The sequence below is a fragment of the Oncorhynchus clarkii genome, unplaced genomic scaffold (genome assembly GCF_045791955.1).
Source record: "Oncorhynchus clarkii lewisi isolate Uvic-CL-2024 unplaced genomic scaffold, UVic_Ocla_1.0 unplaced_contig_11689_pilon_pilon, whole genome shotgun sequence".
Lineage (NCBI taxonomy): Eukaryota > Metazoa > Chordata > Actinopteri > Salmoniformes > Salmonidae > Oncorhynchus > Oncorhynchus clarkii.
The window spans coordinates 1-54,734 of record NW_027258770.1 but is presented as its reverse complement, the minus strand read 5'-3'; the positions used below and the strand labels follow the sequence as shown (position 1 = coordinate 54,734).

Here is a 54,734-nt window from a genome sequence, read left to right as displayed (position 1 = left end):
CCTAGATACAGTACATGGAGTCATCAGACACACATTCCCATGTGAATTCTGAAGCATCCACTGGGAGTGATAAGTAATACAATTTCAGAGTGTGGCTGTGTCTGCTGGGCTGAAGGTCAGACTAGCCACCTCTCTGAGGCTCATTTGGAGCCGTTCACCGTGACCAAACAGGAAGCTAAGCCTGAGCACGCTTTAGTAATATTATATCAAGATGAGGAGGGAATGCTGCTGACAGCTGTGACCGCCTATTAATTATCCTTTCCTAAAACTGTGACTGTGTGTGCGTGTCATTCTCGCTCTGTGAGAAAGCGAAAGAGCATCATGCCTGTTTGCGTGTCACAATGCTCAATCATTCGCATCAAATCTGTTCTTCCCATAAATATACAGTATTTTACCAGGATAGTTGACTGAGAACACATTCACATTTATAGCAAAAACCTGTGGAATAGTTCGAGGGGAGAGGAGGGGCGAGAAATGAGACAATTGGAAGCTAGGGATGATTAGGTGACCATGATGGTATGAGAGCCAGATTGGGAATTTAGCCAGGACACCGGGGTTAACATCCCTACTCTTATGATAAGTTTCATGAGATCTTTAGTGACCACAGAGAGTCAGGATACCCGTTTAACAGCACCCTTTTGACCATAGAAAATAGTGCCTCCGACTGGCCCTCCAACACTAAGAGAGAATGGAACACTAAGGGAGAATGGAACAATAAGGGGGAATACAATACTAAGGGGGAATACAATACTAAGGTAGAATGGAACACTTAGGGAGAATGGAACACTAAGGGAGAATGGAACGCTACGGGGAGAATGGAACACTAAGGGGAGAATGGAACACTAAGGGGAGAATGGAACACTAAGGGGAGAATGGAACACTTAGGGAAAATGGAACAGTAAGGGAGAATGGAACACTAAGGGAGAATTGAACACACAGGGAGAATGGAACACTAAGGGGAGAATGGAACACTAAGGGGAGAATTGAACACTAAGGGAGAATGGAACACTAAGGGGAGAATGGAACACTAAGGGGAGAATGGAACACTAAGGGAAAATGGAACAGTAAGGGAGATTGGAACACTAAGGGAGAATGGAACACTCAGGGAGAATGGAACACCAAGGGGAGAATGGAACACTTAGGGAGAATGGAACACTAAGGGAGAATGGAACACTCAGGGAGAATGGAACACCAAGTGGAGAATGGAACACTTAGGGAGAATGGAACACTAAGGGAGAATGGAACACTAATGGAGAATACAATGCTAAGGTTCAACAAGAGCAAGTTCTATATACTGTCCATCTGTCTGTCCCTTCTCTCTCTCCTTCTTTCGCTCCCTTCCTCCTTCTCTCCCTCCTATCTCCTTATCTCCTCTCCTTCCCTCCTCCTCCCATCTCCCCTGGTCCTTCTGATAGTGAGCGGGGCCTCAGCTCAGCGTGAATAAGATGTTGGGTGCATGGTAATTGAATAGGTATTGATTGCACTGCAGCGTGGCATACGAGAGGCAAATGAAGGCCCAAGGAACAGAATGAGGCACCACCGACCGACTGACTGTGCCGCTCATCCCACCTTCCGCAGGAAACACACAAACCCAGTACGTCTTACAACACACTGACCAGCTCACAGAGACAAGTAATTGTAGATGACGTTGTATTGATACGCTACATCACCAAAAGTATGTGGACACCTGCTCGTCGAACATCTAATTCCAAAATCATGGTCATTAATATGGAGTGGTCCCCCTTTAACTGCTTTAACAGCCTCCAGTCTTCTGGGAAGGCTTTCCACTAGATGTTGGAACATTGCTGGGACTTGCTTACATTCAGCCACAAGAGCATTAGTGAGGTTGGGCACTGAGGTCAGGCACTGATGTTGGGCAACATCAGTCGGGCTTCAAAATCATCCCAAGGGTGTTCGATGGGGTTGAGGTCAGGGCTCTGTGCAGGCCAGTCAAGTTCTTCCACACCGATCTCGACAAACCATTTCTGTATGGACCTCGCTTTATGCACGGCATTGTCATGCTGAACCAGGAAAGGGCCTTTCCTAAAAGGTTGCCACAAAGTTAAAAGCACAGTATCGTCTAGAATGTCATTGTATGCTGTAGCGTTAATATTTCCCTTCACTGGAACTAAGGGGCCTAGCCCTAAACATGAAAAACAACCCCAGACCATTATTTATCCTCCACCAAACTTTACAGTTGGCACTGCATTCGGGCAGGTAATTTTCTCCTGGCATCCGCCAAACACAGATTCGTCCGTCGGACTGCCAGGGTATTTGGAAATAGCCAAGGGATGGTTTTTGAGCACCTTCAAACTATTTAACTAATACATTTGAATATTTGTAGCTACTTTTTAAGGAAATACCTGCAATTAACTTGTGCAATACAAAATCATGGTGGTCCCCAGTCACGTGTCACATCATTATGAAGCTCATGGTGGTCCCCAGTCACGTTTCACATCATTATGAAGCTCATGGAGGTCCCCAGTCACGTGTCACATCATTATGAAGCTCATGGTGGTCCCCAGTCACGTTTCACATCATTATGAAGCTCATGGAGGTCCCCAGTCACGTGTCACATCATTATGAAGCTCATGGTGGTCCCCAGTCACGTGTCACATCATTATGAAGCTCATGGTGGTCCCCAGTCACGTGTCACATCATTATGAAGATCATGGTGGTCCCCAGTCACCTGTCACATCATTTTCAAGCTCATGGTGGTCCCCAGTCACGTGTTACATCATTATGAAGCTCATGGTGGTCCCCAGTCACGTGTCACATCATTATGAAGCTCATGGTGGTCCCCAGTCACGTGTCACATCATTATGAAGCTCATGGTGGTCCCCAGTCACCTGTCACATCATTATGAAGCTCATGGTGGTCCCCAGTCACCTGTCACATCATTATGAAGCTCATGGTGGTCCCCAGTCACGTGTCACATGGTATTTGTTTACAAGCACACAACAACAAGAGACCGGAGCCTTGTCACTCACTGTTGTGCAGCATGCACCAAGTGATCTAGTTACAGTATGGAATTCACTACTATATGTTTTCCTGCTAGATATCTTACAACTATTAAGTTAACTGTTTCAAATGTGCTAAATGCTCTGCAGTTGGGCATTTGATTTGCTAAGTGGTTAGCTTCTTTCAAAATCAAGCATTCACTTGGTAACAGCAGAGAATCCCCTTCTGGATCAAGAGCCTTGCTGGCTAATATTTGTTTTGTGCATGCAGAATACTGTGAGTAGCATTTTGTTGTTACTTGTATACCAGTGGTGGTCGGTGCTGTTTAAGATGAGTGAGGATAATATATTTTTTTTATGAGCATAGCATTATTTCTATTACAGCATATTGGATGACTGTCATTCATATTCCATTCACCCAGCTCAATGTAAAATGGATAGGTTTAGGCTACTTACTACATGATACAAACGTTTTCCTAATACCCATCATGAGGTTTTACAACCTAGCCTATGAATGAAAGTTTACAACATAGGGGCACAGGTCGAGATAAATTTGAGTAATCAAGGTGACAGACATCGACACATTCAATACCACCGTGCACAATCTTGCTTGCATCTAGCTGATCTAAGGTGTAATCATTAGTCCAACAGTTCAAACAAGAGTTTATATTGGTCAAATTCTGGTATGTTCCATTTGCATCTGTTTAATATTTTCTTTTCAACAGAATTGGCGGAATGAATACACCCTTGATCACATGCAAACACAGTTCACTTTCATAGCAGCCAGATCATTGTATAATTGCTTCTTGCATCTACGCACTCTCCTCCGCTCACCTTTTCCCTTTGCTTGTGGACTTCAGTGCACAATGCATCAGCTGTCTGTGAACAGGCGAAAAACCTTTCCAAGCCAAACCTTCATATCATAACCGCTACACACCACTTACATCGTTGTCACCATATTAGCTAACGTCAAGTCAACAACATAGCTAATAGAACTAACGCATTAGTAAACCCCCTACAATCATGCAGTAGTACAGTGTACTTAGCAGTTAAACCGGTGGGCCCCTGTGACAATAAATTAATAAAACCAAAAGATGACCTTGACTTGGAAGAGTTCCAGTGTTGGATAGCCATAGCCAGCTAGCTAACATAGCATCCCTCTCTGTTTCAGCCGGGTGAGTAGGCTAAACTAGTTAGCTTGCGGCATTTGCTAGCTAAGTGAAAGGGGGGAAATGAAATATAGCCAGCTCTTTCTCTCTCTCTCTCTCTCTTGCTTCTCCTTTATTTTTAATGAAATGTATTTGTTCAAAACTGTTCAACTATTGTCTTTCTCTCTCTTTGAGTCAACTACTCACCACATTTTAAATACTGCAGTGCTTGCTAGCTGTAGCTTATGCTTTCACTGCTAGTTTCATTCTCTGATCATTTGATTAGGTGGACAACATGTCAGTTCATGCTGCAAGAGCTCTGATAGGTTTGAGGATGTCCTCTGGAAGTTGTCATAATTACTGAGTAAGACTATGGAATCCCAAGTCTCATAGGTTTTGTATTGAAGTCAATATACTAGAGGAGGACGGAAACTAGCTGTCCTCTGGCTACACCATGGTGCTCACCTACAGAGTGCTGTTGAGGCTACTGTAGACCTTCAATGCAAAATGATGTGTTTTAATCAATTATTTGTGACATGAATATATTCAGTATAGTTTCATCATTTTTTCACTATTTTTCCATACACTTGTTAGCATTACTAAACATTAGATTACATAGTGTTAGTGAGGTTTGAAAACAGCACCCCTTGTGTTCAGTGTCGGTATTACCAAATATCCCAGTATGGCACAAGGTCGGTATGAAGGTATGACAATGTGGATACCGCCGAAGCCTACTAGGTACTGTAGGGAAGGTTAAGATTGACTCTATTGGTCTTGGACACACCATGTCTATATATTAGTAATCAGCACGAATGAGTGAAGGCAGAGGGAAAGCATCTCCTAATGGTACACAAATCTTCAGACAGAACAGCCTCCATTACCCTGTAATGGATCAGAGGCACTGTCATATTTCACTGTGATGTTGCCATTAGACTGCCATACAGGGCTGCCATACAGTATCAGTGTGCTCTGTAAAGGAGGATGGAGATGTCTGCTAAGGAACAATAACCTATTGTCTTGTCAGCATCTCGTTGCTATGCACATGCCAAACCCTCCTGTACCCCAGGGAACTCAAGGAGTTAAAAACACCATAGAAATACTGCTGCATGAGGAGGAGCTTGGATTTCATTTGAGGCGTGGCCTCGCTATCTATTGCAGTGCCAACATATGACATCATCATATATAGGATAATATTGTTTGTACTTTATTTTACGATACTGTTTTCACTGGTATTCACATGGTAATAATGTAGGTATTTTCATGCAATTATTCAGAGAATGAATCGTAACTGTATTGAAAAATCGTGAATGAATCAGATTAACAATTTAAAGGTGTAGCATCACACTTCATTCACAAAAGAGGATTTTTTAGTTGTACTCTAGCTAGGTAGTGGAGACAGAGGGCGTGTGGGCTCTAATTGCCCGTATTTAGTAGAGATCTGTAACCAGCATAACTGACCGTCTCTCCCCAAGACAGACCATTCCTGCTGGCCCCTCTGCTGTTTCATTCATTCATTGCAGGGGGAGGATTGTAGCTACAGTCCTAATGCGATGTGGACAGACAGGCAGTGTGCAGGCAGGCCAGCCAAGCTGATGCTGAGCCCCTGGCCACGCATGTGTGACAGAGACGCATAAGCTGCAGTCAGCGTCCTGAGAGGTGAACCAGGGAGAGGCAGCTAAGCGGGCCGCGTAGCCAATGCGGGGCGAGCACTGGTTGTCATGGGAACACATTGATTATTTAACAATTTGGACGAAGCCTGTGCCCTACGCTTGCCAAGGTTTAGTGGGAGTCTTTGTAGCTTTGCAGTCCCGAGCCAACTCAGTGCTGTAAGGTGCAGTGCTGTTTTGAGATAATACATGAGGAAACAAGAATCATAGATTAATAGATGGACAGATGGAAGGAAGGAAGGAGGGATGGATGGATGGTTAAGAGAGGGAGGGAGGGAGGTGTGGATGGAGAGAGGGAGGGATGGATGTATGGAATAAAGGGTGGATGGATGGAACAAGGGATGATGGATGGATGAAAATAGGGAGTGAAGGAAGGAAGGAAGGACGGGTGGATGGAGGGAACGAGAGATGTATGGAGGGAGGACAGAAGGGAGGATGGATGGATGGAAGGAGAGATGAATAAATCGATAGATAACAATTTGGAGGACACTAATGTGAACACATGGATGTATACAGATAGACATGGGGGGTTTTGTATAGTATGTTTGTCATTTGGGATTGGTTGGTTGTAATAGTTGTACAGTCAGTCCTGTTGGGAGAGCAGCCTGAGCAGGGTGTGTGTGTATGTGTTTGTCTTTATGTGTGTGTGTCCTCTCCAAGCCTGAGCTGCAGGTGGACAAAAGTGAACAGAGACAGATGGCTGGGAAAACAGCATTTAATGATGACTGTTTGAATTAAAAGGAAATTACGGGATTTTATGATAATCTTATCCAGATTTGGTTAATTCCCCCCATGCAGCTCAGTCACACCCTTATACCACATTTGGACGGTCGCCAACCTTTTTAACCGGCGTCCTCCCCTGTTACCCTCTGCCCTTTCACCTCATTCGCCAGCCATCCCCATTTAACCTCCACAATCCCTGATGCACACACACACACATATTTACACACACACACACACACACACACACACACACACACACACACACACACACACACACACACACACACACACACACACACACACACACACACACACACACACAGCACTGTACCCAGGCATTGTAAATGTGTGTTTATCTTGACCTCTGTGAGCCTAGAGATCAGACTGTGTAAGCTTCTCTCTCAAGGACGTGGCCTGTACAGGGCTCTCTTAGTCCCAGCAGAAAGAACAAGCTGTCTGCTATCTATGTCATAAAGCTGTGTGCGGCCAGGCCCACGCTGTTGCCCTGGCCCCACGGCCCCACACTGTTGCCCTGGCCCCAAGCTGTTGCCCTGGCCCCACGGCCCCACGCTGTCGCCCTTGCCCCACGGCCCTGGCCCCATGCTGCTGCCCTGGCCCCACGCTGTTGCCCTGGCCCCACGCTGTTTCCCTGGCCCCACGCTGTTGCCCTGGCCCCACGGCCCCACGCTGTTTCCCTGGCCCCACGCTGTTGCCCTGGCCCCACGGCCCCACGCAGTTTCCCAGGCCCCACGCTGTTGCCCTGGCCCCACGACCCCACGCTGTCGCCCTTGCCCCACGGCCCCAGGCTGTTGCCCTGGCCCCACGGCCCCACGCGGTTGCCCTGGCCCCACGCTGCTGCCCTGGCCCCACGCTGTTGCCCTGGCCCCACGCTGTTGCCCTGGCCCCACGCGGTTTCCCTGGCCCCACGCTGCTGCCCTGGCTCCACGCTGCTGCCCTGGCCCCACGCTGCTGCCCTGGCCCCACGCTGCTGCCCTGGCCCCACGCTGTTGCCCTGGCCCCACGCTGTTGCCCTGGTCCCACGCTGCTGCCCTGGCCCCACGCTGCTGCCCTGGCCCCACGCTGCTTCCCTGGCCCCACGCTGCTGCCCTGGCCCCATGCTGTTGCCCTGGCCCCACGCTGTTGCCCTGGCCCCACGCTGCTGCCCTGGCCCCACGCTGTTGCCCTGGCCCCACGGCCCCAAGCGGTTGCCCTGGCCCCACGCTGCTGCCCTGGCCCCACGCTGTTGCCCTGGCCCCACGCTTCTGCCCTGGCCCCACGCTGTTGCCCTGGCCCCACGCTGTTGCCCTGGCCCCACGGCCCCACGCTGTTGCCCTGGCCCCACGCTGCTGCCCTGGCCCCACGCTGTTGCCCTGGCCCCACGGCCCCACGCAGTTGCCCTGGCCCCACGCTGCTGCCCTGGCCCCATGCTGTTGCCCTTGCCCCACGGCCCCACGCGGTTGCCCTGGCCCCACGCTGCTGCCCTGGCCCCACGCTGCTGCCCTGGCCCCACGCTGTTGCCCTGGCCCGACGGCCCCACGCTCATCAGCCCTCTCCTCCTCCAGCCCAACTCCCACTTCAGAGACAACACACCACTCTATGGCGGAGTTAGGATTACACAGACAGATTATCTTCCCCTTTCTTTTTGTTAGCTTGTTAAGGGTGATACAGATACTGGGATTACCCACTTCAATCCCAGACAAGGATGCCATTTTTATTTTCAGACAGACAGTTTTGAAACCCTATGAGGTTTATAGTGCTATTTTGATGTTTATTTATTTTTATCATTGATTAGCCAGCTAGGAAGTAACCTCTCTGCTGCTTTTGATAAACTAATTTGTTCCTGCTGTTGTGCTTGTCTTTTGTGGTCCCTTGGCTGTGGCACTGGATTCAGTTCGCTAGTTTAGTCCAGTACAGTGACAGAGCAGAAATAGTCCCCACTGTGGCCCTCAGGCTTCGTCTCTCCACTGGGACCTATTGGCTGTGGGGGATGAATAGACCTCTTAAAAGCCTGGGTGTCTCCCCACAGTCTATGGTGTTGTGGCACACTGTGCATATCTAAAACACACACGCATACTTCTAAAAGCATGTAAAGGGAGCTGCTGCTACCTTAAACCTTTTGGTTTCGGTCTGATAAGAACATGTCTGCCCTGTATTTTTATGATAAACAGGAAATGCCTAAATGTGTGCAGGTCATGAAAGACGTGCACACACAAGCACTGTCGCGAGCATCTGTTCATCCGTATGCAGGTTACAAGCCATGATTGTGCCAGGTGAGGGACGTTTGTGCCGAGTGAGGGACGTCACAGCTCGCCATGAAACTATACTGCAGATCTGAGGAAACGGTCACGTCTACAGTACGTAGCTTTAACGCTGGATTTTAAGAGGCGTTTGCGTGATAAGAGAAGTCACTGAGTGAAAATGAAATAACGAAGCTCTGGAACGACAACGAGACAAACTGGGGTTTAACAGCTTGCATGTTGGATAATGAATGATGCCAATCGAAGGGAGTGAGGCTTAAATACACACACATACAGCTCTAATTGTATGTCTGTGTATTTATATACCATGGCCCAGCATCAAAGGACATAACTCAAGCTGTGTAATAAATTGTGTGGTTCTTTTCTCTCAGGCTGTGACCTGTTATATTGAAGTGTTGCACCGCGCGTGCACCTCCTGTGAGTCCTGTGTGAAAGAATTGCCATTTAGGAATAAAAGAGCCGTGTACGTAAGGGAAAAACCATTTCAAAACTTGTCTCAAGTGAACCTTCGATGCCGTCACTAAGGTGGAGAGACGCTACGGAAATAAATGAACGAACGAGAGTCTGTGCCACGAAAGCAATCAGCCCGTAGCTGCAACGACCCCTTGACACATTTAAAGTAGTTAGGTCATATGTAATATCACAGGCCATAGGCTGCCACATCACGCTGCCAAAACATGGAGAGTGCATGTGTGCTCATCGTGTGTGGCGATAGAGGTTGGTGGAACAAGATTAGAATCAATGGGGATCCATAGGAGTGGCTCCACATCAAAAAGCCCTAAGAATCTGGTAATGTGTGAATAGTGAATACTAGAGGGAGACAGTAAGGGGAGGCAGGGGGATGTGGAGGTAGTGAGGGACCAGTAGCTCCTTTCTGCTGGACTTCAGGCAGCCTTGGTCCATCCCCTTACCCCCACAGCTCAATCAGATCAATAGAGAGAACAGCCAGTGGTCCAGCATTCCAGACTTATAAGGAGAGGCCATTACGCTCTGTGTCCAGTCCAGTCTACTGGTACTGTGTCCTGCTCCTCCTCTGTCTTCTTCTCTACTGAGAGCTGCTAGTCTTTCTGTAACATTTAACTGAGAACAGCATTCACATCAGATCCTTGCGAGGGGACGTTTTCGAAGAAGAAATGATGTTGATAACTGCCGCTGTGAGATGCATGTCTTTGCAGTGCCCTCTCACTGCCCCCTCCACAGGACCAGAACATCTCCTCTGATACAACATGCATGAGATGTTGAGAAATGAACGCCAGCCACTAGGGGGCGTAATGGAGCCTGAACAGCCGGATTGAGATCTATTTCGGATCAAATCCAGGAATGGATCAGTTTTTGTGTCTTACTGACCTTATAGGCCAGCCATATTCAACAGGGGGACTGCGGTCCGGATCCAGACCCAGAATGAGGTCAATACGGGCCACGGGGTCACGATTTCTTTTTGAACTCAGTCAGATCTCAACCCCTGGTATTATATGAACACACATAAGACATGGCAAAATGTTTAAAATTGCAGGAAATTAGCTTTAAAGGGTAACTCTCAACTCCGATTTCAGCCTTGCCCAACCTCTTCAACAAGAAAAAAAATGCTTTCAAGTGAGAAGTTGTGGGTGGGGGGGAATTGCTCATAAATATTCATTTTGGGTGTGGTTAAATGTAGTAGATCCCAACACTTTCTCACTAAAACATACTTACCAGAAGTCCACTGTCAGACTCAGATAATAAAATGATGTGCATCGTGAGCATATACGTCTCACATTGGTAAGCCGCCGAGTTCCTGCCATCTATTGCCACTTGCAGTGTAAGTTGGAATCCCCCGTGTAGATTTACATTTAGTGCGGTATTGTGTTGGGAAGAAAAGTGCAATCATCATCTTGAAAATGAATATTAGTAGCTCAATTCAATCCAACCTGCACTGCAGTATTTACGCAGTAGCTCTTTTTTTGGCAGATTGGTCGTGGGTACTGTATAAAAACAAGTATGCTTTCACTTTTCAGAATTAGAAGTGTGGGCACGGGATGAATATTGTAAATTAACGATTTGAGAAACAAAAAAGATAACTAACCCATGTGGGATTAGAATTCTCAACCATTGAACTATGAGCCTATTGCACCACAATTCATAGCCATTAAGAAATAATACGAGTTGACATGACCACCGTTGTCGTGTACATCTAGAAGGGAGTGTATTTCATACTGAACCCCTCCCTTGAGATGACGTAAACATCATGATGTCAATGGTAGAGTTCAACTACTAGGGGCAAAAAGAGCTAGATTTACTACTAACAGACCAAAATATATCACTTTTGCAATGAACTGTCGAAATGAAGACCAGATTGACGTGTTTCACAATAACTAATAACTTAAACATCTGGTTTTCCCTGGAAGAAATCGCATTGCTAGAGGCGTTACTACAGACCCGGGTTCATTCCCAAAGGACGGCGCACAATTGGCCCAGCGTCGTCCGCGTTATGGTAGGCCATCAAAACATAGACGTGGGGTTGGATGCCAGACTTCAAGTTGTCATTTCCAGCGATTTAGAACAGGTAGTGAAAGTAGCGGACAGGAAAAGATGATTGTGATATCCTAGGTGATGGCCCAATGGTCCCAACACACACACAGTTTGTTCAAATGGAGTCTAACACAGGAAGCAGGCAATAATAACACCACTGGTCTCTTTTCCCCCACTTCTCATTCTCAGTCCTCACACCTACTGTAGCCATCATCCACCCATCCCCAGCGAGACACACACAACGACTGTTCCCATGGTATTCACTTACTGGGTCCTAGCTGCCACACACACACACTGAGGTAATGTTGTATCTCTTCATCTATCTTTGCAGGCGAACCCTCCCCCTGTCATCGTCAACGCAGACTCACTGGATGCAGGCCCTTATGTAAGTATCCATTCTGTTGTCTCTCTGTGTGGATGGAGTATCTATTCTGTTGTCTCTCTGTGTGGATGGAGTATCTATTCTGTTGTCTCTCTGTGTGGATGGAGTATCCATTCTGTTGTCTCTCTGTGTGGATGGAGTATCTATTCTGTTGTCTCTCTGTGTGGATGGAGTATCCATTCTGTTGTCTCTCTGTGTGGATTGAGTATCTGTTCTGTTGTCTCTCTGTGTGGATGGAGTATCTATTCTGTTGTCTCTCTGTGTGGATGGAGTATCCATTCTGTTGTCTCTCTGTGTGGATGGAGTATATATTCTGTTGTCTCTCTGTGTGGATGGAGTATCCATTCTGTTGTCTCTCTGTGTGGATGGAGTATCTATTCTGTTGTCGCTCTGTGTGGATGGAGTATCCATTCTGTTGTCTCTCTGTGTGGATGGAATATCTGTTCTGTTGTCTCTCTGTGTGGATGGAGTATCTATTCTGTTGTCTCTCTGTGTGGATGGAGTATCCATTCTGTTGTCTCTCTGTGTGGATGGAGTATATATTCTGTTGTCTCTCTGTGTGGATGGAGTATCCATTCTGTTGTCTCTCTGTGTGGATGGAGTATCTATTCTGTTGTCTCTCTGTGTGGATGGAGTATATATTCTGTTGTCTCTCTATGTGGATGGAGTATCCATTCTGTTGTCTCTCTGTGTGGATGGAGTATCTATTCTGTTGTCTCTCTGTGTGGATGGAGTATCCATTCTGTTGTCTCTCTGTGTGGATGGAGTATATATTCTGTTGTCTCTCTATGTGGATGGAGTATCCATTCTGTTGTCTCTCTGTGTGGATGGAGTATATATTCTGTTGTCTCTCTATGTGGATGGAGTATCCATTCTGTTGTCTCTCTGTGTGGATGGAGTATCTATTCTGTTGTCTCTCTGTGTGGATGGAGTATCCATTCTGTTGTCTCTCTGTGTGGATGGAGTATCCATTCTGTTGTCTCTCTGTGTGGATGGAGTATCTATTCTGTTGTCTCTCTGTGTGGATGGAGTATCCATTCTGTTGTCTCTCTGTGTGGATGGAGTATCCATTCTGTTGTCTCTCTGTGTGGATGGAGTATCTATTCTGTTGTCTCTCTGTGTGGATGGAGTATCTATTCGGTTGTCTCTATGTGTGGATGGAGTATCCATTCTGTTGTCTCTCTGTGTGGATGGAGTATCTATTCTGTTGTCTCTATGTGTGGATGGAGTATCTATTCTGTTGTCTCTCTATGTGGATGGAGTATCTATTCTGTTGTCTCTCTGTGTGGATGGAGTATCTATTCTGTTGTCTCTCTGTGTGGATGGAGTATCTATTCTGTTGTCTCTCTGTGTGGATGGAGTATCCATTCTGTTGTCTCTATGTGTGGATGGAGTATCTATTCTGTTGTTTAAATGTGTGGATGGAGTATCTATTCTGTTGTCTCTATGTGTGGATGGAGTATCTATTCTGTTGTCTCTATGTGTGGATGGAGTATCTATTCTGTTGTCTCTCTGTGTGGATGGAGTATCTATTCTGTTGTCTCTCTGTGTGGATGGAGTATCCATTCTGTTGTCTCTATGTGTGGATGGAGTATCTATTCTGTTGTTTAAATGTGTGGATGGAGTATCTATTCTGTTGTCTCTATTTGTGGATGGAGTATCTATTCGGTTGTCTCTATGTGTGGATGGAGTATCTATTCTGTTGTCTCTCTATGTGGATGGAGTATCTATTCGGTTGTCTCTATGTGTGGATGGAGTATCTATTCTGTTGTCTCTCTGTGTGGATGGAGTATCTATTCTGTTGTCTCTGTGTGGATGGAGTATCTATTCTGTTGTCTCTCTGTGTGGATGGAGTATCTATTCTGTTGTCTCTCTATGTGGATGGAGTATCTATTCTGTTGAGTATCTGTTGTCTCTCTGTGTGGATGGAGTCTATTCGGTTGTCTCTATGTGTGGATGGAGTATCTATTCTGTTGTCTCTCTGTGTGGATGGAGTATCTATTCTGTTGTCTCTCTGTGTGGATGGAGTATCCATTCGGTTGTCTCTATGTGTGGATGGAGTATCCATTCTGTTGTCTCTCTGTGTGGATGGAGTATCTATTCGGTTGTTTAAATGTGTGGATGGAGTGCCTATTCTGTTGTCTCTCTATGTGGATGGAATATCTATTCTGTTGTCTCTCTATGTGGATGGAGTATCTATTCGGTTGTCTCTATGTGTGGATGGAGTATCTATTCTGTTGTCTCTCTGTGTGGATGGAGTATCTATTCTGTTGTCTCTCTGTGTGGATGGAGTATCTATTCTGTTGTCTCTCTGTGTGGATGGAGTATCTATTCTGTTGTCTCTCTATGTGGATGGAGTATCTATTCTGTTGTCTCTCTATGTGGATGGAATATCTATTCTGTTGTCTCTCTATGTGGATGGAGTATCTATTCTGTTGTCTCTCTGTGTGGATGGAGTATCTATTCTGTTGTTTAAATGTGTGGATGGAGTGCCTATTCTGTTGTCTCTCTGTGTGGATGGAGTATATATTCTGTTGTCTCTCTGTGTGGATGGAGTATATATTCTGTTGTCTCTCTGTGTGGATGGAGTATCTATTCGGTTGTCTCTATGTGTGGATGGAGTATCTATTCGGTTGTCTCTATGTGTGGATGGAGTATCTATTCGGTTGTCTCTATGTGGATGGAGTATCTATTCTGTTGTTTAAATGTGTGGATGGAGTGTCTATTCTGTTGTCTCTCTGTGTGGATGGAGTATCTATTCGGTTGTCTCTATGTGTGGATGGAGTATCTATTCGGTTGTCTCTATGTGTGGATGGAGTATCTATTCGGTTGTCTCTATGTGTGGATGGAGTATCTATTCTGTTGTTTAAATGTGTGGCTGGAGTATCTATTCTGTTGTTTAAATGTGTGGATGGAGTGCCTATTCTGTTGTCTCTCTATGTGGATGGAGTATATATTCTGTTGTCTCTATGTGGATGGAGTATCTATTCGGTTGTCTCTATGTGTGGATGGAGTATCTATTCTGTTGTTTAAATGTGTGGATGGAGTATCTATTCTGTTGTTTAAATGTGTGGATGGAGTGCCTATTCTATTGTTTAACTGTGTGGATGGAGTATCAATTATGTTGTTTAACTGTGTGGATGGAGTATCTATTCTGTGGTTTAACTGTGTGTATGGAGTATCTATTATATTGTTTAACTGTGTGGATGGAGTATCAATTATGTTGTTTAACTGTGTGGATGGAGTATATATTCTGTTGTTTAACTGTGTGGATGGAGTATATATTCTGTTGTTTAACTGTGTGGATGGAGTATATATTCTGTTGTCTCTCTGTGTGGATGGAGTATCTATTATGTTGCCTCTGTGTGGATGGAGTATCTATTCTGTTGCCTCTGTGTGGATGGAGTATCTATTCTGTTGTCTCTCTGTGTGGATGGAGTATATATTCTGTTGCCGGTCTGTGTGGATGGAGTATCAATTCTGTTGCCCTCTCTGTGTGGATGGAGTATCAATTCTGTTGTTTAACTGTGTGGATGGAGTATAAATTCTGTTGTTTAACTGTGTGGGTGGAGTATCAATTCTGTTGTTTAACTGTGTGGGTGGAGTATCTATTCTGTTGTTTAACTGTGTGGATGGAGTATATATTCTGTTGTCTCGCTGAGTCAATGGAGTATCTATTCTGTTGCCTTTCTGTGTGGATGGAGTATCTATTCTGTTGTTTAACTGTGTGGATGGAGTATCTATTCTGTTGTTTAACTGTGTGGATGGAGTATATATTCTGTTGTTTAACTGTGTCGATGGAGTATTTATTCTGTTGCCGGTCTGTGTGGATGGAGTATCAATTCTGTTGCCTCTGTGTGGATGGAGTATCTATTCTGTTGTCTCTCTGTGCGGATGGAGTATCTATTCTGTTGTCTCTCTGTGTGGATGGAGCATCTATTCGGTTGCCTCTGTGTGGATGGAGTATCTATTATGTTGCCTCTGTGTGGATGGAGTATCTATTCTGTTGTCTCTGTGTGGATGGAGTATCTATTCTGTTGCCTCTGTGTGGATGGAGTATCTATTATGTTGTCTCTCTGTGTGGATGGAGTATCTATTCTGTTGTCTCTCTGTGTGGATGGAGTATCAATTCGGTTACCTCTGTGTGGATGGAGTGTTTATTCTGTTGTCTCTCTGTGTGGATGAAGTATCTATTCTGTTGTTTAACTGTGTGGATGGAGTATATATTCTGTTGTTTAACTGTGTGGATGGAGTATATATTTTGTTGCCTTTCTGTGTGGATGGAGTATCTATTCTGTTGTTTAACTGTGTGGATGGAGTATCTATTCTGTTGTCTCTCTGAGTCAATGGAGTATCTATTTTGTTGCCTTTCTGTGTGGATGGAGTATCTATTCTGTTGTTTAACTGTGTGGATGGAGTATCTATTCTGTTGCCTCTCTGTGTGGATGGAGTATCTATTCTGTTGTTTAACTGTGTGGATGGAGTATATATTCTGTTGTCTCTGTGTGGATGGAGTATATATTCTGTTGTCTCTCTGTGTCGATGGAGTATCTATTTTGTTTCCGGTCTGTGTGGATGGAGTATCAATTCTGTTGCCTCTCTGTGTGGATGGAGTATCAATTCTGTTGTTTAACTGTGTGGATGGAGTATCTATTCTGTTGCCTTTCTGTGTGGATGGAGTATCTATTCTGTTGTTTAACTGTGTGGATGGAGTATCTATTCTGTTGTTTAACTGTGTGGATGGAGTATATGTTCTGTTGTTTAACTGTGTCGATGGAGTATCTATTATGTTGCCCGTCTGTGTGGATGGAGTATCAATTATGTTGCCTCTGTGTGGATGGAGTATCTATTCTGTTGTCTCTCTGTGCGGATGGAGTATCTATTCTGTTGTTTAACTGTGTGGATGGAGTATCTGTTCTGTTGTCTCTCTGTGTGGATGGAGTATCTATTCTGTTGCCTCTCTGTGTGGATGGAGTATCTATTCTGTTGCCTCTCTGTGTGGATGGAGTGTCTATTCTGTTGCCTCTCTGTGTGGATTGAGTGTCTATTCTGTTGTTTAACTGTGTGGATGGAGTATCTGTTCTGTTGTTTAACTGTGTGGATGGAGTATCTGTTCTGTTGTCTCTCTGTGTGGATGGAGTATCTATTCTGTTGCCTCTCTGTGTGGATGGAGTGTCTATTCTGTTGTGTCTCTGTGTGGAGGGTGTGTCTATTCGGTTGTCTCTGTGTGGATGGAGTATCTATTATGTTGCCTCTGTGTGGATGGAGAATCTATTCTGTTGTCTCTGTGTGGATGGAGTATCTATTCTGTTGCCTCTGTGTGGATGGAGTATCTATTCTGTTGTCTCTCTGTGTGGATGGAGTATCTATTCTGTTGTCTCTCTGTGTGGATGGAGTATATATTCTGTTGCCTCTGTGTGGATGGAGTATCTATTTTGTTGCCTCTGTGTGGATGGAGTATCTATTCTGTTGTCTCTCTGTGTGGATTGAGTATATATTCTGTTGCCTCTCTGTGTGGATGGAGTATCTATTCTGTTGCCGGTCTGTGTGGATGTATAATCTATTCTGTTGCCTCTCTGTGTGGGTGGAGTATCTATTTTGTTGCCTCTCTGTGTGGGTGGAGTATCTATTTTGTTTTCTCTCTGTGTGGATATAATTTCTATTCTGTTGTCTCTCTGTGGATGGAGTATATATTCTGTTGTCTCTCTGTGTGGATGGAGTATCAATTCTGTTGTCTTTCTGTGTGGATGGAGTATCAATTCTGTTGTCTCTCTGTGTGGGTGGAGTATCTATTTTGCTGTCTCTGTGTGGATGGAATATCTATTCTGTTGTCTCTCTGTGTGGATGGAGTATATATTCTGTTGTCTCTCTGTGTGGATGGAATATCTATTCTGTTGTCTCTCTGTGGATGGAGTATCTAGTCTGTTGTCTCTCTGTGTGGATGGAATATCTATTCTGTTGTCTCTCTGTGTGGATGGAGTATCTATTCTGTTGCCTCTCTGTGTGGATTGAGTGTCTATTCTGTTGTTTAACTGTGTGGATGGAGTATCTATTCTGTTGTTTAACTGTGTGGATGGAGTATCTGTTCTGTTGTCTCTCTGTGTGGATGGAGTATCTATTCTGTTGCCTATCTGTGTGGATGGAGTGTCTATTCTGTTGTGTCTCTGTGTGGATGGTGTGTCTATTCTGTTGTCTCTGTGTGGATGGAGTATCTATTATGTTGCCTCTGTGTGGATGGAGAATCTATTCTGTTGTCTCTGTGTGGATGGAGTATCTATTCTGTTGCCTCTGTGTGGATGGAGTATCTATTCTGTTGTCTCTCTGTGTGGATGGAGTATCTATTCTGTTGTCTCTCTGTGTGGATGGAGTATATATTCTGTTGCCTCTGTGTGGATGGAGTATCTATTTTGTTGCCTCTGTGTGGATGGAGTATCTATTCTGTTGTCTCTCTGTGTGGATTGAGTATATATTCTGTTGCCTCTCTGTGTGGATGGAGTATCTATTCTGTTGCCGGTCTGTGTGGATGAATAATCTATTCTGTTGCCTCTCTGTGTGGGTGGAGTATCTATTTTGTTGCCTCTCTGTGTGGGTGGAGTATCTATTTTGTTGTCTCTCTGTGTGGATATAATTTCTATTCTGTTGTCTCTCTGTGGATGGAGTATATATTCTGTTGTCTCTCTGTGTGGATGGAGTATCAATTCTGTTGTCTTTCTGTGTGGATGGAGTATCAATTCTGTTGTCTCTCTGTGTGGGTGGAGTATCTATTTTGCTGTCTCTGTGTGGATGGAATATCTATTCTGTTGTCTCTCTGTGTGGATGGAGTATATATTCTGTTGTCTCTCTGTGTGGATGGAATATCTATTCTGTTGTCTCTCTGTGGATGGAGTATCTAGTCTGTTGTCTCTCTGTGTGGATGGAATATCTATTCTGTTGTCTCTCTGTGTGGATGGAGTATCTATTCTGTTGCCTCTCTGTGTGGATGGAGTATATATTCTGTTGTCTCTCTGTGTGGATGGAGTATATATTCTGTTGTCTCTCTGTGTGGATGGAATATCTATTCTGTTGTCTCTGTGGATGGAGTATCTATTCTGTTGTCTCTCTGTGTGGATGGAATATCTATTCTGTTGTCTCTCTGTGTGGATGGAGTGTCTATTCTGTTGCCTCTCTGTGTGGATGGAGTATCTATTCTGTTGTCTCTCTGTGTGGATTCAGTACATATTCTGTTGCCTCTCTGTGTGGATGGAGTATCTATTCTGTTGTCTCTCTGTGTGGATGGAGTATCTATTCTGTTGTTTTACTGTGTGGATGGAGTATCTATTCTGTTGTCTCTCTGTGTGGATGGAGTATCTATTCTGTTGCCTCTCTGTGTGGATGGAGTGTCTATTCTGTTGTCTCTCTGTGTGGATGGAGTATCTATTCTGTTGTCTCTCAGTGTGGATGGAATATCTATTCTGTTGTCTCTGTGGATGGAGTATCTATTCTGTTGTCTCTCTGTGTGGATGGAATATCTATTCTGTTGTCTCTCTGTGTGGATGGAGTGTCTATTCTGTTGCCTCTCTGTGTGGATGGAGTATCTATTCTGTTGTCTCTCTGTGTGGATTGAGTATCTATTCTGTTGCCTCTCTGTGTGGATGGAGTGTCTATTCTGTTGTCTCTCTGTGTGGATGGAGTATCTATTCTGTTGTTTAACTGTGTGGATGGAGTATCTTTTCTGTTGTCTCTCTGTGTGGATGGAGTATCTATTCTGTTGCCTCTCTGTGTGGATGGAGTATCTATTCTGTTGCCTCTCTGTGTGGATGGAGTGTCTATTCTGTTGCCTCTCTGTGTGGATTGAGTGTCTATTCTGTTGTTTAACTGTGTGGATTGAGTATCTATTCTGTTGTTTAACTGTGTGGATGGAGTATCTGTTCTGTTGTCTCTCTGTGTGGATGGAGTATCTATTCTGTTGCCTATCTGTGTGGATGGAGTGTCTATTCTGTTGTGTCTCTGTGTGGATGGTGTGTCTATTCTGTTGTCTCTGTGTGGATGGAGTATCTATTATGTTGCCTCTGTGTGGATGGAGAATCTATTCTGTTGTCTCTGTGTGGATGGAGTATCTATTCTGTTGCCTCTGTGTGGATGGAGTATCTATTCTGTTGTCTCTCTGTGTGGATGGAGTATCTATTTTGTTGTGTGGATGGAGTATATATTCTGTTGCTCTGTGTGGATGGAGTATCTATTCTGTGTGGATGGAGTATCTATTCTCTGTGTGGATTGAGTATATATTCTGTTGCCTCTCTGTGTGGATGGAGTATCTATTCTGTTGCCGGTCTGTGTGGATGTATAATCTATTCTGTTGCCTCTCTGTGTGGGTGGAGTATCTATTTTGTTGCCTCTCTGTGTGGGTGGAGTATCTATTTTGTTGTCTCTCTGTGTGGATATAATTTCTATTCTGTTGTCTCTCTGTGGATGGAGTATATATTCTGTTGTCTCTCTGTGTGGATGGAGTATCAATTCTGTTGTCTTTCTGTGTGGATGGAGTATATTCTGTTGTCTCTCTGTGTGGATGGAGTATCTATTCTGTTGTCTCTCTGTGTGGATGGAGTATATATTCTGTTGCCTCTGTGTGGATGGAGTATCTATTTTGTTGCCTCTGTGTGGATGGAGTATCTATTCTGTTGTCTCTCTGTGTGGATTGAGTATATATTCTGTTGCCTCTCTGTGTGGATGGAGTATCTATTCTGTTGCCGGTCTGTGTGGATGTATACTATATTCTGTTGCCTCTCTGTGTGGGTGGAGTATCTATTTTGTTGCCTCTCTGTGTGGGTGGAGTATCTATTTTGTTGTCTCTCTGTGTGGATATAATTTCTATTCTGTTGTCTCTCTGTGTGGATGGAGTATATATTCTGTTGTCTCTCTGTGTGGATGGAGTATCAATTCTGTTGTCTCTCTGTGTGGATGGAGTATCAATTCTGTTGTCTCTGTGTGGGTGGAGTATCTATTTTGCTGTCTCTGTGTGGATGGAATATCTATTCTGTTGTCTCTCTGTGTGGATGGAGTATATATTCTGTTGTCTCTCTGTGTGGATGGAATATATATTCTGTTGTCTCTCTGTGGATGGAATATCTATTCTGTTGTCTCTCTGTGTGGATGGAATATCTATTCTGTTGTCTCTCTGTGTGGATGGATTATCTATTCTGTTGCCTCTCTGTGTGGATGGAGTATCTATTCTGTTGTCTCTCTGTGTGGATGGAGTATATATTCTGTTGTCTCTCTGTGTGGATGGAATATCTATTCTGTTGTCTCTGTGGATGGAGTATCTATTCTGTTGTCTCTCTGTGTGGATGGAATATCTATTCTGTTGTCTCTCTGTGTGGATGGAGTGTCTATTCTGTTGCCTCTCTGTGTGGATGGAGTATCTATTCTGTTGTCTCTCTGTGTGGATTCAGTATCTATTCTGTTGCCTCTCTGTGTGGATGGAGTGTCTATTCTGTTGTCTCTCTGTGTGGATGGAGTATCTATTCTGTTGTTTTACTGTGTGGATGGAGTATCTATTCTGTTGCCTCTGTGTGGATGGAGTATCTATTCTGTTGTCTCTCTGTGTGGATGGAGTATCTATTCTGTTGTCTCTCTGTGTGGATGGAGTATATATTCTGTTGCCTCTGTGTGGATGGAGTATCTATTTTGTTGCCTCTGTGTGGATGGAGTATCTATTCTGTTGTCTCTCTGTGTGGATTGAGTATATATTCTGTTGCCTCTCTGTGTGGATGGAGTATCTATTCTGTTGCCGGTCTGTGTGGATGTATACTATATTCTGTTGCCTCTCTGTGTGGGTGGAGTATCTATTTTGTTGCCTCTCTGTGTGGGTGGAGTATCTATTTTGTTGTCTCTCTGTGTGGATATAATTTCTATTCTGTTGTCTCTCTGTGGATGGAGTATATATTCTGTTGTCTCTCTGTGTGGATGGAGTATCAATTCTGTTGTCTTTCTGTGTGGATGGAGTATCAATTCTGTTGTCTCTGTGTGGGTGGAGTATCTATTTTGCTGTCTCTGTGTGGATGGAATATCTATTCTGTTGTCTCTCTGTGTGGATGGAGTATATATTCTGTTGTCTCTCTGTGTGGATGGAATATATATTCTGTTGTCTCTCTGTGGATGGAATATCTATTCTGTTGTCTCTCTGTGTGGATGGAATATCTATTCTGTTGTCTCTCTGTGTGGATGGATTATCTATTCTGTTGCCTCTCTGTGTGGATGGAGTATATATTCTGTTGTCTCTCTGTGTGGATGGAGTATATATTCTGTTGTCTCTCTGTGTGGATGGAATATCTATTCTGTTGTCTCTGTGGATGGAGTATCTATTCTGTTGTCTCTCTGTGTGGATGGAATATCTATTCTGTTGTCTCTCTGTGTGGATGGAGTGTCTATTCTGTTGCCTCTCTGTGTGGATGGAGTATCTATTCTGTTGTCTCTCTGTGTGGATTCAGTATCTATTCTGTTGCCTCTCTGTGTGGATGGAGTGTCTATTCTGTTGTCTCTCTGTGTGGATGGAGTATCTATTCTGTTGTTTTACTGTGTGGATGGAGTATCTATTCTGTTGTCTCTCTGTGTGGATGGAGTATCTATTCTGTTGCCTCTCTGTGTGGATGGAGTGTCTATTCTGTTGTCTCTCTGTGTGGATGGAGTATCTATTCTGTTGTCTCTCAGTGTGGATGGAATATCTATTCTGTTGTCTCTGTGGATGGAGTATCTATTCTGTTGTCTCTCTGTGTGGATGGAATATCTATTCTGTTGTCTCTCTGTGTGGATGGAGTGTCTATTCTGTTGCCTCTCTGTGTGGATGGAGTATCTATTCTGTTGTCTCTCTGTGTGGATTGAGTATCTATTCTGTTGCCTCTCTGTGTGGATGGAGTGTCTATTCTGTTGTCTCTCTGTGTGGATGGAGTATCTATTCTGTTGTTTAACTGTGTGGATGGATTATCTATTCTGTTGTCTCTCTGTGTGGATGGAGTGTCTTTTCTGTTGTGTCTCTGTGTGGATGGTGTGTTTATTCTGTTGTCTCTCTGTGTGGATGGAGTGTCTATTCTGTTGCCTCTCTGTGTGGATGGAGTATCTATTCTGTTGTCTCTCTGTGTGGATTCAGTATCTATTCTGTTGCCTCTCTGTGTGGATTGAGTGTCTATTCTGTTGTCTCTCTGTGTGGATGGAGTATCTATTCTGTTGTTTTACTGTGTGGATGGAGTATCTATTCTGTTGTCTCTCTGTGTGGATGGAGTATCTATTCTGTTGCCTCTCTGTGTGGATGGAGTGTCTATTCTGTTGTCTCTCTGTGTGGATGGAGTATCTATTCTGTTGTCTCTCAGTGTGGATGGAATATCTATTCTGTTGTCTCTGTGGATGGAGTATCTATTCTGTCGTCTCTCTGTGTGGATGGAATATCTATTCTGTTGTCTCTCTGTGTGGATGGAGTGTCTATTCTGTTGCCTCTCTGTGTGGATGGAGTATCTATTCTGTTGTCTCTCTGTGTGGATTGAGTATCTATTCTGTTGCCTCTCTGTGTGGATGGAGTGTCTATTCTGTTGTCTCTCTGTGTGGATGGAGTATCTATTCTGTTGTTTAACTGTGTGGATGGATTATCTATTCTGTTGTCTCTCTGTGTGGATGGAGTATCTATTCTGTTGCCTCTCTGTGTGGATGGAGTGTCTTTTCTGTTGTGTCTCTGTGTGGATGGTGTGTTTATTCTGTTGTCTCTCTGTGTGGATGGAGTATCTATTCTGTTGCCTCTCTGTGTGGATGGAGTGTCTATTCTGTTGTCTCTCTGTGTGGATGGAGTATCTATTCTGTTGTTTAACTGTGTGGATGGAGTATCTATTATGTTGTCTCTCTGTGTGGATGGAGTATCTATTCTGTTGCCTCTCTGTGTGGATGGAGTGTCTATTCTGTTGTCTCTCTGTGTGGATTGAGTATATATTCTGTTGTCTCTCTGTGTGGATGGAATATCTATTCTGTTGTCTCTGTGGATGGAGTATCTATTCTGTTGTCTCTCTGTGTGGATGGAGTATCTATTCTGTCGTCTCTCTGTGTGGATGGAATATCTATTCTGTTGTCTCTCTGTGTGGATGGAGTATCTATTCTGTTGCCTCTCTGTGTGGATGGAGTATATATTCTGTTGTCTCTCTGTGTGGATGGAGTATATATTATGTTGTCTCTCTGTGTGGATGGAATATCTATTCTGTTGTCTCTGTGGATGGAGTATCTATTCTGTTGTCTCTCTGTGTGGATGGAATATCTATTCTGTTGTCTCTCTGTGTGGATGGAGTGTCTATTCGGTTGCCTCTCTGTGTGGATGGAGTATCTATTCTGTTGTCTCTCTGTGTGGATGGAGTGTCTATTCTGTTGTCTCTCTGTGTGGATGGTGTGTCTATTCTGTTGTCTCTCTGTGTGGATGGAGTATCTATTCTGTTGTCTCTGTGTGGATGGTGTGTCTATTCTGTTGTCTCTCTGTGTGGATGGTGTGTCTATTCTGTTGTCTCTCTGTCTGGATGGAGTGTCTATTCTGTTGTCTCTCTGTGTGGATGGTGTGTCTATTTTGTTGTCTCTCTGTGTGGATGGTGTTGCTATTCTGTTGTCTCTCTGTGTGGATGGAGTATCTATTATGTTTTTCTCTCTTTGTAAATGGATGTGTCTCACAGTTGCAGCATCCTGCTGTGTTCACCATGTGGATCTATTTCATGATTTCTATTGACACTGCCACTACAGCATGAATATGATGCAGTTATGCATTTAGTATGATAATGCAACATATTTAAATATCATATTTGTGTGTTCATTGCAAAAAATCTGGATATAATTGCCCAAACCAGTAATGCTATGTTTTATTTACAGGTACAGGGCCTTCAGAAAGTATTCACACCCCTTGACCTTTTCCACATTGTTTGTCTCTGGCCTACAACACACAATACCCCATAATGGCAAAGTGGAATTATGTTTGTAGAAATGTTTACCAATTCGTTAAAAATTTAAAGTTGAAATGTCTTGAGTTAATACTTGTTCAACCCCTTTGTTATGGCAAGCCTAAATAAGTTCAGGATTTCACCATGAGGCCAGTGGTGACTTTAAAACAGTTGCAGACTTTAATGGCTGTGATGGGAGAAAACTGAGGAACGCCAACATTGTAGTTACTCCACAATTCCAGCCTAAATGACAGAGTGAAAAAAAGGAAGCCTGTACAGAATAAAAAATATTCCAAAACATGCATCCTGTTTGCAACAAGGCACTGAAGTAATGCTGCAAAAAATGTGGCAAAGCAATTATAAAGTGTAATTTTTGGGGGCAAATCCAATACAACACAATACTACTACCACTCTTCATATTTTCAAGTATATGGTATCAAACACATAGAAACCATGTTTGATGAGTTTGATAGCGTTCTATTTGTTCCGTTCCAGCCATTACTATGAGCCCGTCCTCCTCAATGCCACCAGCCTCCTGTGACAGAGCTTGATGGATGTGTCAGTATCGCTTATTGTGTGTAGATGGGTGAGAGAAAACAAATGCATTTAATCCATTTTGAATCCAGCCTGTAACACAACAAAATGTGGAATAAGTCAAGGGGTATGAATACTTTCTGAAGGCACTGTAACAGCCATAATGAAGGAAACACCAACATAGCATGTCTTAGTAGGGCGTTGGGCCAACACAAGCTGCCAGAAAAGCTTCAATCCACCTTGGCATAGATTCTACAGGTGTCTGGAACTCTATTGGAGGGGTGTGACACCATTCTTCCATGAGAAATTCCATCATTTGGTGTTTTGTTGATGGTGTTGGAAAATGCAGTCTCAGACTCCGCTCCAGAATCTCCCATAACTGTTCAAATGGGTTGAGATCTGGTGACTGAGACACACATCCTTTAAACTCCCTATGCTACTTTGAGACCCCTCTTTCAAAGTCACTGAGATCTCTTATTTAGCCATGGTAGGCCAAATAATGGCCTGCCCAGAATTTTTATACATGACCAGCAAGATGGGATGTTAATTGCTTAATTAACTCAGGAATCACACCTGTGTGGAATAGAGGTCGACCGATTAGGATTTTTCAACGCCAATACCGATAATTGGAGGACCAAAAAAAGCCGATACCGATTAATTGGCACATTTTTTTAATGTATTTGTAATAATGACAATTACAACAATACTGAATGAACACTTATTTTAACTTAATATAATACATCAATAAAATTAATTTAGCCTCAAATAAATAATGAAACATGTTCAATTTGGTTTAAATAATGTAAAAGCAAAGTGTTGGAGAAGAAAGTAAAAGTGCAATATGTGCCATGTAAGAAAGCTAACGTTTAAGTTCCTTGCTCAGAACATGAGAACATATGAAAGCTGGTGGTTCCTTTTAACAGGAGTCTTCAATATTCCCAGGTAAGAAGTTTTGGGTTGTAGTTATTATAGGAATTATAGGACTATTTCTCTCTATACCATTTGTATTTCATTAACCTTTGACTATTGGATGTTCTTATAGGAACTTTAGTATTGCCAGTGTAACAGTATAGCTTCCGTACCTCTCCTCGCTCCTACCTGGGCTCGAACCAGGAACACAACGACAACAGCCACCCTCGAAGCAGAGTTACCCATGCAGAGCAAGGGGAATAACTACTCCAAGTCTCAGACCGAGTGACGTTTGAAACGCTATTAGCGCCCACCCCGCTAACTAGCTAGCCATTTCACATCGGTTACACCAGCCTAATCTCGGGAGTTGATAGGCTTGAAGTCATTAACAGCTGCTGGCAAACGCACGAAAGTGCCGTTTGAATAAATGCTTACAAGCCTGCTGGTGCCTACCATCGCTCAGTCAGACTGCTCTATCAAATCATAGATTTAGTTATAACATGATAACACACAGAAATACGCGCCTTAGGTCATTAACATGGTCAAATCCAGAAACCATCATCTCGAAAACAAGATGTTTATTCTTTCAGTGAAATACGGAACCGTTCCGTATTTTATCTAAAAGGTGGCATCCATAAGTCTAAATATTCCTGTTGCATTGCACAACATTCAATGTTATGCCAAAATTATGTAAAATTCAGGCAAATTAGGTGGCCCTAACTGTTGCATATACACTGACTCTGCGTGCAATGAACGCAAGAGAAGTGACACAATTTCACCTGGTTAATATTGCCTGCTAACCTGGATTTATTTTAGCTAAATATGCAGGTTTAAAAATATATACTTCTGTGTATTTTAAGAAAGGCATTGATGTTTATGGTTAGGTACACATTGGAGCAACGATATGCACCGCATCGATTATATGCAACGCAGGACACGCTAGATATGCTAGTAATATCATCAACCATGTGTAGTTAACTAGTGATTATGATTGATTGATTGATTGTTTTTATAAGATAAGTTTAATGCTAGCTAGCAACTTACCTTGGCTTATTGCATTCGCGTAACAGGCAGGCTCCTCGTGGAGTGCAATGAGAGGCAGGTGGTTAGAGAGTTGAACTAGTTAACTGCAAGGTTGCAAGATTGAATCCCCCGAGCTGACAAGGTAAAAATCTGTTGTTCTGCCCCTGAACGAGGCAGTTAACCCACCATTCCTAGGCTGTTATTGAAAATAAGAATGTGTTCTTAACTGACTTCCTAGTCAAATAAAGATTAAATAAAGGTGTAAAAAAAAAATTGGCCAAATCGGTGTCCAAAAATACAGATTTCCGATTGTTATGAAAACTTGAAATCGGCCCGAATTAATTGGCCATTCCGATTCATCGGTCGACCTCTAGTGTGGAAGCACCTGCTTTCAATATACTTTGTATCCCTCATTTACGCAAGTGTTTCCTTTGTTTTGGCAGTTACCTGTATGTCTGTGTTCAAGTCTATGGTAATTAAAAATGATTATACTGAGATGAAAGATCACAGTCAATGTTCTTTTATCCTTTTCTGTTTCATATTATTTGTACAATGTTTTCATGAGGGATGATGATGATGATGATGGTGATGTAAATTACATGCATGTGTTCTGTGTTGACAGGTAAATGGCAGTGATGGGATGTATAAATATGACGAGATCATCTTGGAAAGGGTGAGGTTCACTAAAACCTTTATAACCACTTATTATGTTCACGTCTTGTGATCAGATGTGTTCTTCAAAGCATTTTGTTAAACACATCAGCTTTTCCCGCTAGATGGCAGTAAGCGGCTCTCTTTGGCTTGAAGGTTTCGCAGTACAGTAAATGTTGCATATAAACTGAACAAAAATATAAACGCAACATGTTGGTCCCATGTTTCATGAGCTGAAATAAAAGATTCCAGAAATGTTCAATGTGCACAAAAAGCTTATTTCTCTCAAATGTTGTACACAAATTAGTTGACGTTCCTATTAGTGAGCATTTATCCTTTGCCAAGATAATCCATCCACCTGACAGGTGTGGCATATCAAGAAGCTGATTAAACAGCATGATCATTACACAGGTGCACCTTGTGCTGGGGACAAATAAAAGGCCACTTTAAAATGTGCAGTTTCGTCACACAACACAATGCCACATATGTCTCAAGTTTTGAGGGAGATTGCAATTGGCACGCTGACTTCAGGAATGTCCACCAGAGCTGTTGCCAGAGAATTGAATGTTCATTTCTCTACCATCATCTGCCTCCAATGTCATTTTAGAGAATTTGGCAGTACGTCCAACCAGCCTCACAACCGCGGGGGGGGGGGGGTGCTGAGGAGTATTTCTGTCTGTTTTGTGGGGAAATACAAATTCTGATTGGCTGAACCTGGCTCCTCAGTGGGTGGGCCTGGCTGCCTAGTAGGTAGGCTTATGCCTTCCAAGGCCCACCCATGGCTGCACCCCTGCCCAGTCATGTGAAATCCATAGATTATTGCCTAATGAGTTCATTTCAATTGACTGATTTCCTTCAATTGTAACTCAGTAAAATCTTTGAAATTGTTACGTGTTGCATTTATATTTTTGTTCAGTATAATATATTATAGAAAACCAAAGCAAATGATTTCTCTATCACATATGACATTTTGAATATATTACATATAGTAATTCTATACGTAGGAGCGACAAAGATTATGACGTCAGTATACATCAGTCTTCGTCAGACCCCTATATGCCTCGCATTGCATCTTTAAACAGCACACATATTCAATATTTCTTACGTCCTCTCCCCATACACACACACTCTCAGGAACATTGACAGTTGCACTTGTCAGTGGCAGAGTTCAGTCTATAGTGCAGGGCAGACATCCTGTATATTCCTACTCTCGTTATTCCACCCACAGAGAGATGCAGGGCTGTTTTCTCCATCTCCCCCTCTGAGTGGCATTTCTGCATGCAGAGGCTTAAATAAACTAGATAAAAATCACACTTTAAAAGGACTGTGGGTGGGTAACAGTTGATGGTCGGGCCCAGTGCACTCCTTTTGGATTGGGAGAAGCGCACTGGGAGGCCTCAGCCTCCCTCTGTCCTAATTGGTTGCGACCGTTGCTCATTAATTATAGAAAAGAATAAAGCGAAGTCTTCTCAGCTGTCTTGTTTGGAGCCTGTCTCTGCAGCTGTCAGATAGAACAGCACGCCTGGGCCCACTGGATCCAAATGGGTGCTTTGTCATGCTGAGGGAGAGGTGGGGGGGGGGGGGGTGGGGGGGGGGGGGTGAAGGGGGGTGCATAGATATATCGAGAGAAGAAAGGAAAGTTGTGTGCCAAGTCTTTAGAGAAATGAAACTTCCCTGAATCTTCTCTTCCACTTATGAATCCGTCCGTAAAAAAAAAAAAGATTAGACCCACACCATTTGGACTGCTTTGTCTTACATTTAGAGTTAAGTGACCTGATCTCAGTATGTACTGTATACTGAACAAAAATATAAACGCAACATGCAACAATTTCAATTATTTTACTGAGTTACAGTTCATATGAGGAAATCAGTCAATTGAAATAAATGAAATTGGGCCCTAATCAATGGATTTCACATGACTGGACAGGGGTGCAGCCATGGGTGGGCCTTGGAAGGCATAAGCCTACCCACTAGGCAGCCAGGCCCACCCACTGAGGAGCCATGCCCAACCAATCAGAATGAGATTCTGCCAACAAAAGGGCTTTACTACAGAATAAATACTCCTCAGCTCATGAAACATGGGACCAAGACTTTAGATGTTGTGTTTATATTTGTGTTCAGTATAGTATAAAGCACACTGAATGTATGAGAAAGTGCCGTGGTCATCAGCAATGTTGAATTCCCCAAAGGGGTCTGCATAGATCTCATGTTCCCCTGAACGGTCTGCATAGATCTCATGTTCTCCTGAATGGTCTGCATAGATCTAATGTTCCCCTGAACGGTCTGCATAGATCTAATGTTCCCCTGAACGGTCTGCATAGATCTAATGTTCCCCTGAGCGGTCTGCATAGAGCTAATGTTCCCCTGAGCGGTCTGCATAGAGCTAATGTTCCCCTGAGCGGTCTGCATAGAGCTAATGTTCCCCTGAGCGGTCTGCATAGATCTCATGTTCTCCTGAACGGTCTGCATGGATCTAATGTTCCCCTGAACGGTCTGCATAGATCTCATGTTCCCCTGAGCGGTCTGCATAGAGCTCATGTTCCCCTGAGCGGTCTGCATAGAGCTCATGTTCCCCTGAGCGGTCTGCATAGAGCTCATGTTCCCCTGAGCGGTCTGCATAGAGCTCATGTTCCCCTGAGCGGTCTGCATAGAGCTCATGTTCCCCTGAGCAGTCTGCATACAGCTCATGTTCCCCTGAGACTCCTATACCATTAAGAAGCCCATTATCCCACTGACCTTGAGTCCACACTCCTAGAGTGGGACGCAAACCCATCACTTATGCAGTAGAGCTGTGTCTGTGTGTGAACGTGTGCACGGCTGAACGCTCACGTGTGTGTTTGTGTGTGTGTCTATTGTGCCTCTCTACTGTATGTGTAATCGAATCAAATCAAGCTTTATTTACACAGCATATTTCAGACATGGAACGCAACGCAATGTTCTTCACAAGAAAAAAACAAATATAAAACAATGAAAGTAAAAGCTGAAATATTTACTACACAACAAACAAAAGATTAAAAATATGATCCCTGCCTCATAACCCTTCTGCAGGGTAACTCTGGCCTGGGCTTCAGCATCGCTGGGGGGATGGACAATCCACACATCCCAGATGACCCAGGGATCTTCATCACCAAGATCATCCCTGGTGGAGCTGCAGCTATGGACGGCAGGCTGGGGTAAGTTAGTCCCCCTCTCTCTTTCTCTCTCTCTCTTTTTCTCTCTCTCTCTTTCACTATACCATGTCCCGCCAGGCAGCCAGAGCTCTGTGTGTGTGTGTGTGTGTGTGTGTGTGTGTGTGTGTGTGTGTGTGTGTGTGTGTGTGTGTGTGTGTGTGTGTGTGTGTGTGTGTGTGTGTGTGTGTGTGTGTGTGTGTGTGTGTGTGTGTGTGTGTGTGTGTGTGTGTGTCTACAGCTCTCTGCCACCGGGCTCTGTTTGTGTTTCCACTAAGTTATGATTCACTGGGAAACCAAAGCCTAAAAAAATGTATATGATATTGAGTGCTTTTGGTGTGGGGCTGGCCTGTGTTTGTGTGTGTGTGCGTGCGTGTGTGTGTGCGTGCATTTTTGACAAGCAGTCTGACTAACAGTTGATTCAGTCCATATTGTAGAGCCTGTGGATTGACTGGGGGTGCATGTATTTGATTCAGTCTGTATTGTTGAGCCTGTGGATTGACTGGGGGTGCATGTATTTGAATCAGTCTGTATTGTTGAGCCTGTGGATTGACTGGGGGTGCATGTATTTGAATCAGTCTGTATTGTTGAGCCTGTGGATTGACTGGGGGTGCATGTATTTGAATCAGTCTGTATTGTTGAGCCTGTGGATTGACTAGGGTTGCATGTATTTGAATCATGTATTTGATGTGGATTGACAGTTGCATGTATTGTTGAGCCTGTGGATTGACTGGGGATGCAAGTATTCGATTCAGTCTGTATTGTTGAGCCTGTGGATTGACTGGGGGTGCATGTATTTGATTCAGTCTGTATTGTTGAGCCTGTGGATTGACTGGGGATGCAAGTATTCGATTCAGTCTGTATTGTTGAGCCTGTGGATTGACTGGGGGTGCATGTATTTGATTCAGTCTGTATTGTTGAGCCTGTGGATTGACTAGGGTTGCATGTATAGATAGCATGCATGTGTTTTTACAGTACTAACAGCATTGTCAAATATGAACTTTTTTTCCCCTCATCTCACCAGGGTGAATGACTGTGTGCTGCGTGTGAACGAGGTGGATGTCTCTGAGGTAGTCCACAGCCGGGCGGTGGAGGCCCTGAAAGAGGCTGGCCCTGTGGTCAGGCTGCTGGTCAGGAGAAGACAGGCCCCTCCTGAGACCATCCTGGAGATCAACCTGCTCAAGGGGCCCAAAGGTCAGCGATATACACTATGTACATGAATTAATCCTCATTGGGAGGGACAGGATTTTCTAGGCCCCTATAACTTAACTAAACCCCTGTTTCCTTGGGAAATTCCAGTTCAACTCTGAAATTGGAACATAAATTGAGATTATTTCCGAGAACCTGAATGTAAGTTTCTATTCTTTACTTAGCTGTCTAAAAGGAAGTGGAATTGACCCCAACCCCTAGAGATCAGCCTGTGAACCAGTACTGACTGTCCTCTGTGTGCTTCTTACCCCAGGCCTTGGCTTCAGCATCGCTGGGGGGATCGGCAACCAGCACATCCCTGGAGACAACAGCATCTACATCACAAAGATCATCGAGGGCGGGGCCGCGCAGAAAGATGGACGGCTGCAGACCGGAGACCGCCTGCTAGCTGTAAGAACACATCTACTCTGGACCTTCCTTCATTAACTGAGTTTAGCCCTGCTTTGATGTAGCAGAGGCGGTTTGTCTTAAGCTCAGCAGCCTAACACAGTCTTGTTCCATACCCAGTCAATCACACAGATACTGAGCTCTGATGGATGCCCAAGGACACTCTTGATTCTCTTACTGTAATGTTATGATATACTTTATTGTCCCCGAGGAGAAATTTGACTCGTCAAGTGTGCTGCTTCTTCTACGTAAGTACATAGAATCAATTGACACAACCCCCCAACATGAATAAGTTCATGTCAGGCAAGGCTGTGACGAGGGGGCAGTTCCACATGATGAAGGCCTACAGTTTATATCTGTTCAGCCTGCGTATAAACACCCTGTAGCCTCCTCGATGGCATCAGCTGGAACTCTGTGTTCAGTGCAGGTGTGGGGTCCGATTTGACCTTTCTGGCCGGTCTGATGACGGTATCCTGTATAATGTCCTGGAGGTCATGCCTATTATCTTCCCTGTTGTCTTGGTCATTCTCAAGGTTTAGGCTTTGAGCTGTCAGGTTAGCAAACCATGTGAACATGCTGTAGTGTAGAGGATTGACTTAATGGAGGATCTATAGAAGAGGAGATGATCTTCTGGTTGACTCCATAGATCCTGAGTCCAAGCAGGAAGTGGAAGTGCTGTTGGAGGCCGCTGCCATCGCTCTGCTCCCCGCCGGTGTAGCAGCTCCTCTGGCACTTCGCTCAGCAGGCCGCCCGGCGGTTAATCTCCATAGTCCCGTAGTGCTAGGAGCTCCTTCCTGGTGTATGTCCATGAAGCCCGATCACCCTGTGCCAGGTGTGGCGTCGTAGCAGTGGAACATTGCGTGATGCTGAAAATAATCAGCCATGTTAGTAGTAGTCCAGGAATCCTTGCCAGTCACTCGTGCGTTTAATGCATAATAGTGCGCATTACTTCACCCAGTTTGTGACAAAACAAACAAACAAACAACGTTTGGCAGCAGCAACACTCGTGTCCATGGCCACTTGCAGAACAGCACCAGAGTTCTTTTTTACACTCCATCCCCACCTACATTCATACCCTGCACACATCAGGACACTGATCTACATTCATACCCTGCACACATCAGGACACTGATCTACATTCATACCCTGCACACATCAGGACACTGATCTACATTCATACCCTGCATACATCAGGACACTGATCTACATTCATACCCTGCACACATCAGGACACTGATCTACATTCATACCCTGCATACATCAGGACACTGATCTACATTCATACCCTGCACACATCAGGACACTGATCCACATTCATACCCTGCACACATCAGGACACTGATCTACATTCATACCCTGCACACATCAGGACACTGATCTACATTCATACCCTGCAATCATCAGGACACTGATCTACATTCATACCCTGCACACATCAGGACACTGATCTACATTCATACCCTGCACACATCAGGACACTGATCTACATTCATACCCTGCACACATCAGGACACTGATCTACATTCATACCCTGCACACATCAGGACACTGATCTACATTCATACCCTGCACACATCAGGACACTGATCTACATTCATACCCTGCACACATCAGGACACTGATCTACATTCATACCCTGCACACATCAGGACACTGATCTACATTCATACCCTGCACAAAAGGCCTCTAGGTGCTCTTCCCTGGCCGTTTCTCCCTGCAAGAGAGCCAGGCGACACTCTTCAGCGTTTATGGCCATGTGTGTGACTGAAATGGTGCTGCAGACTGGGCTCAAACGTCCCGGCTGCTCCCCGGGCATATTCTGTTCCACACTGGCAGAAGATAAATTGGACCACCTGTCAGGCTGAATGATTGACAACGCTGTTTGAAGAATTTGAGATGTGTTTAAGGCTGTCATACATAAAAACAAAGTAATTAAGGCACTACAACCTTTGTGGGGGGAAAGCTGTGCGGACGGCCGTATTGATCATTTATGCTATTTGATTAAAGTGTTTTCCCAAATCCATGACTTTATCTGTAGACACAATGATGCAGACGTGGTGGCTCCCGGAGTAAACAATCTCTATTATAATATAGAGCAGCTCTCTTCAAAACCTTCAAAAGTATTTTCAAATCAAATCCAATGTTATTTGTCACATGCCCCGAATACAGGTGACTTTACCGTGAAATACTTACTAACGAGCCCTTTCCCAACAATGCAGAGTTAAAAAGTACGAAAATGTGTACAATAAAAATCAGAAATAGTAACACAATAAATAACAATACGGAGGCTATATACAAGGAGTACCGGTACCGAGTCAGTCGGGTTGGAGCACGTAAGATGTGGACCATCTCCGTCGGCGTCATCTTATGCTCGCATATCACACGCGGTATCTTAGTAGGACACAGCAACAGTAGTGTATGATTGATTTGGGTGTGGCTCAGGCAAACTAAGAGAGGTAGCTATAAGCCTCGGTGTTGTGGACCTGAGGATTTCCCTGTGGTCTGTGTGCTCCAGGTGAACAACATCATCCTGCAGGACGTGCGTCACGAGGAGGCGGTGGCGGCGCTGAAGAACACCTCTGACATGGTCTACCTCAAGGTGGCCAAGCCCGGACCCGTGCACCTCAACGACATGTATGCCCCTCCAGACTACTCCAGCAGTACGTACCTTCTTCTGCTAGCAACTGTAGTCCACTGTAGCTCACACTAAACACTCCCACTCTCCTACCCTCATACTGCTTATAATGCATCCAACTACACTTTTATATCCCAGGCCTTGCCTCAATGGTACCAGCAGACAGTTTTTATAAATCATTTTTTTCATGTTTGTACTTTTTGCCCCTTTTTCTCCCCAATTTCATGATATCTAATTGGTAGTTACAGTCTTGCCCCATCGCTGCAACACTCAGGAGAGGTCGAAATCTCTGCGTCCTCCGGAACACGACCCCGCCAAACCGCACTGCTTCTTGACACAATGCTCGCTTATTCCGGAAGCCAGCCACACCAATGTGTGGGAGGAAACAATGTACACCTGGCGACCGTGTCAGAGTGCATACGCCCGGCCCGCCACAGGAGTCGCAAGAGCGCGACGGGACAAGGACATCCCGGTCGGCCAAACCCGGACGACGCTGGGCCAATTGTCCACCGCCTCATGGGTCTCCAGTCGCGGACGGCTGCGACACAGCCCGGTATCAAACCCATCGCCGCTAGCACTGCGATGCAGTACCTTAGACCGCTGTGCCACTCAGTTGGTCCACAGTTTGTTTTAATGGAAGACCACAGGAACCCTGCAGTAATAACACTGGCTCTCTATTCACACCGCTCATTATCATTTCATACCTCAACCTCAAAAACAAACCCCGGCAACAGTTGTGTGAAGAATGCTCTGTTGATTAGCATTAAGTCTAGGTGTATGTCATTGTCCCTGTAACAGGGATGATTATAGATTATCCTAGTGAGTGGTAGAGCTGCTTCAGTGTGTTCTCCTCAGCGCAGCTGTGCCCAGACTCCTACATGGTGAGCACACACTGCTGCCCACTGCAACAGCTCTGTCTGTCTGTCTCTCTCTCCTACTGAGTGGGGAGGCTTTCTCACATCCACACATGCCTGCTCAGGAGAACCCACGGCCTGGGGCTCTTGCCAGCCACACACATCGATTTACAGAAGAGCCACACACAAACACACACACACACCTGTACTTGACTATATGTAATTAATACAGGTATCCTGTATGGCACCAAACAATATGCATGTCAACCAGTGGTTTATTATCAAAGGGCCTGTACAGTAGGACTGTATATTAAAACAAACAAAATAAACTAATTTAAATATACTGTGTCCGTAAAATGTATGTAGTGTGTATAAGCTGGAAGTAGAAGCCTAAGTATGGTTGTCTATTAGTTTACTCCAATTAGGGGAGGGGTGGTAGGGTTAGGGGAAAATAATAAAGGAAAATACATACAAAATATTATATGTTATATTTGTATATATATATATATATAGTACCAGTCAAAGGTTTGGACACACCTACTATTTCAAGGGTATTTCTTCATTTTTTTACTTTTTTCTACATTGTAGAATATAGTGAAGACATCAAAACTATGAAAAAACACATATTGAATCATGTAACCAAAAAGTGTTAAACAAATCTAAATATATTTTATATTTGAGATTCTTCAAAGTAGCCACCCTTTGCCTTGATGTCAGCTTTGAACACTCTTGGCATTCTTTCAACCAGCTTCACCTGGAATGCTTTTCCAACAGTCTTGAAGGAGTTCCTACATATGCTGAGCACTTGTTGGCTGCTTTTCTTTCACTCTGGTGTCCAACTCGTTTATTCTAAATACAGTACATCACTTACAGTGTCACCGGCAAAGCACCCCCACACCATCACACCTCCTCCTCCATGATTCACGGTGGGAACCACACATGCGGAGATCATCCGTTCACCTACTCTGCGTCTCACAAGGACGCGGCAGTTGGAACCATAAATGTCATATTTGGACTTATCAGACCAAAGGACAGATTTCCACTGGTCTAATGTACATTGTTCGTGTTTCTTGGCCCAAGCATGTCTCTTCTTCTTATTGGTGTCCTTTAGTAGTGGTTTCTTTGCAGCAAATCAACCACGAAGGCCTGATTCACGCAGTCTCCTCTGAACAGTTGATGTTGAGATGTGTCTGTTACTTGAACTCTGTGAAATATTTATTTGGGCTGCAATTTCTGATGCTGGTAACTTTGATGAACTTATCCTTTGCAGCAGAGGTAAATCTGGGTCTTCTTTTCCTGTGGCGTTCCTCATGAGAGCCTGTTTCATCATAGCGCTTGATGTTTTTTGCGACTGCACTTGAAGAAACTTTAAAGTTCTTGAAATGTTCCGTATTGACTGACCTTCATGTCTTAAAGTAATGATGGACTGTCATTTCTCTTTGCTTATTTGAGCTGTTAATGCCATAATATGGAGTTGGTATTTTACCAAATAGGGCTATCTTCTGTATACCACTCTTACCTTGTCACAACACAAATGATTGGCTCAAACACATTAAAAAGGAAAGAAATTCTGCAAATTAACTTTTAACAAGGCACACCTGTTAATTGAAATGCATTCCAGGTGACTACCTCATGAAGCTGGTTTAGAGAATGCCAAGAGTGCGCAAAGCTGTCATCAAGGCAGAGTGTGGCTACTTTGAAGAATCTCAAATATAACATATATTTTGATTTTAAAATGAAGAAAAACCCTTGACTGAGTAGGTGTGTCCAAACTTTTGACTGGTACTGTATATATTTAAAATAATATACAGTATATATTTACAAAAAATATATATGGGGGATTGGAAATGATGCAGATAATTACATTGATAGAAGCTGCAATCTATTTGAATGATTAAATCTGATCCACCCCCTCAAGAAAAGGACTGTATACAGTGCATTCAGAAAGTATTCAGACCCCTTGACTTTTTCCACATTCTGTTACGTTACAGCTTTATTCTAAAATGTATTAAATTGTTTCCCTCATCAGTCTACACACAATAACCCATAAGGACAAAGCAAAAATAGGTTTTTAGAAATGTGTGCAAATTTATATACAGTTTATAAAAATAAAATAAAAATATTAAATTTATATAAGTATTCAGACCCTTTACTCAGTACTTTGTTGAATCACCTTTGGCAGCGATTGCAGCCTCTTCTTGGGTATGACGCTACAAGGTTAGCACACCTGTATTTGGGTAGATTCTCACATTCTTCTCTTCAGATCCTCTCAGACTGTCAGGTGGATGGGGAGCGTCGCGGCACAGCTATTTTCAGGTCTCTCCAGAGATGTTCGATCGGGTTCAAGTCCAGGCTTTGGCTGGGCTACTCAAGGACATTCAGAGACTTGTCCCGAAGCCACTGCTGCGTTGTCTTGGCTGTTAGCTTAGGGTCATTGTCCTGTTGGAAGGTGAACCTTCGCCCCAGTCTGAGGTCATGAGTGCTCTGGAGCAGGTTTTCATCAAGGATCTCTCTGTACTTTGCTCCGTTCATCTTTCCCTCGACTGGTCTCCCAGTAACTTCCGCCTGAAAAATTATTCCCACAGCATGATTCTTCCACCACCATGCTTCACGGTAGGAATGGTGCCAGGTTTCCTACAGACGTGACACTTGACATTCAGGCCAAAGAGAATCTTGTGTCTTATGGTCTGAGAGTCTTTAGGTGCCTTTTGGCAAACTCCAAGTGGGCTGTCATGTGCCTTTTACCGAGGAATGGCTTCCGTCTGGCCCCTCTACCATAAAGGCCTGATTGGTGGAGTGCTGCAGAGATGATTGTCCTTCTGTAAGGTTCTCCAATCTCCACTGAGGAACTCTGGAGCTCTGTCAGAGTTACCATTGGGTTCTTGGTCACCTCCCTGAAAAAGGCCTTTCTCGCCTGATTGCTCAGTTTGGCCGGGCGGCCAGCTCTAGGAAGAGTCTTGGTGGTTCCAAACTTCTTCCATTTAAGAATGATGGAGGCCACTGTGTTCTTGGGGACCTCCAATGTTGTATACATTTTTTGATACCCTTCCCAGATCTGTGCCTCGACACAATCCTGTCTCTGAGCTCTATGGACAAATTCCTTCGACCTTATGGCTTGGTTTTGCTCTGACATGCACTGTCAAGTGTGGTACCTTATACAGACAGGTGTGTGCCTTTCCAAATCATGTTCAATCAATTTAATTTACCACAGGTGGACTCCAATCATGTTGTTGAAATATCTCAAGGATGATCAATGGAAACAAGATGCACCTGAGCTCAATTTCGAGTCTCATAGCAAAGTTTCTGAATACTAATGTAAATAAGGTTATTCTGTTTTTTTTTATTTTGAATACATTTGCTAAAAAAAAAATTAAAAACTGTTTTTGCTTTGCCATTATGCACAATTGTGTGTAGATTGATGAGGATTTAAAAAAAAAAAACATTTTAGAATAGGCTGTAACGTAACAAAATGAGGAAACGGTCAACGGGTCTGAAAACTTTCCGAATGCATAGTAGGTTGTTGTTTAGTATGTATGGTTGCCATGGTTTGGGCAAGCCCTTCATACTGACTTAAAGCAGCTCTGACAGTCTTGTCTACAGCAGGGGTGTCAAACTCATTCCATGGAGGGCCTAGTGTCTGCAGGTTTTTCCTTTCAATTAAACCCAGACAACCAGGTGTGGGGAGTTCCTTACTAATTCGTGACCTTAATTCATCCATCAAGCACAAGGGAGGAGCGAAAACCCGCAGACACTCGGCGCTCCATGGAATGATATTGACACTTGTGTTCTACAGTATAGTCAGATGATCTATAGTTGATTTTTAAAGCCATGGGTTATAAGTACTGTATCCCCCCATGGGTTATAAGTACTGTAGCCCCCCATGGGTTGTAAGTCCTGTAGCCCATCATAGGTTAAAAGTACTGTAGCCCACCATGGGTTAAAAGGACTGTAGCCCCCCGTGGGTTAAAAGGATTGTAGCCCATCATGTAGTGGGTTGTAAGTCCTGTAGCCCATCATGGGTTAAAAGTACTGTAGCCCCCCATGGGTTAAAAGGACTGTAGCCCCCCGTGGGTTGTAAGTACTGTAGCCCCTCCGTGGGTCATAAGTACTGTAGCCCCCCATGGGTTATAAGTACTGTAGCCCCCTCATGGGTTATAAGTACTGTAGCCCCCCATGGGTTATAAGTACTGTAGCCCCCCATGGGTTGTAAGTACTGTAGCCCCCCATGGGTTATAAGTACTGTAGCCCCCCATGGGTTGTAAGTACTGTAGCCCCTCCGTGGGTCATAAGTACTGTAGCCCCCCATGGGTTATAAGTACTGTAGCCCCCTCATGGGTTATAAGTACTGTAGCCCCCCATGGGTTATAAGTACTGTAGCCCCCCATGGGTTGTAAGTACTGTAGCCCCCCATGGGTTATAAGTACTGTGGCCCCCCATGATGGAATGTAAATCTGGGGACTCAGGTATAGACACTACCCACACTGACTAATCTAATGTAGAGAGAATACTGTATTTTCTGGGCCATAAACAGGCATCGTCACATGTATGATAGTGGAATGAGTTGATCCGTCCTGGCAGGCCTTCAGTGGACCACTGTTTTAATCATCCCTCCTTTCCATCTACTGGTCTGGCCCTCCCCGCCCTCCCTCCAGCCTTCCCCACCATGGTGGACAACCACGTCAGCCACAACTCAGGCATGGCCTACATGGGAGCTATGGAGCCCAAGCCCGTCTACAGCCAGCCCCCCCAGGTCACGCCCTCCAGGTACTCCCCAGACCCCCGTCACATGCTGGGGGAGGAAGACTTCACCAGGTCAGTACCATTTTTGCATGTTTTCTTATTATCTCATTCTTGTACAGCACATTCATCTTTTAACAGAATGATATAATGTAAAATTCACACAAAAATGTATTATATTGTTTTCACCATGTGAATGTAGGTTTAATAGTATTTTTTACAATCTAGGGTTAGTCACTTTCTCATGACAAAACAGAGCAATCAGAGAGAGCAGTAAAAGGCTTTTTGTCGTGAACTTTAGAATATTCCTTATTTGATTTTGGTGTGGTGACCGTTGCTTTACCTGGCATTCCAGGTTGGTGTTGGTGTTGTGGCTTTCTTTGGTGATAAGCACAGTGCCTTCGGAAAGTATTCAGACCCCTTGACATTTTCCCAAAAAATTTACGGTACAGCCTTATTGTAAAATGTTATTTTTTAAATCTCAATCTATACACAATACCCCATAATCACAAAGTGAACCCTGTTTTTTAGATTTGTTTGCAAATCAAAAGTACCTTATTTACATAAGTATTCAAACCCTTTGCTCTGAGACTCGGAATTGAGCTCAGGTGCATTGAGTATCCTTGAAATTTTTCTACAACTTGATTGGTCCATTTGTGGTAAATTCAATTGATTGGACATGATTTGGAAAGGCACACACCTGTCTATATAAGGTACCACAGTTGACAATGCATGTCAGAGCAAAAACCAAGCCATGAGGTTGAAGGAATTTGTCCATAGAGCTCAGAGACAGGATTATGTCAAGGCACAGATCTGGGGAAGGGTATCAACAAATGTATGCAGCATTGAAGCTCCCCAAGAACACAGTGACTTCCATCATTCTTAAATGGAAGAAGTTTGGAACCACCAAGACTTCCTAGAGCTGGCCGCCTGGCTAAACTGAGCAATCCGGGGAGAAGGTCCTTGGTCAAGGAGGTGACCAAGAACCCGATGGTTACTCTGACAGAGCTCCAGAGTTCCTCTGTGGGGATGGGAGAACCTTCCAGCAACACTCCAACAATTAGGCCTTTATGGTAGAGTGGCCAGACAGAAGCCACTCCTCAGTAAAATGCATGACAGCCCACTTGGAGTTTGCCAAAAGGCACCAAAAGGCACCTAAAAGACTCTCAGACCATGAGATTATCTGGTATGATGAAACCAAGATTGAACTCTTTGGCCTGAATGCCAAGCGTCATGTCTGGAGGAAATCTGGCACCATCCCGACGATGAAGCATGGTGGTGGCAGCATCATGCTGTGGGGATGTTTTTCAGGGAGACTAGTCAGGATGAAGGCAAAGATGAACGGAATAAAGTACAGAGAGATCCTTAAAACCTGCTCCAGAGTGCTCAGGGCTGTATACTGGGGCAAAGGTTAACCTTCCAACAGTACAACGACCCTAAGCACACTGCCAAAACAATGCAGGAGTGGCTTATGGACAAGTCTCTGAATGTACTTGAGTGGCCCAGCCAGAGCCCGGACTTGAAACCGATTGAACATCTCTGGAGATACCTGAAAATAGCTGTGCAATGACGCTCCCCATCCAACCTGACAGAGCTTGAGAGGTTCTGCAGTGAAGAATGGGAGAAACTGCCTAAATACTGGTGTGCCAAGCTTGTAGCATCATACCCAAAAAGACTAGAGACTGTAATCGCTGCCAAAGGTGCTTCAACAAAATACTGAGTAAAGGGTCTAATAAATTAGCAAATAATTCTAAAAAACAATTTTTGCTTTGTGATTATGGGGTATTGTGTGTAGATTGATGAGAAAGATATCAATTTTTGAATAAGGCTGTAACATAACAAAATGGTGAAAAAATACTTTCTGAAGGCACTGTTTGTAGATAGATGTAGTTAAGTGGGATTCCCAACGGTGTGGCAATGTGTTTGTCTCTGGTTGACTAGCTGTGCAAGGAGGGTTCAGTTCTGTCTGAGGTGGCACTGTATAGCCCAAATACCTCAAAGAAGCCCCAAATACCTCAAAGAAGCCCATCCCATACTCCCTCATTCTGCCTTACGACCTCTTGGCCAAACAGTGAAACATCATTCACTTGATTTGAAAGCCCCAGAGGTGCAGAGTCATCTTAATACCCAAGCTATTGTGTGTGTGCGTAAGTGAGGGTGCGTGTGCATCTGTGTGTGTATGTGGGATGTGCGTGGCAATGACTGTACGGCGCGTGTGGGCGTGCAGTTCTACAATGTTTGTGTGTAATAGTTGCTATGAATGTGCACGTACATGTGTGTATTTCTCCTGTGTATTTGTCCTGTGAATTGGCCTGTGTGTTGTCCTGTGTATTGTCCTGTGTATTTGTCCTGTGTATTGTCCTGTGTATTTGTTCTGTGTATTGTCCTGTTTATTTGTCCTGTGTATTAGCTATGGCCCTGCCTTCACCCCCTACACCACATCTGCATGTGGCTGCACTTTTGAGACCAGAGGAGGAGAGATGGCAGAATGAAGAGGGAGGGAAAAGGGGGAGGGAAAAGGAGGAAAGAGTGCTGTCTGAGTTGACAGAGCTCCCTTGTAAGGGAGGGCCTCTCATCTGTGTCTGATAGATAGCCACTTAGAATCTGTATGTCTGTCTGTAACAGTCTATACATGTCTTACCTCTCCATGTCCATGTCAGCTCATGCTTGTTATGTTGGTGGTCATACTCACAGTTTACATCTATACAATCCTTTACCGGGCTATGTGTCACTGCCCTAATTTAATGACGGTAACCACAGTGGCTTAGATAATTATCTGCTTTGACTACCTGTCTAACATCAAAGTGTGAACGTTTTCCACTGATGTTTGTTTTATCCTCTCCATCGACACATCTAGATTTGTATTTCCAGAGTTAACATATTAAACATTGTTTTCCCTACACATACACACGACAGTCTCTCTCAATTCAATTCAATGTTCTATTCAATTCAATTTCAATTTCAATTTAAGGGCTTTATTGGCATGGGAAACATATGTTTACAGTGCCTTGTGAAAGTATTCACCCCCTTGGCATTTTTCCTATTTTGTTGCCTTACAACCTGGAATTAAAATAGATTTTTGGGGGGGTTGTATCATTTGATTTACACAACATGCCTACCACTTTGAAGATACAAAATATGTTTTATTGTGAAACAAACAAGAAATAACACAAAAAAACTGAAAACTTGAGCGTGCATAACTATTCACCCCCCCAAAGTCAATACTTTGTAGAGGCACCTTTTGCAGCAATTACAGCTGAAAGTCTCTTGGAGTATGTCTCTATAAGCTTGACTTTTGCCCATTCTTCAAGGCAAAACTGCCCCAGCTCCTTCAAGTTGGATGGGTTCTGCTGGTGTACGGCAATCTTTAAGTCATACCACAGATTCTCAATTGGATTGAGGTCTGGGCTTTGACTAGGCCATTCCAAGGCATTTAAATGTTTCCCCTTAAACCACTCAAGTGTTGCTCTAGCAGTATGCTTAGTGTTATTGTCCTGTTGGAAGGTGAACCTCCGTCCCAGTCTCTAATCTCTGGAAGACTGAAACAGGTTTCCCTAAAAAAATTCCCTGCATTTAACGGCATCCATTATTCCTTAAATTCTGACCAGTTTCACAGTCCCTGCCGATGAAAAACATCCCCACAACATGATGCTGCCACCACCATACTTTAATGTGGGGATGGTGTTCTCGGGGTGATGAGAGGTGTTAGATTTGCGCCAGACATAACGTTGTCCTTGATGGCCAAAAAGCTACATTTTAGTCTCATCTGACCAGAGTACCTTCTTCCTTATGTTTAGGGAGTCTTCCACATGCCTTTTCGTGAACACCAAACGTGTTTGCTTATTCTTTTCTTTAAGCAATGGCTTTTTTTTGGACACTCTTCCGTAAAGCCCAGCTCTGTAGAGTGGACGGCTTAAATTGGTCCTATGGCCAGATACTCCAATCTCCGCTGTGGAGCTTTGCAGCTCCTTCAGGGTTATCTTTGGTCTCTTTGTTGCCTCTCTGATTAATTCCCTCCTTGCCTGGTCCGTGAGTTTTGGTGGGCGGCCCTCTCTTGGCAGGTTTGTTGTGGTGCCATATTCTTTCCATTTTTTAATAATGGATTTAATGGTGCTCCGTGGGATGTTCAAAGTTTCCGATTTTTTTATAACCCAACCCTGATCTGTACTTCTCCACAACTTTGTCCCTGACCTGTTTGGAGAGCTCCATGGTCTTCATGGTGCTGCTTGCTTGGTGGTGCCCCTTGCTTAGTGGTGTTGCAGACTCTGGAGCCATTCAGAACAGGTGTATATATACTGAGATCATGTGACAGATCAGTTGATACTTAGATTGCACACAGGTGGGCTTTATTTAACTAATTGTGTGACTTCTGAAGGTAATTGGTTGCACCAGATCTTATTTAGGGGCTTCATAACAAAGTGTGTGAATAAATATGCACGCGCCACTTTTCCGTATTTTTTTTAATTTCACTTCACCAATTTGGACTATTTTCTGTATGTCCATTACATTAAATCGAAATAAAAATCAATTTAAATTACAGGTTGTAATGCAACAAAATTGGAAAAACGCCAAGGGGGATGAATACTTTTACAAGGCACTGTACATTGCCAAAGCAAGTGAAATAGATAATAAACAAAAGTGAAATAAACAATAAAAAATGTACAGTGAACATTACACTTACAAAAGTTCCAAAAGAATAAAGACATTTCAAATGTCATATTATGTATTTATACAGTATTGTAATGATGTGCAAATAGTTCAAGTACAAAAGGGAAAATAAATAAACATAAATATAGGTTGTATTTACAATGTTTTTTGTTCTTCACTGCTTGCCCTTTTCTTCTGGCAACAGGTCACAAATCTTGCTGCTGTGATGGCACACTCGTATTTCACCCAATAGATATGGGAGTTTATCAAAATTAGATTTGTTTTTGAATTCTTTGTGGGTCTGTGTAATCTGAGGGAAATATGTTATCTCTAATATTTGGCAGCTCAGTTTCCACCTCATTTTGTGGGCAGTGTGCACATAGCATGTCTTCTCTTGAGAGCCAGGTCTGCCATCTGCGACCTTTCTGAATAGCAAGGCTATGCTCACTGAGTACATAGTCAAAGATTTCCTTAATGTTGCATCAGTCACTGTGGTCAGGTATTCTGACACTAAGTACTCTCTGTTTAGGGCAAAATAGCATTCTAGTTTGCTCAGTTTTTTGGTAAATTCTTTCTCTCTCTCTCGAGACCTCTGAATGCTCAGCTATGAAAAGCCAACTGACATTTACTCCTGAGGTGCTGACCTGTTGAACCATCTAGAACCACTGTGATTATTATTTGACCCTGCTGGTCATCTATGAATGTTTGAATATCTTGAAGAACGGTCTGGCCTTAATGGCCATGTTAATCTCCACCGGGCACAGCTAGAAGAAGACTGGCCACCCCTCAGAGCATGGATTCTCTTTGGGTTTCTTCCTAGGTTCCTGCTCTTCTAGGGAGGTTTTCCTAACCACCGTGCTTTTACATCTGCAACGCTTGCTCTTTGGGGTTTTAAGTTGGGTTTCTGTATAAGCACTCTGCTGATGTTAAAAGGTATTATAAATACATTTGATTGATTGTTTTGTTTAGAGGGGAGACTTCCATTCTAACCTTCATAAATACCATTTCACGTTAATTAAGAGTGAAAATACTACGTGCTAATAGTGTTAAATACATTTAATGAGTCATCAAACTGATCATGTATATGAATTAGAAACAGTAACATCCCTCCAGTCCTGAGGCGAGGTCGAGGCAGAGTCGGCTAACTGAGAGTTAAAGATGAGAGAGTCCTACCTGCCCTTCACGGAGACACACGTCTCCACAGGAGTATGACTGACAGAGCCGCTCGCTCCCACATGCTGCTCAATCCCATCTGTCAGGAGCTGAGTTTAACCCAGAGCTGAGTCCCCAGCCAAGCCACTGTCATTGTCCTAGCTGCCCTACTGAAAACCTCTACAGTGGATATATGGATAGAATTTTAGTTTGTGCCTGTGTGCTTTATGATTGTGTATTTTAAGTCATCTACCTGTCTCTGTGTCTGTTTAGTTGATTTGTTTTATGTGTTGTCATACACTGAGTGTACAAAACATTAGGAACACCTTTCTAATATTTGAGTTTCACCCCCTTTTGTCCTCAGAACTGCCTCAATTCATCAGGGCATGGACTCTACAAGGTGTTGTTCCAGGGATGCTGGCCCATGTTGACAGTGCTTCCCACAGTTGTGTCAAGTTGGCTGGATGTCCTTTGGGTGGTGGACCATTTTTGATACACACGGGATACTATGTCATGGTCTCAAGGCTTAAAAATCATTTTTTAACCTGTCTCCTCCCCTGATCTACACCGATTAAAGTGGATTTAACAAGTGACATCAATAAGGGATCATAGCTATCACCTGGATTCAACTGGTCAGGCTATACACAGCGCCAGGGTTGTGGGTTCGATTCCCATTGGGGACCAGTACAAAAAAGTATGTCAATTGTATGCACTCACTACTGTAAGTCACTATGGATAAAAGCATCTGCTAAATGACTCAAATATAAATGAAGGAGCAGGTGTCCTTAATGTTTTGTACACTCAGTGTATATTTATGTTGCATGTCCACTCCACTGTCTGCACTTCCCTTATCAATCACAATGTCATCTTGGAGGCCTTTATGCTGCTGGGTGCATGCCACTGTATTTGTGAGGTCTTGCTGTAGGTAGACTGTGGGGGTAAAGTGAACACAGTATTGGGAGGAGGGGTAACTGGAGGCTGTCATCACACACCACACACACACACATACACGCAGCTCTGCAACACAGGAATGTTTTGCCTGCTGCTGTCCTTATGTAAATATAAACACTGGGCCGTGGTCTTACCATAAATGTACTGGGAAATGAGTGGCTGATCCGGCACGGGGCAGTAAATGAGGAGCGGCAGACGTCGGACATTCCTGCAGCTGTCATGATTCATCTGCACTCTGGGAAAACCAGGCCATGGCACCCAGGTCCACCACCCCCCTCCACCCCTCACACAGGCAGCCCACGCTGCCAGCACCAATCAAACACACTGATCTACTCAGACATTCCCTCATAATGTGCTGACTCATAGACACACACGTTACTGCAGGCTCCCTCACGATGCAACTTATACATGCAAACCCACCCAGACAACACATAAATCAACACACATGGTCTACAAAACGCATCCATGGACCTGCTCTGTTTTCCAGGGTCTCTGCAGTATGTCACGTCTGCTTCAAACCTAAATAGAGGGACGTTGTCATGGAAGACATCATGCCAACAGACTTCCAGTCCAGTCAGAGTAGATCAACGTCCAGATCAATCCAGATTCCCTGCTGTCAGATAGGAGAGAGACCTCTCTGCAGCCCAGGAGGATTTCCATAGGGTTATATTCTCTGGGTTTGTTGAAGTTTGAGAATTCTTGTGTAAAGTGGCGGCACAGGAGGTTGGTGGCACCTTAATTGGGGAGGGCGGGCTCGTGATAATGGCTGGAGCAGAATAAGTGGAATGGTATCAAAAACATCAAACCCAGCCATTATTATGAGCCGTCCTTGTCACGCTCGTTTGAATGATTGGACCAAGGCGCAGCGTGCGTAGAATTCCACATGCTTAATAAATATGAAACTCACCAAACAAAACAGATTGGGAACCATACTAGGCCAACAAAGAAATAGAAACATAGATTTGCCCACCCAAGTCACACCCTGACCTAACCAAATAGAGAATAAAAAAAGTCTCTCTAAGGTCAGGACTGGGGACCCTCGCTGGAGGCTCCTGACTGGGAGCCCTCGCTGGAGGCCTGATGCGTGGGGCAGGCACAGGGCGTACCGGGCTCTGAAGGCGCACTGGAGGCCTGGTGCATGGCACAGGCACAGGACGTACCGGGCTCTGGAGGCGCACTGGAGGCCTGGTGCGTGAGGCAGGCACAGGACGTACCGGGCTCTGGAGGCACACTGGAGGCCTGAAGTGTAGAGCTGGCACAACCCGTCCTGGCTCGATACCCACTTTAGTCCGGCAAGTGCGGGGCACTGACACAGGACACACTGGGCTGTGCAGGCACACTGGAGATACCCTGCGTAGAGCTGGCACAGGATATCCTAGACCGTGGAAGCGCACTGGAGGTCTGGAGCGTAGAGCTGGCACAACGCGTCCTGGCTTAATACCCCCCTGTAGCGCGGCAAATGCGGGGAGCTGGCACAGGCCGCACTGGGTTGTGCTGGCGAACTGGGGATACCGTGCGTAGATCTGGCGAAGGATATCCTGGGTCAAGGAGACGCACTGGAGGCCAGGACCGCTGAGCTGGCACAATCCGTCCTGGACAGATGCTCACCTTAGCACGGCAAGTACAGAAAGCAGGCACAGAACGCACTGGGCTAAGGGTGCGCACTGGAGGCACGGTGCGCAGAACCGGAAAACATGGTATCTGAACCGTGACCAACTCCTCAACGTAATTACGGGGAGTTGGGTCTTGTTCCCACCTTTGCTCCGCTCGCCACCCCATGTGCCACCCCCAAAAAATTGGAGGCTGCCTCTCGGGCTTCAGTCGTTTCCTTGATTCCTGGTCTCGTCGCCGTTCCTCTCTCGCAGCCTCCACCTGCTTCCATGGCAGGGTCTTGTCCCCTGTCATTACCTCCTCCCAGGTCCAGGATGTTCTCCACTCCTGGGCACGCTGCTTGGTCACTTGGTGGTGGGATCTTCTGTCATGCTCGTTTGAATGATTAGACCAAGGCTACACGTTTAATAAATATGAAACTCATCAAACAAAACAGAAGAAAACATAACGTGACGTTATGGGCTGTTCACAGGCAGCTATACAATAACAAGATCCCACAATCTAAGGTGGGAAAAAGGGCTGCCTAAGTATGATCCCCAATTAGAGACAACGATACACAGCTGCCTCTGATTGGGAACCATACTAGACCAACAAAGAAATAGAAACATAGATTTGCCCACCCAAGTCACACCCTGACCTAACCAAATAGAGAATAAAAAAGTATCTCTAAGGTCAGGGTGTGACAGTCCTCCCCTCATCAGCCTCCACTGGTGTGAGGGTGAGTCAGAGAGAGAGGGCCGGTATCGTCGGCCCTGTGCCCATCCGCGCCGCAATGCGTCGCCCTCAGTGGTGCTACAGACAGTCACCTCACAGACCCATTCCCCTCTCCATATGACACTACTAGTTCACTGGAATCATACGCAGAGATCTTAATATACAGTCGTGGCCAATGACACAAATATTAATTTTCAAAAAGTCTGCTGCCTCCGTTTGTATGATGGCAATTTGCATATACTCCAGAATGTTATGAAGAGTGATCAGATGAATTGCAATTAATTGCAAAGTCCCTCTTTTCCATGCAAATGAACTGAATACCCAAAAAACATTTCCACTGCATTTCAGCCCTGCCACAAAAGGACCAGCTGACATCATGTCAGTGATTCTCTCTTTAACACAGGTGTGAGTGTTGACAAGGACAAGGCTGGAGATCACTATGTCATGCTGATTGAGTTCGAATAACAGACTGGATGCTTCAAAAGGAGGGTGGTTCTTGGAATCATTGTTCTTCCTCTGTCTACCATGGTTACCTGCAAGGAAGCACGTGCCGTCATCAAAGGGCTTCACAGGCAAGGATATTGCTGCCTGTAAGATTGCACCTAAATCAACCATTTATCGGATCATCAAGAACTTCAAGGAGAGCATTTCAATTGTTGTGAAGAAGGCTTCAGGGAGCCCAAGAAAGTCCAGCAAGCGCCAGGACCGTCTACTAAAGTTTATTCAGCTGCGGGATCACGGCACCACCATCACAGAGCTTGGTCAGGAATGGCAGCAGGCAGGTGTGAGTGCATCTGCAAGCACAGTGAGGCGAAGACTTTTGGAGGATGGCCTGGTGTCAAGAAGGGCAGCAAAGAAGCCACTTCTCTCCAGGAAAAACATCAGGGACAGACTGATATTCTGCAAAATGTACAGGGATTGGACTGCTGAGGACTGGGGTAAAGTGATTTTCTCTGATGAATCTCCTTTCCGATTGTTTGGGGTATCTGGAAAAAAGCTTGTCCGGAGAAGACAAGGTCAGTCCTGTCAGTCCAGTCCTGTTGGCATGACACATCAGTCCTGTGTCATGCCAACAGTAAAGCATCCTGAGACCATTAATGTGTGGGGTTGCTTCTCAGCCAAGGGAGTGGGCTCACTCACAATTTTGCCTAAGATCACAGCCATCAATAAAGAATGGCACCAACACATCCTCTGAGAGCAACTTCTCTCAACCATCCAGGAATAGTTTGGTGACGAACAATGCCTTTTCCAGCATGATGGAGCACCTTGCCATAAGGCAAAAGTGATAACTAAGTGGCTCGGGGAACAAAACATCGATATTTTGGGTCCAAGGCCAGGAAACTCCCCAGACCTTAATCCCATTGAGAACTTGTGGTCAATCCTCAAGAGGCGGATGGACAAACTAAAACCCACAAATTCTGACAAACTCCAAGCATTGATTATGCAAGAATGGGTTGCCATCAGTGGTCGAGAAGTTAATTGACAGCATGCCAGGGCGGATTGCAGAGGTCTTGAAAAAGAAGGGTCAACACTGCAAATATTGACTCTTTGCATCAACTTCATGTAATTGTCAATTAAAGCCTTTGACACTTATGAAATGCTTGTAATTATACTTCAGTATTCCATAGTAATATCTGACAAAAATATCTAAAGACACTGAGGCAGCAGACTTTGTGAAAATGTATATTTGTGTCATTCTCAAAACTTTTGGCCATGACTGTATCACTTTGGTTTCTGTAGGCAAGGGCTCTCCAACCCTGTTCCTGGAGAGCTACCCTCCTGTAGGTTTTCACTACAACCCCAGTAGTAACTAACCTGATTCAGTCTGCCAAAAAGCTAATTATTAGAATCAGGTGTGCTAGATTAGGGTTGGAGTGAAAACCTACAGGATGGTAGCGCTCCAGGAACAAGGTTGGAGCCCTGCTATAGGCTATGTGAGTTTTATTAATCCAGGTTAAATGAGACCTTGTGAACAGCTCGTGTGTGTTTGTCTCAGCTGACCAATACTGCCACCTGAACTGTGTAACTGGGCACTATCAGAATGCTATGGGCCAGGACTGTTTTCCCAGAGACTAGCTACTGTAAACACAACAGGAATCCACAGAGCCTGCAGCAGGTGAGCTAATCAGTGACTTGACATTGTTCTTCACTTGGGATTCTGATCAACCTTTGACCCAATAAGCTTTTAGAGAGGATCACAAGGATTTATACACATTAGCAGCAGGGTCTTCAATGGCCACTGGAAACCATTCATAGCACAGATAAGAGTGAGTCTGGACAGAGACAGCTGGAAGGTTAGAAAAAAGTCATCATTGTTCCTTGTAAATAAAAAAAATAAAATTGTTCAGTTGTACTCCAGAGTGAGTCTAAACTGTTAATCATTCATTGCGTCTGGTTTATTCTTAGCTGCTCTGAGAGGCTTGAAATATATTTAACCGTCTGTTGCCTAAGCAGTGAGGACTTTCTTTTCCATATCAAATTAGAACAGTGGTATTCAAATTCAGGGACGCGGCCCCACTACTGCAGTGGGGTTGCCAAAATGTTTTTTATTTATTTATTTGGGAACAAAAAATTAAGAGTACAGATTATTGTATAGGACAATATAAACGTTTTTGAGAAAGATAATTTGAAAGATACAACGATATTGAGTAAATGTATTTGTTTGTTTTTTCATTTTGATAAGAGATGGAAATGCTACTAATTGAGATGTATTTGTTGTCGTTAACAATCTAAGTGTACAGATTTAAACTTGTGTCATTAGATTTGGGGTGGGGTCGCAAGAAATTCCTTGGGGAAAAATGGGGTACCCAGAAATTCTGCCGGAAAAAAGGGGGTCCCCGCTGAAGAAATTTGAACACCTCTGAATTCGAATGAAATAGAAAGAGAGAGTGGGAGGAAGTAGCGGTACAATCCACTGGAGAATGTGAAGGAGAGAACTAAAAGAGGGACGAGAGAGCAGTCTTTCTTACATCTGTACACGCCAGCCCTGCACGCAACAGGCTTGTGATCCTGCCAGAGAGAAAGAGAGGGAGCTAATGTTTTCCACTGAGACTTGGTTTCTCTGGGTTCATGGAAAATGGCGGTCCACAGTGTCCACTATTAATCAGCCAAACAGAGCCAATTACTGGGCTGAGGAGAGGGAGACTGCCAGAGCAGAGCAGCACAGTACTGGGGAGGCACGACCTGCTGAACCCCACATCTCCATTCAGAGCATTAGGACTGAGCTGCCTCAGCCTCACAGCCTCAGCCAAAACATTGAGGGGAAGAGGATGGCTGGGGCAGTGATATATATAGAGAGTGAGTGAGGCAAAGAGAGAGAGACAATGAAAGAGAAGGAGAGAGAGACAGGGTGAACAGGAGAGAGAGGCCCATAGACAGGCATAGAGAGTAAAGGTTTTACAGCACCATAACTGTTTACATTCCTGCCGTGGATGACAAGACGAGGGGGGAGGAGGTCATATGATAGGGAGGGAGTGCTTGATCCCTGTGTTCATAACCTTTGGAATTCACTGCCTAAGCCTTTTTTCTGTTATCAGGATTCCATACACACGTGTGCTGGCACACAAAACAAACTCACACCTTTACTTAGAGATCACCAACACTCAAATAACTTTAGCAAAGCTCCTTGTCACTTTGGTTATTCACATTTTCTCCTGAGTTGTATCCTGCTGTTTTACTGAAAGACAACTTTGGGCCTCTATGTTATTTCCGGGTCCTGACTGTCATCAATTCTTTGAGGATGTGATGTCAGGAGTTTGTAAGTTAAGTTCACGACTTCCTCAGCTTGTTTATTCTATCACAAATTAGCAGGGAGCTGCTGGGAGACTGTCTGCCTAATCTCCAGAGCGCTGGGCTGATGGACAGGAATGCTGGTGTGCTGTTGCTGCGTCTGGGTGGGCTGGCCCAGGACACCACCGTCAGATAAGCGATGAGGGACAGCATGTAGTCTGGAGGTCCTCCCGACAACATCCCACTCCCGTCACCTTTTGCTGTGACACACAGCCCTCTGAGCCACTCAAGGGAAGCCTGGGCGATGTGAGGAGGAAGCTTGGCATGGGGGAACCTACCCTGGATGTTTCCTGTAGGATGTGGTTCTGTTCTTTAGAGATGTCTCTGGTCTGCTCTGTGGGGGCGGGTGAGGGTTAAGTCTTGTCCTGTTGCTGATGATGAGATGTAGATTTTGACAGGCCAAAGTGGAGCTGTTTCCCATCACACAACAGCCTGCGATTCCGTCGGTACACAGCGAGACTCAACCAGAGCTCCTCTCACCAGCAAGGGAGAGATAGAGAGCGGTGTTAGAGGGATAGCTAACTTCTCCCTGGAGTTAAAGTAATAATGCCTGGGGTTTGAGTAATAATGTGCCACAGTCAGTAGCCGCCATGTTCACGGTGAACATCTCCTCCTCCATGTCGTTTGTGAGAGCTCACCCCGAGCGGCTGAGGAAGCGACTGTCAATCAGGAGCAAACATAGGAACCTCAGGTAACCATGGTGATGCGGGTGTCTGAGTTGGAATGGGAGGGTCTTTTCAGAATGAGCACATAGAGCTCCTCTGGATGATCAAATACTTCCTTGTCCGCTTTTTTTTTGGGGGGGGGGGGGTACAACGGTCCTCTTGTTTTGCTGCTTGCTGCTATTTTATGAAGTATTTTAAAGATAATTTCTCATGTGCTATACTCATGTCTGTTACTCAATTGTGTATGTAAGTATTATGTCGTTTTTCAAAAAGGTATTCATCCTTTAGAAAGATATATAGAAAAGAGCCACTGCTAAGCAGAATTGTGGATGGATGACCGAAAGAGGAGTGTGTGTATGTGGTCAGTATGGGCTTAATGAATCTCTGACTCACCCTCCCATGTGGGAACAAACCTAATGCAGTCATTTGAAAAAGACTGCCTTATTCAGACCCAGACCTACTGCACTGCCACTATTGTTCATCAGGCTTTCACTGCCAAATAGGCTTTAGTCATACAGTAT

At 44.3% G+C, this 54,734-nt stretch overlaps 2 protein-coding genes across 2 annotated transcripts; one reads left to right on the top strand and one right to left on the bottom strand.

Annotated features, from left to right (window-relative positions):
* Positions 1-6,961: 6,961 nt before the first annotated feature.
* On the bottom strand, positions 6,962-8,041 carry LOC139398520 (spidroin-1-like). Its single transcript, XM_071144467.1, has one exon. The coding sequence runs from the start codon at positions 8,039-8,041 to the stop codon at positions 6,962-6,964; it is 1,080 nt and encodes a 359-aa protein (XP_071000568.1).
* Positions 8,042-8,728: 687 nt separating this feature from the next.
* On the top strand, positions 8,729-41,121 carry LOC139398521 (disks large homolog 3-like). Its single transcript, XM_071144468.1, has 8 exons — positions 8,729-8,852; positions 11,596-11,649; positions 27,667-27,717; positions 30,744-30,868; positions 31,887-32,056; positions 32,325-32,461; positions 34,974-35,118; positions 40,600-41,121. The coding sequence occupies exons 1-8, from the start codon at positions 8,811-8,813 to the stop codon at positions 40,833-40,835; spliced, it is 960 nt and encodes a 319-aa protein (XP_071000569.1). The 5' UTR covers positions 8,729-8,810; the 3' UTR covers positions 40,836-41,121.
* The last annotated feature ends 13,613 nt before the right edge of the window (positions 41,122-54,734 follow it).

Bases quoted from the DNA above. Each gene is read 5' to 3' on its own strand.
- LOC139398520 (XM_071144467.1), bottom strand. From the start codon at position 8,041: ATGAGCGTGGGGCCGTCGGGCCAGGGCAACAGCGTGGGGCCAGGGCAG.
- LOC139398521 (XM_071144468.1), top strand. From the start codon at position 8,811: ATGAAACTATACTGCAGATCTGAGGAAACGGTCACGTCTACA. The intron at 30,869-31,886 runs GTAAGTTAGTCC...TCATCTCACCAG, and splicing joins GCTATGGACGGCAGGCTGGG to GGTGAATGACTGTGTGCTGC. The intron at 32,462-34,973 runs GTAAGAACACAT...TGTGTGCTCCAG, and splicing joins CCGGAGACCGCCTGCTAGCT to GTGAACAACATCATCCTGCA.